Source organism: Passer montanus, unplaced genomic scaffold (genome assembly GCF_014805655.1).
Source record: "Passer montanus isolate IOZ18808 unplaced genomic scaffold, ASM1480565v1 scaffold49, whole genome shotgun sequence".
NCBI classification, from domain to species: Eukaryota; Metazoa; Chordata; class Aves; order Passeriformes; family Passeridae; genus Passer; species Passer montanus.
The window spans coordinates 6,422,971-6,493,605 of NW_024369818.1; the positions used below are offsets into that span (position 1 = coordinate 6,422,971).

Here is a 70,635-nt window from a genome sequence, read left to right on the forward strand (position 1 = left end):
TCCTAGAACAGATGAGTCACAGAAAAGATCTCCCTGGCAAAGTTTTCTTTGAATTTTCCTGCTGCACAGCCACATCTAAAAATATATGCCATGGGTTGATGGACTTCAAGGAGGAGAAGCCCACATTTTCAGGGCTTGGGTCAGAGCAAGGATGCAAGTGACTTTTACCCAGAGACTGTATCACAATCTGTAGCAAACACCAGTTTTCAGTTTCAGTTTCAGAGACAAGGGAGGGTGCTAGGGTTCAGGTCCTGCTTGTACCAGTGAGGCACAGCATGAACGTTAGACATTGTGTCCTTCCCAACCTGTTAATACAAAGGCAAGGAGGAGGAAGGTGTAAGGTGGTATCCAGAAGACAAGGGATTCCAATTTGGTAAAACAGACTAATTGGCTCCAGGGTAGTTCACATTTCCTTGACTTTACAGAACCTGCCATTAGCTCAGTTTGTTAGAGCATGGTGCTAACAGCATCAAGGTGGTGTGCTGGATCCCCAGTGGGCCATTCTCTTGGGAGTTGGACATGATGATCCTTGTGGGTCCCTTCCAACTCAGAATATCCTGTGATTCTGTGATATGCTTCCAGCTCATTGCTATTGCACTGGGTTAGCAGAGTGCACACAAGTAGCTCCAAGTTGGAGGAACATTAAGGAGTACCTGGAAGGGGCTAACTCTAGAGCAGATATCAGCATTTTGCAGGAGCTTATGGAGCATGTCTCATTTGCAGCAGTGTGGAAGGGAGTCTGAGATGAGAAAGACTGCAAATATTGAAGAAGATTTCTGTAAATTAAAATATGTAAAATAAGCACACACCAGGGATCTCAGTGCCCTGAGCTGGAGGACCACGACTGCAAGAATGATCAGCTCCCAACTGACCCTGAAATTGTGCAGGATCTGCTTGTCCAGATGGATTTCCACAAATGTAATGGGCCTGATGGGATTCAACCAAGAATTCTCAGAGCTGCTGATGTCATTGCAAAGCCCCTCTCCATGATTTTTGAGTGTCTTGGGAATTTGGAGAGGTGCCAGCTGACTGAAAGCTGGTGAACATTGTCCTGATTTTCAAGAAAGACAAGCAAGAGGACCCTGGAAGCTGCAGGCTGGTCAGTCTCACTTCAGTACCCATTAAAATAATGGAAGATATTATTCTGGGAGGTGTTGAAAAACACCTGGAGGACAATTCAGGCATCAGTCACAGGCAGAATGGCTCCATCAGGGAGAAGTTTTGATTGTCAAACATGTTTCCTTCTATGACAGAGTAGCACACCTAGTTGATCTAGGAAATACAACTGATGTAATCTTTTTGGACTTCAGCAAAGCTTTTGATACTGTCTCTCACAGTATCCTCCTGGATAAAATGTCCAGCATACAGCTGAATAACCACGTTATGAGATGGGTGAGCAGCTGGCTCACAGGTTAGGCACAAAGAATTGGAGTGAATGGGGCAGCATCAGGCTGGAGACCTGTCACTGGTGGGGTTCCACAGTGCTCCATCCTTGGCCCAGTTCTCTTCAACATTAAAAAATCAGATGCAGGACTTGAAGGAATACTAAGTAACCTTGACAATGATAATAAATTGTGAGCAGCTGTTGACTCCCTCTAAGGCAGCGAGGCCCTGCAGAGTCCTGGACAAATTAGAGAAGTGGGCATTTACCAGCTCCATGAAGTTTAGAAGGGCCAGATTCTGCACTGGAACAGAGCAGCCCTGGCTGTATGTACAGACCGGGAACAAGAGGCTGGAGAGCAGTGCTGGGGAAAGGGACCTGGGGATCCTGGACAATGGCAAGTTGAATCTGAGCCAGCAGATTCAGCAGCCAGGAAGGCCAATTGTGACCTGGGGGGCATCAGGCACAGCATCACCAGCTGGGCATGGGAGAGATTGTCCTGCTCTGCTCTGCAATTTCTATGGTCTATGTTTTCTCCATTTATGCAGCATCAGCAACACTGACAGTTCAAATTATGCTGAGAAATCTCCCAAATAGAGATGAGCTTGAAACACTCACTAAAGTAAAACTACTAGGGTATGGAAAGTCTTTCTAAGAGTACCATGGCTCTGTTCAGTGCATTTAGAAATTGCAGGTTTCCAGTTCATAAAGCTCAAGAACAGGCAGACAGGAAACCTTTTAGAAAAAAATACAGCCAGAGGGGCTTACACTTTGCATCTATGATGCAACTGCAAAGTGCAATTTACAGCAGTTAGCAGAAGGAACAGGAACCATGAAGATGTGATTTCACCACTCCAAGTTACTCAAATAGTTATTTACTATCAGTGACAAGTTGATACAAACTGCATTAAAACCATGGGTGCTTTGGCTTCATCATTACTGATGATGTTATTACCTGAGGCATCTAATCAGGACTGTGAGAGAAAGATCATCACAGCAATGCTTACACATTTATCTCTCAGCATGAGTCTACCCTGGTCCAGAATAAATGGGAAGAGTTTGCTCCAACCAGGTACCTGGGATCTTAAGCCCACTTAAATAGGTACTTCACTCCCAGACACACTCAAAATGAAGCACAATCTCACATGTTTTGCTGAATGAGGGGTTGAGGCTTTCCTCTCTTTAATAATCCCAAAGATAAATTGTAAGGGTTCACCCACTGGTAAATTGTGCAGACCAATTACCTCATTTTTGGGAATCAGATTCTCCAGGGCAGTGGTAACAGCACCAGGCCTGTCTGAGTTCAAAATTCATTTGGATAATTGTCTCAGGAGTTGGATTCAGTGGTCCTTGTGGGTCCCTTTAGACTCACTGCATTCTATAATTCTATAATTACCAGCTCCCCAGCAGGGCCAAAGGAGTCCTAAGCACAGAAAAGCCAAAGCCCCTTCCTTTCCTGGGCTGCACTGGAGTCATCAGGGAACCACACCACAAACTGCAATCAGGGAACCACACCACAAACTGCAGCAGGGCTTCTCCCTTATCATTCACTGCTCCTCTTGCTGGGAAACGCACAGCTAAGAGACTCCATGGGACAGAGAAGGGAAGGACTCTCACCTTCTGGGCAAAGCCATGTTGCCAAGCACAGGCCCCATTTCCCCATCACTTCTGTACTGTATGAAGCTCTGTTGATGTTTTCCAGTGAGGAGCAACTCCTCATGCTTCCACACTGGGGAGTGCTGGGAACATGAAAAAGGAGGGGGAGCTGTGTTTATTCCATGTCAGTTCAAGTCAGCAGGACTGGTCAGCATGTGTGAAGTAATTTTTTACTGAAAAATAAAACTTAAATTATCTTGTATACAGATTATTTTACTTTCTAAACAAAATAATCTTAGCACATCATTCTGCTATATAAATAACAGGAAGACTATCCAGTTAAAAGGGGAATATTCCTAATTTATATCTATGCCTCAAATAATTAAATTATATTAAAATGGTATTGAGTCATGTAGATTATGTACTTTTGGAGCCAAAAAACTCCCATGTAGGTATTTTGGCTAGTAGCCTAGTGACTTTGTTACATAAAAGTCAAGAACTGGTGAAGGGCCTTGAGGGGAACCTGGACAAGCAGAGCTGAAGCCAGTTTGTTCAGCCTGGAGGAGACTGAGGGGAAACCTCAATCAATTTACAACTTCCTCATGAGGAGAAGAGGAGGAGCAGGATGATCTCTTCCCTTTGGTGACCAGGGAGAGGACACAAGGGAATAGCCTGGCAATGTGTTAGGGGAGGTTTAGGTTGGATATCAGAAAACAGTTCTTCACCAAGAAGCGTGCTTGCCCCACCTTGAGTACTCTGTGCTGTTTTGGGCATCCAAAGGAGGGCCAGGTGGAAGGGGAGAGGTCTGGAGGGGAAGCCTTAGGAGTGGCTGAGGTCACTTTGTTCAGCCTGGAGGAGACCGAGGTCAGACCTCATTGTGTTCTTCACCATCTTCGTGAGGGGAAGTGGAGGGGCAGGTACCAATGTCTTCCCTCTCGTGACCAGTGACTCGAGGAAATGGCACGAAGCTGAGTCAGGGGCCGTTTAGGCTGGCTGTTAGGAAAAGACTTTTCACCCAGAGAGTGGCTGGGCCCTGGAACAGGCTCCCCAGGGGAGCGGTCACAGCCCCGAGGCTGACAAAGCCCAAGAAGCATTTGGACACCAAACATTATGGGGCACACGGTGCGGCCGTAGGGGACGGCCCTGTGCCTTCCCGCAAGGCTTCCCTCGCCCTGATCCAGGACACGCCGTCCCTCAGCTCCCCGCCTGCACAAGGGCAGAACGCCTCGCCCCGAGCCCTGCAGCCCCCGCGGGCCGGGCTCGCCTCAGGCGGCCGCGCCCACAGCGAGCGGCGGGCGCGGGAAGCGGAAGCGGCGCGGGAGGCGGGCAGGGCCGGGGGGCGGCCCGCGCGGGCCCGGCCTGCAGCCGCGGGCGGCCGAGCGCGTCCCCGGCCCGCAAGCGGCTGAAGCCGCTGCAGACGGTGGTGGCGTGGAGGGGCCGGGCGGAGTGGGACCAGGTGATGGTGGGGCTGTACTGCGGGGACAGCCGGCTGCAGCAGGACGCGCTGGACCGCGTCTCGGCGTGGAAGAGCCGGTACGGGCCGCGCGCCGCGGGCGGGCAGCGGGGCGGGTCTGGGGGCCGCCCCTGCGTCCCCGGAGCCGCCGCTCTGTGCCCTCAGGCCGGTCCTGGGCCCGGGGGCGGCCGGGGAGACGGAGCAGCTCCCCGCCGGGGCTGTGGGGCTGTGCGGGCAGGCCGGGCAGGCCGCCCCTTCTGCTGGGCCCCTTCTGCTGGGCTCCCTCATTGCGGGAGGCTGCGGGCACGCAGCTTATGCCAGCAGCACGGAGCAGGGGGACAGAGACCCTGCGTGGCCGCTGATTTATCGAGGCAGTGAGCATATCCAATCCAAATTGCCTCTGCTGCATCCTACACAAGACCTAGTTAAAGACTAGTTAAAGTCTGTGTGCTTGGTGTATCAGTAAATATTCATTTAACCTGTGCTTAGGAGTAACTGTGTAACCGCTCTGTTCCAATAGAACCGTTCTGGAAAGAGCCTTTGATGCTGTCTCAGCATGCCATTTCTTAGGCTGTTATGTAGCACAGAGCACAAACGTAGTGGGAAAGCTGCCCTTTTAACAGGGTGAGTGTATTTGTGTGAGCCTCCTCACCTGGTTTTCCTTTGCCTCCAGGTATGGTCAAAAAATGCCTCTTGCAGTGGACTCCACGGCAGAACTGATTCGCTGTAAGGTGCTCGATTCATCTGGCAGATTGAAGTCACACGAGCTCATCCTCTCTTATGGGCTGGCTCTTGTAAGGTAAGGGCTCTCAGGACCCTTGTGCTTTGACAGAAAGACATGGACAGATGTCATTATTCCACTGTCTGAGTTCACATTGCATCTCTGGGACCACAGGGTTATATAGTACACGGGGAGTTTGTCTCTGGAGTTCCAAGTTTCTCTGCAGCTCTTCATAGTAATTTATTTTTTCTGTAACCTGCATGCAGATTTGTCAACTTGATCACAGAGAGGAAACAGAAGATGGTCAACATTCCTCTGAGACAATTAGCGAAAGAGGTAACTATTTAATAAGAGTTAATTTGATAATTTACAGGTTATTAACAACACTGAGTGAATGAAATTCTGGGGTGGGTCATTCTTTTGTAACCAAAGTAACAGATATAGATGCTTGTTTATTCCAGCTGCAAAGTTTTAGACAGGTTTATTGCAACTGGATCTAAAACTTTGCTCTTTGAAGTCACAATAAGAGTAACAAAGGCTGATGATCATTAAAGGTTTTTGCATCACATGTGATCAAAAGTCTTGATTTACACGTGTGTAGTCCCACTTGACATACTGTCACACGTTTTTCCTTTCTTGGCGACTGGGATAGGAAAAAGAACTAAATCTGTGGTTTGTAAATCCTAGTTTTTGACAAGCAAGGCTGTACATAAAAAACACTCACATTTGCAGGTATTTTCATCTCGTGTCTCTTTCTTCAGGTGAGCTTTTCCACTCATGTGTGGAGGAGGAAAGGTTCAAGCTGTAATTGTAGTAGCAGGACCAACTTGAGTCCTTTTACTGCCAACTGCACTGAACACCTTACCTGGGACTGAACAAGTTTTGACAGTGAAGGACAGAGAGTGTTTGAGACTTTTCTGTATATGTTTGGGTCCCTGTGTGAGAATGATGAATTTATTTTTATTTTGTCCTGGGTTTTTGAGAAAAGTTACACTTCTCACTTTTTAAAACTAATCAAGCTTAAAAGCAAAGGTCTTACATAGTTAAAGGTAGCTGTCCTCAGGAAAGTTGCAAAAAACTGCATGCAAATTACAGTGTAAATTTCAGTATTATATGTGATATTATTTGTGTCTTTGATACATAGTTATCCAGAATGCCTCACCCATTTAAATATAGTTTAAGTGCTTCTCAGTTACATTAAATTACATGTAACACCTCTGTCTAAAAAGAAATCTCTTGTTGCATGTAACACTGAAGGACCTAAACTCTAAAATACAAGTATTTGTACGGATCCTACACAGAGCTGGGGGATCTTGGCAGGGGAGCTACAGCACAGCAGTGGCCAGGAAGGTGCTGTTCCCACCTGGTGGGGGCTCTCTGCAGCAGGGTGATGCAGTGGGAGCAGAGGGCTCAGTGCTGGCTGCTGTTGCAGGTGGACATCCCCGTGTGGGTGGTGGATCTCCGGCACGAGCTGACGCACGGGAAGCTGCCGCGCCTGGCGCTGTGCCGCAAGGGTGAGTGCCACCAGCAGCTGCCACTGGGAGGGGTGGCCTGAGGCACGCCTTGGGGGGCAGTGCCAGAGCTGCAGGACCTGAGGGGAGCACCCCTGCCTCTGTTTTGGGGTGCTGCAGGACAGGCAGCGTGCTTGTCCTGGCAGGGAGAGTTGTGCTATCACGCTGAGAGGATTTGCCGCTGCCCTGGCAGGATAGCTGAGCTGTGTCCTGTGGCTCCAGGTTGTGTTCCTCACAGGGCAAGTGTTCAGAGGCTTTCTCTATCCCTGAAACAACAGCTATCCTACTTGAAACAGCTGGTTGCAACAGTTTGGTGCTTTTTCTTTTTTACAGCACAGGAAGTTTGTCTTGGTAATACGTAAAAGCTTTTCCTGATGGTTTAGTGATACCTAAGACTCTTTAAAAATCCCATTTAGGGAGAAATGTGGGTACTGCAAGCCTGAGTGAATGACCAGCTCATAGCATTTGAAGAGACTCCTGGAAATTTTGGGTTAAGGCTTAAGAATCCAGTTAAATAATCTTCAGCATGGTCCTCAGATTGAATTGGGAAAATGCTGATTAAAGTAAAGGCATTTTCTTTCCATTCTATTTATTGTATGCGTAGTGTAGTCCCTGCACAAAAAAAAAAATCTGTTATTGTTTTAGATGCTGTGTTAACCATGGTGATACTAAAGTATTGACTCATTTTCCCATCAGAATGCCACTGCAGCAACCTACTTGCTGCTTAAATTTGACCTACATTGAGCAAGGTGCAGTGCCATAGCAGTGTCCAATCTTTTTTTTTTCCCCCCAAAAAAATGATGAGTAGTTACCATGTCCGTGATACTGGATTGGGTTTCTTCTCCCCCTGGTTTCTTTCTGGAGGTTGGTTTGGGGGGTTTTATTTGTTTGTTTGGTTTTTTTTAACTTGTTCACATTTTCATTAATGAAGTCTTTTTGTGTTTTCAGGGTTCATAACTGGTTAATAGAATTTATTTTTATAATACAAGCTAGCAATATGCCACCTATTACTTTTTGCCATAACAAAGGAATCCTCACTGAGATATTTTCTGTTCTCTGTTAGGTTGTGATGTTGTGCTGGACTGGCTAAGAAAGATGTATTGGAGCCGTCAGCTGGGCAATAACTTGTGTGAAGAAGATGAGAATGAGGAAGAAGAGCAGGAAGAGGTGGAAGCAAATGCAGATGTGGATGGTGATGCATGGGAGATGCAAACCCCACAGCGTGAGGCTTGTCAGAAGCACAAGGAATTCCATGGTAGGTGTTCCTAGAACAACAGCGGATACAAGGATTGGATATGCTAAAGAAAGCAGTTTCAATGTGTCATCATCTAGCATAAAGATATACTTTCAGCTCAGGTTTTGGGATTCCTCTTTGGGTTTTGGTGGATTCCTGGTGTTGACTGACTGGTTTGGTAGTATTTCTCCAAATTTTTGCACTTTGTGAATTGCTGTGGTGCTGCTGCAATTGATGCTAAATGCCAACTACGAGGAATACAAATATGCATCAGAACATAAAACTGTGCATGGGAGCAATTTCTTCCTACTAATCTAGGAATTTGGTTTTTATTTGTCTGTGTTTATCCAACTTACTTGTCTCTGGCTACTATTAGTGATAAAATATAGAGATCATGGTTCAGCCCCACTTGAGAAAATTCATGTTGCTGGAGAAGTCTGGGAGTTTTGGGAGCCTTCAGTGCATTGTCTCAACAGAATTGCTGGCTTCATTTCACCAATGCCTTCCTTGAGTGTAAATTTAGCAAAACTAAGCAGCTTCCTTAGATACAAAATTCCCTCACATAGCTGATCTTCTGCTTAAATTATATATTTATGTTTATTTCTAGAAAAAGTCAGAGATGTTCTGACATCTTACAAGAATGAGCAATTCCGGGTAAGTGCACTCTGATCAACACTCTCAGTAATTCTCTTTCCTTTTTTGGGCAATATGTTTTCTCTCCTTTGTTGCCTTAGTTCCTTGCTCAGATCTGTCTGCTAGGGTTGTCATACATGGCTTGCCAAAGGAAAACTTCACTACAGAGAACAAGGAATTTGGGGCTCTGACTGCTCCTAATGTGGGCACTTTGTTCAGGTTTATACAGGAGATCTGTTCAGGTTTATAAAGGAGATCTGTGCTTATTGGAGATTCCAAGAAAGAGGAACATTTGTGAACTTTTTCAGGTACTGGTGATGAAGTACAGGTGGCATGTGCATCTTCTTGTCATAGCAATATTGTCTTTGTCATGGGAGTGTATTTTCTGTTAATGCTTGAATTTTTCCTTCACTCAGGTTATGCAGGCTATGCCATCTCTTTCAAAGTCTCGAGAACTGTGGTCTGATTCCTCTTCGGAATTGGACTGGATTTTGGCTAAGATCAAAGACCTGATGCAGGAAAACAGGTATGTCACTGATAAAGAGCTGAGGTGAAAGATATGATGCTGAACTGGGCTGTAGACCTATTAAATTGCCTTTTCATACTGTCCTGTAGCTGATCATGGAGAAAGCCTTTAGTGGCTCTTTGAGGACTGAGTTGTTGATGTGTGCTAATGAGCAATGGTGCTTGTGCCAGATGGTCTCCAAGGTGTGGTCCCAGACTTAGTGATGCTGGCCCCAAGGCATGCAGCATCTTCAGTGTCTTCAAAAGCTCCCAAAAAAACCTCTCAGGGTTGAGCTCTTCAAAAGCTCAATCCTGTAGAGATTTTGATTTCACAGGAACCTTTGGAGTTCTTCAAAACTGCAGGGCAATACTTGGCATTTTCTATATTTTTTTATCTTTCTATTACTGCAGAGCCTCTAGGACCCTAGTGTGTTGAGACTTCCTTATTACCATATAATTTTGCATGGAGATCTTGACCTGCTTTGAGAAATCTAAATGGTGTAACTGCAGAGGGGAGAGAGTATCATGTTACAGATAACAGCTGTAACTCCTGATGTTTTGAATATAAATATATATGCCATACAAGAACAGCATTACCAGGTCTCTCAAACAAATAATTCTCCACTCCCTCCTCACAGTTCCAGGTGTTTGGCAGTCAGACTTGTTTCAGAGCTGGGGCAGGTGGTGTTTTGATAAAGGAATAAGTAGCAGTAATAAGTCTCTCTCTGCTCTAGGGCAACAGTGGCTGAAGCTCTTCTCAGTGATGGCTTTCTCATCCCAAAGATGGATTGTCTGAAGATGCTAAATATCAAGTACGAAAGTGAGTGTTTTATGCATCACCCAAGTAGAAAATCACAGCTTTTCTTATGCTATGTTCTTATGTTTTCTTATGGTGTTATGACCAAGTCTGGTCTTTTTTCCTCATTATATTGTAATCTGTAATTGGCTGCATATTTTTTGTATCTCTAGAACCCCTTATGGCCATGCTTAGCTACTGCTTTTGCATAAATCTCCTGGGATGGAAGGATAGCTCTTCAGCACTGAATATCTAGCCAAAACATCTTTCAAAGCTTGCATCTCTACCCTCTTCTGCAATACTTGCTGATTTCAGGAACTCACACTAGTTTCTCTTCTGCACTGAAGATATGAAGCAAATCAAAATGGATGGGGTTTTTTGAGCCTCATTCACCAGCTGCATCTTAGTTCCAAGCTGCTGCCCATATTGGAGTTGCATTTATTGTTTGCAAGAGAACTAGGCACCTAGAAGGAATGAAAATAAATGAATTCCCTGTTTCACAGCCAAAGAACTTTCCAAGAAAGATTCTCAAATTTCTATGATGATATAATTGCAGAAAAATTTTAAAGCTTCTTGATTTTATGTTGCTTTGCTCAATGAACCTTCTCTTTGCAGTATTTTTTTAGATAGAGTAGCTCTTAGTTATGTGTGAAATAAACTGAAACTGGAAAGGGATTAGCAAAACAGATAGATCTTCCTGTGTTACTAATTTCCGTGTGCTAATTATCAAATTACTAATTATATTACTTGCCTAGCATAAGAAAAATAATAGTTTCATTGAGGACTTCAGGAAATATCCTGGAATCAGTGATCTGAGAACAAACCTCTTTAGTTTGAAGCAAGTGTCACACCTGTATTTCATAAAAAATTGTAGAGCACAAATTTCTGGCTTGTCTGATTAATTTTTTTCTTCTTATTGCAGCAAATAAAGAGGTAGGGCAATTCAAAATTCCCCCAGTATTTTACTGCTTTTGGCAGCCTTTGCTGTCAGGCCTCCTGACACGGAATTTTACACAAATCCTAATAGAGAAAATGTTTGTAGAGCTGAAGGAATGTTCTGACTCTTCAGAACTCCGGCCTCATTTCTTGATCAACTGGATTTCTGAGTTGCTGACTGGCATTGCCAAAGTCAACGCTGGTGAGTGTGTCTGCAACTTCTGTGCTTAGAAAAGCATAAGAGTTTCTTCTGTACTAGTGTAAAACTGGACTAGAAAAGTGGTGGGACCTTTATACATAAAGTGCAGGAGCCTAATGAGTACAGTTTGTCATGTGAACAAAAAGCTTTTATTGTGGCATTTCTTGGACTTTTCACCTGCACCTTGTGCACATCATGTATTTCTGAGCACAAAATTGAAATTGTTATTGATAAGTTTGCTGCAGCTTCCTCAAGATAGGAAAAGCAAATCTCTCACAGGAAAGATCAGGCCATTAAGTGCTAATTTCTCCAGATATCAATCCTTGTAGGAAATAACATCCTTATATGCTATCTGCTACTGTTACATGTGGTGTGTTATGAGATCCCTGTTCCCAGTTCTTTTCTTCCTTAACAGAAACCTGCCTTTATAAGATACTAAATAGTCTTGCTGTCTTTTATTGATCCTATTGCAGGATTTTTATGCCTTCTAAACTTACACACAAGTAATATTTTGTTTTTAGTAAGATACTAAATAGTCTTGCTTTATTGATCCTATTACAGGATTTTTATGCCTTCTAAACTTACACACAAGTAATATTTTGTTTTTAGTTCCTGACTCTTTAGAACTGGTAAAATTGGCAGACTGTATGTTTCATTCCAGAGATGGGCACTAAAGGGCCTTAGGGCCTTGATTATTCAGTGTCACAGGTTTCTGCTAACAGGGTTTTTATACTGTGACATTGCATCCTTGCAGAGGTTTGCACCCCTTAAATTTGGTGCCTCTTCTGGTCTGGCTCAGAGATTTTGCTCTGGTCTGCACAAAGATTTTGGCAGTATCTCAGGCAGTCATAGGTTAAAATTTGGTGCTTTCAGTCAGTGCTGAGCATATCTGTGATGTACCAAGATCCCTGAATGCTGCTGGCTCCCAGCTGTGAAATCCTCTGTTTGCAGAGCTACCTGGAATGATACTGGGTCCCAGATGCAGTACACTGCATTTATTTGGCATAATTCTGTTCAAACACACCTTGTGGCTTTCCTGTCTGCTGTGACATGCACAGGGCCAGCGTGGCAATGTCTGCACTGCCTTGTGGTCAGGTCTGGTGGAGCCACCTGAGCTGTCCATGTGTTGTCAAGTCCTTTGTAACAACCTTGATGTTGTATTTGGTTGGCACATCTGGTTGTGCACTTGGGTTAAAATATCAGCTTATTTGAGGATGGGTTCTAGTAAAAATGCAGAGGGATGAAGGGTATATTTTCTATGAGTTTTAAGCACCCTGTTGTTTTGATTATCTTCTTTGAAGGGAAGAAAAAGCAACAGTGTAACAAGCAGGTGTCTGTGAAGGAGCTGTTCCTCCATAAAATTCCTTTGCAGTGGATAAGAGTGACTGACAGCTGCTTGCAAGCTCCCTGCTGGGCAACCCCACATCTTCTTCAGCTGTAAGTTTGATGCTGTGACCTAGAAAAGGAACAGCAAACAGTGCTCTGCAACAGCTTTGGTTCCCATGTGATCTGCTGAGCTATAGCTGCATTCCCTTGCCTTTCTTTGCATCTTGTAGAAATTGTAACAGGTGCATGTAAAGCCATGCTTGGTGCTATTCACCTCCCCATTGATTACACACAAAGAAGGAAAAGAATTTCACAGGACTGCACCTTTCAAATGAAAGCAGAAGTTATCTGGGGAGGTATTTAAAGAAGCAACCTGTTCAGAAGCAAAGTGACTTGGTAGAGATGTGACCTCATTGAGGTGATAAGAGTTCACCACAGCTCCTAACTTCTGTACAAGTAAAGCTAACTTCAGTACAAGAAAACAGTAAAGCAGTAATTCAGTTAGAAGTATCCCAAGTCCTTAATTTTAGTCACAGAGTATTCCACTTGCCAGGGAATAATCAGATTTTGCCTGTTAGATGAGTTATGTGAGCCAGCTGTCCTGGAGAACACAAACACTTAAAAGCAAAAAAAGCCTCCAGACGAAGATTTATCAAGCCTTTTAAGACTTTTCCATTGCCCTTTTTCCTCTCCAGGATCCTCACGATCATGAGGCCTCGCTTGTCACGCTCTGCTCGGAAGAACCTTCTCTATCTTGCTTCCATTTACACAGAAGGAGGTGCCCCTCTGTCCAGTCCAGGCCTCTCTTCAGATGGCAGTGAACAGCCAATTTATACCATAGAGAGCCTACAGTGGAGAGCCAGGCAAGAAAATCAGGTTAAAAATCAAGGGCAGACTGTAGAGCAACAAGAAGATGTGCCAGAGAGAGACAATGGTGTAGAGGAAGTGGAAGAGGAGGAAGAAGAGATGGTGACTGAAGCAAATGCTTTGGAAGGACTTGCTCATTCTGATACCATGCTGGCCATTGCTGAGAAAAGGGCAGCACTGCAAGGGTCTGCCTGGCAGATCACTGCAGGTAAAAAGTGACTAAGACAGTCTTCATCACTGACAAATGTTAATTGAAATGCAAACACATCTCAGCCCTTTGGGGCTGGCCACAATTAAACTGTATTTCCAAGTAATCTAAATGCCAAATTACTGAAAAATGTGGGTTTTCCAGTGTTTTGTTTATGTTCAGGAGTCATTTCACTTAAGCTCATAAAATACTGAGAGTGCGTTTTCCAGGAGCATGCTATTACTGTCTTTTTATTTTTTTATTAAGCTTTTCCAAGCTGTTTAAAATTTCAGTGTATCCAGTTGATGGGGCAGCATATATGCCAGCTGAGAATGGTGAAGAAAATATAAATGTTTCTTGGACTTCTGTTTGTCAGACTTGGGGGTATTTGAATGCACAGTTTGTCTGTGAACCTAAGTTCCATGCTCTGGGAAAATGGTTGTTGTGACATGGTGGCAAACAAAAGAAAGGAGCAAGACAGGGTTTTAGAAGGAATAAACAGTATATCCAGTGTTTTGTTAGCTTTGTTACAGTAGCTGTACTTTCCCATTGGGCTTGGAGGTCTCAGTAGCTAAGAATTTTGGATGAGTCATGGAAGGATTCAGACACAGGAGGAGGAAGTTGGTGGAGAGGAGTCAGAGTCAAAATGACATTTAAAGGAAAAAAAACCAGCCAGTAGAAGACTGAACTCTTGTACTTCATTCCTTGGGAAATTTTCTCAAGTAAAAAAAAGAAAAGAAAGAGACATCTTAGGTATGCTGATGTGGAGAGCTTGTTAGAACTGGATGTTTTGAGAACAGAAGCAAAAATTGTCATTTGCTTCTGTGACATTGGTGCAGGTCATTTGCTGAATGGCTGAGTTGCAAGGGGCAGAATTTGGGGACTGGGGGAGGGTGATCTTGTGTTTCAAAAATCTCTTTGGGAAACTCAGACTTCTTGGTTTTGTACTGTTTTCATCTAGATGAAGTACGATGGAAAGACTTTCCTCTTGGGAAGCTCCCAGGGCAGACAGATGACCCTGATGGTCTCATGTTGGATAATTATTCTATGATGTCCCTGCTTGATCAGCCAGTGAGGGATGAGTGGAAGCCTCCCAATACAAAGTGAGTAATGGTGTGGGTGGGACTTTGCCCCTCAACCATGAAATGCATTTCTCTCTCTGTGCCTTTTACTATACCATGTGAAAAATTAGGGATGAGATTTCCTTTTTACTTCTATTTAAATAGTTTGACTCAAATATCTACTGTTGTCTCTCAACCTAACCCTAATGGTATCCTTTGAGCACACCATCTTCTAATATTGCTATCTTCACTCCTACTCTTTTTTAGAAGAAACCATTCCAAGCATTATGAAATCCTGCTGTTTAGCAGGTATCAGCACAGCCCCAGCAGGCTTGAAAATTGAATTTTCTATTACCTGGGGCTTTGTTCTTCAATGTGTTGGCAGTGCCCAGTGACCTTTTAGAGCTGTAGCTAGTAATTTAGAGCTGCAGATCTGACCTCAGTAAAGAAACACAGATTGTCCTGGAAATAACAGGGGCATTCTATAAAACTTTAGTCAATTACCTTTGTTACTAAATGAAGCTCATTGGAGATGTTTTAATAGGGTCATTATTTCACACTTTTATGTCATAGGAACTTGAATATTGTAAGCTGTCAGTTTCATCACATACATATAAACCCATCTCCTATTATTTTAATCCAAGAAATGCTTCAGAATGTGAATGAATTGTAGTTATTTTCCTTAACACTCGATTGGACAACCTTCTAACACTGATTCCTTTCTGTAGTTGGTGGGCCCAATCTGTTAGCAATGTGAAGAACTGAGCATCATGCAGCCTGGGCTATTTCACTGAAGAAATCTTGCACATGTTCATACTTTCACATATTCAGAGTTGTGTTCAGATCCCAAGCTTCCAGTTTCAAATCTGAGAAGGATTTCCATTTTTCTCCATCCTCTTGGTCGTCCTCCCTGGCATCAAATTATTGATCTTCTCTTATCAGTAACATCCTGCTCCTTTGGAGGAAGATGCCCTAGACTGCATTTTGAAATATGATTTAGTCATGGTGAGGACTGATAGTATATTAATTGTAAAAAGCTACAAGCCAGATTAATAAATTTCAGGATGTTTTTTGAACAGTGTAATGTATCATGCAACTGATATTACTAGAAAATACTCATGTAGAAAATGAGAAAGCACCTAGCAGGCCAAAAGTAACATGTGTTTGTTTCTGCATCTCTTTGTGTGGGGAAAGGGGCAGACAGTTTGTTCCACTCAGATTACAGCCTGGCAGGATGCCAAGGAAAAAAAAAAATCTTAGAAAGAAACATGATGAAAACCTGTTGTTACCACAAATAGAAAGGAGCAGAATCTAATTTATTCCTGTAGCTGTGCCTGGAAACAATCCAGGTTTCATCAGGAGTGCTACAATGGCAGCTTGTTCATTACTCTTCTTTCCCTTGCATAGCAGCTTCTCCATTTGCCAAAGGACATGTTGTGTTAGAAAGGTGGTCTGACTTCCCCAAGGCAGAAGGAAGAAGATTTTCTTGATTGCTTACATTTTCTTCTGTGTAAAAACCAGCCCACTGCTAATGTGCTTTATTCTCTTCCTCACAGCTCTGCAGAACTGAATATTCCCATGACAGGAGGATTGTTATGGACCCAGAACGAATTCCATAAAATAAAAAGTGGCCTTCAACTTTTCTGAGACAGCAGCAGAGTGCTCTGTGGCTTTTAGTATTGCACAAGTTAAGTGGCATGGAAGATCTAGTAATGGTGGTGGGAAAATAGTCACTCCAGGAGAAGTTGTTGTTGCTGTGATTTATTGATTTTTACCATGTAAAAATCAATGTTTTTTAAAGGTCTTGTGTTTTTAGTTGCATGTACAGTGACCATTGTCTTGCTTAACCAGTTGAAGCTTGCCAAATAAGAGTATTTTGGAATCCCTCCACGTTCCTTAACTTTTTCATAAATAAATACAACTGACTGAAGGCAAACCTTGCTCCTGGGTGCTGTTTCTCAGTTTTCACTCTGGGAAATGTCCTCTGGCCCTCATCAGTGAGACTGTTGATCCATTCTTATTTCATTGATGCTGATACTGTCCTGGAGGAGTGATTGTGCCAGGATAAGATTGTGCTGCAGTTTTCACCTGTCTACAATTTAACACAAAGCTTCAGGGATCAATCCTAGCTAGAGCATGTGATACATAAATATCTTTGAAATGTTTTTGTCACGATGTTTTTTCAAGTAATAGTCTTGAAGCCACTACTGTCTCTTTTTGATTGAAGTGTTTTGCTTCTGTTCATGATTTTGCTGATATTCATAACCAATACTGTGGTGTTTGCTGAGAGCTGGTGTGACTACTGCAGAAAAGGACTGAACAAGTAACTTGCTGCAAAGTTGTTGAGAAAAATGGCTTCCAATAGTTTTTCCTAAATTCAGTTTTCTTTACCTCTATTACAAGTTCTTGGAACTTAAAGAGGCTTCTGCAGTTACCTGTCAAAACCCCCAGGAGTTTAAATGTATATTTATTGCAGGACTCCTCAGTAAGAGTTTTTTTAAGTGCATCTGCTAGAGGATAAAACAGAGGCTTTCTCTGAGTCCTTCCAGGAATTTTTGGGTTTTACTAAGCATAAAGAATAACACTTTAAGGGAAGGGATACAAAAAGGGACATAAAACTTCAGCAGCACATTGCATAAGGTTGAAATGCATGTTCAGAACAGCAGCTTCATGGATGCTTTGCACTGGCTCTCAAGTAAAGGCTTAGCTAGATGGCCAGAATGTAAATATTATTTCTTTATTCCTTCTCTAGTTTTTTGTTATCCTGCTCTACACTGCAGTTGCTTGTTACCACATATCCACAAATGGAACATATGTTGCATATTTCCTTCTATAAAAACAAGCAGTGCCAATGCAAAGGAAATAAACTTTCTGTTATGAGGGATTTTTCATGGAAGCTCTTTCCCTTTCAACTATTTTTAGAAATACTTCTTTTACCCAGTAGTTAATTAGGCTTATTTAGGAAATTCTGAGTGAAAGGGATTTGTTCCTTTATTACTGCATTTAGCTGAGTATGAAATTACTTCAATTACTGTATTTTCTATTGCAAACAAGCACAACAGTTCAAATAGGGATGTGGTGCTGGCACAGACTGTACCATCTGTACCATTTTTTTACTCATTGGAGAAAGTGCATTTGGTAAAATCCTGTGCTGCTACTACTATTACTACAATGCCTTGATCAGCTGTAGTTACTGCCTTGTGTATCTGCCACTACCCCACCCAAAGAATCTGGGATTTTTTTCAATCAGCTAAAAAAAACCCCAAGAAATAACTTGGACAGACTGCAACAGTTGTTTTGAGCAAAAAAGCTTTTGGGGGGGTCTTGTCTAAAGAGGGTTGAAAAATAAAAAAACTAAAAACAAATAATCCAATGGCTCTCAGTTTTATTAAATAAGCAAAATTTTATATATATATATATATAAACTATAACATATTTCATATTATTAAATAATTGTGCAAAACATTTACATAGAGCAGGAGGGGAACAGGTGATATCCTATACTTCTTTTAGATTCTTGCAATTCTTTTAATACATTTACAAACTTTAAATACAGACCAAAATCAGCAATATTTTGTAATGACTCTTGAAAGGCTAACCAAACACTGGCATAAGAATAATTTATGTGATGGTGCAATTGTATTTTTCTAGTTGAAATATTGCAGGAAATACACTTAATGAGGGCTCTGTCACACAAACAAGCAGCAGGTAATCAGCAGTGTGAAAGCTGAATGCTCACCAGAGGGAACTGTGACAGATGCTTCAGGTAAACTTTTGGCAAGTCAAGATCAAGTAATACTTCAACTTTGGAACAAAGTTTCACAGAAATGTTATGTGTTCCTTTCCCTTAGTGTGGAGTTTTAAAAATGAGAATAATCCAATGTTCCTGTTTGTGGATTGGTATAGATCAGGTATGCATACATGTCACCAAGTATTTTTAACTTTATTATTTGAACAAAATGCATAATTTGGGACAAACTGACATTAGAAGTATGTAGGGGGAAACTCACCTACTTAGATGTTTTTGGTTTTGTTTGGTTGGTTTTTTTTCAATGAAGCTCCTTCTGCTTGTTCTAAGCAACCATACTCCACACCTATTTTTAATTTTACAGCAAAAGCATTTTTACAAAAGCTAAACAGACTCATGCTAGTAAATAAATTACATGCTGCAGCAACTAGAGCAGTGCCCACTTACCACTACAGAGATTTAAGAATACCACATACTGGTTTAACATCCATTTTCACTCATTTTGTCATTAAGACTTACATTATATTTGGGTCAACCAAAAAAACCCAAAGAGATTTATAAAATTTTACAACAATTAAACAGTAATGTTTAATTCTACAAATGAATAAAGCCAACTACTGCAGCTCAATATGACAACAACAGGACTAACAGCTGTGAAATCATGTACAATTTACTATATTACTGACATGTAATTCTTACAAAAAACATGAAATAATTTAGACTGACATCCCATAAAGCATTTGGTTTTTGATTTATGAATTTAAAGTTACACACCTTTAAGTGACAAATTATGTGAAAGTAATATAGTTGAAGATGAAAGAGAAGTAAATCAGAACTCCCAGAGAATGCTCTGGCCCCAGTAAAGCACTAAAATCTACTGCTCAACTCTTATCAACTGCAGTAGTCCATGATTTTACCTTCACACTTTTTTCCCCCCTCATCTAGAATTGTTTTTTCATGGATTTTATTAAAATATAGTTTCTAGAACTGTTCTTTTACAGTTTTAAAAACATTTAAATACCATGCTCTAAAAAAGAGCATTTATACAAAGTCTTATATTTACAATATAGACAGTTATGATCAGGTGTTAATAAGATCAACTCTTCCATGTAAGAAGAAATCCAAGCTTATGCGCTGAAGATTAATGAATGTGTCAGTGTCTTGAACTGTCTTGTAAACATATCTGAAAACAGGTGTGGATGACCAAATTATCACTTAAAGTAGTTGATCAGGAAAGACTACATCACACAGAATAAGTTGCATTGCCTCCAAGGAGGACGAAACAAGCACAAAATTTGCAGGTTATTTCCACAAGGCTGCACTGCCAATTCTGTAACTATGCACGAGAGATGCCAGCAGCTTCTCAGAATAAGACAATTTGCCTTTGAAGTGCCTTAGGGAAATAGTATGCTGGGTTTGTGTTCTCACAGCATTCCCATTGTTTAAAAAGGAATTCTTCCATCAGTAAAACAAAGGTTAGTGAAAATTAAAATGACTGGACAAATCCAACAAAAATGGATATCACCATGAGCCACCCAGCACTTCATACAGAAATCTCTGTTGAGTTTTCCACAGTAGAAAACATCAATATCACCTAGTAATCCTCTCTTGAAATAGCTTATCTTTATAAATGGAGAAAAATGGAACAAACATTTTTCTGCATACAAATATTTAATTCCATGCAAGATGGAAAACATGAGTGCACAATAAACTTCATCTCATACCTAAATAATTTATAAATTAATTGGTTAGAATAAAATAGGGTCTATAGCAATTACTGTTACATTTTAAACACATGCAGATGAGTTAACAGCAACATTTTTACATAAAGTTTAGTGCAAGAATGTATCTGCTTAATAAATAGACTGAAGATACCTATGTAATGCTTTGAGGTGTACACACAGTATTTGTGCACATAGTAACCTGGTTCTGAAAAGTTGTCCCTGTTTGTCTATAAACTACAAGTGCCCATTTTAAATAAAAAAATCCATAATTATTCATGGGCTACTTCCCTGTGACACATGGTGTCACAAACATTGTGGTGAAAATGTAATACTGAAGTTAATCTAGAGATTATATTTTTTTTATACACAGTTTTTATACAATCAAGAAAAAGAGATACAATTTGTATCAACAAACAAAAGGTCATTTCTGGTTATTTGAGGCATTGCTCTCAGCTGCTTATATCATGCAAGAGAAGAGAATAAGAATTAATTGCAAATTAAAAATATGAAATGTTTTTGAAGACTGGTTAAGAGTTAAATCTGTTTTCCCCCAGCTATTATGTGTCTGAATTATTTTCCCCACTAACAGAGAGAATAACCAACTAATTCAAACTTAAGTTATTTTTAAACACCAAGTGTAAGTACAGAATCACCTTCAAGTTACTTAATTTCAGATACATAATGACATAGTCATTATATACATCACCTGTACCAACACAAGAAAATTTATCCTGTGTGAAATGATACAGTTTTCAAATGTCAAGAAATTAACTGTAGTTGCACCCATAATTGTGGTTTCTTGTTGGTTCATTTGGTGGGTTTTTATATGACAGGAACCTATTTTGCACATGATAAAGAGCCCACAAGATATTCTGAATCAAACCAACCACTACAGTAACACAAGTGGAGGAAATGATAAACTTTGTTTCTCAGACAAACAGATAACTAGAAAGCAGCATGCAAGCCATTATCAAAACACCAGAAACAACCCTGACTGCAGCCTCACGTTCTGTGTGTTTCACAGTAAGAAACATTTAGGCAGTGTCACACCTTCTCATGAAGAAACAAAAGGCCATAAACCAGGCCTTCTCAACTTTCATGAAAAAAACTACAGTAGAAGTCAACAAGTCCTAGCTCGAGACATGTCGAGTTAGTCATGGTTCAAAATGCTGAAATATACAGTGGATTCAAAAAAGGGCGTACAGTCAGTGCAGCTTAAAAAAACCAATAAACGCCTCTTTTGGAGACATTTAGCTACAAAGGTTCCCACCCTGAGCAAGATACCAGTTGCGCAAACAATGCCACACAAAATTATCTCACCTGTTGAAACAGGAACTCTAAAAGCCTTCACGAGGCAAATGCACACCTTTGCGTGGATCTGAAGAGCAAAAACCAGGACAGCTTTGTCACAAACCCAAACTGGAGCATCTCTTTTCAAGAAGCAGCCTATCCCCCTCCACCCTTTTGAAGATGATCTTGTACAGCCACCTTGAATGTCAGGCTCACTCAAACACCATCCCTGCTCCCAGGAGAAGGGCTGCCCTTCCTGATGAACTTCCATGCTAACATCCAGCTTTTGCTGCTTCAAGTTGAGTAATCCAGTTTATATAATACTGACAATTTATTTTCAGCTTGTCTAGTTATTTGGGCCAGCAGCTGCTTACTGCACATTTGAGAGGAGGTTCTGGAGAGAAGCTACAATTAAAGTTTCAGTTTACTGAATGGCACTCATGCCTTTACATTCCTTAATGTTTTGGTCCTAATTTAATAAAGTATTTGGCTTCTGTTGGATTGAGGCAACATATTGAACAATGTAATAATAGTTATTCAAACTCTTGAGGGACGGTTCTGAAATTTAAGTATCAACAACCATGTTGACATTGAAAATCTGAAGTCAGTTTTTCCCTTTATAAACAATTTTAATTTTTAGCAAATTTACTTTTTCTTCAGTACTTAAGATGCCAGTAGGCAGTGTCAAATGACAAAGCTGAAACCCTAGAAGTCATCTGGGTGTGTATAGAGCATACTTTTAGAGGCCGATTAGGTAATTATAAGCAAATTGTAAGTGTACACTAATACATGCAATATAATTGCTAACACTAATTTTGTAGTAACAGCTTTGAGACACTGATTGTGACATTATAGTTCTTAGTGAGCTATCCATGCAGCAAGGTATGCATTTCCTATAAAATACTATTAAAAATCCCTATATTTAAAATCTTAAAATTTGCAATACAATCAACTTTTATATAGTGCCTCAGCATATATATGATTGCTACTGTGTACAGAACTTTATACTATCTTAGTAGAAAATATTTACAATAGATTGGCCTCTTCCTTCATGTAAGTTTTCTTCCGGGTCCTCTGTGCTGTACAGGTTCATTGATCCAAAAGAGGCTGTACTGCTCTAACGCCCTGTTCTTAATTTGGCAACAATCATAGCTGCCAGCTGTTGTGCATCTGTCATGTGGGGATTCTTTTCCATCACAGAAAGGACAACGCTTGGAGGGAAAATATTGCAGAGGTTCTTGTATGTTTGATACTGATGTTCCGGGATGATATGAGGTTCCCGTGGCTCACCACATATCCCAATCCAGGGATTTCTCCAGAGCTGTTCCATCTTCTCAGGCATGCTCCTTACCATGACGGGCTCATAACAAGGCTGCATGAGGCTGTTGCTCAGCGGGTACGAGTGGTACGCGTACGAGTCCGATGCGCACGGCAGCGGGTCCCAGCTGGCGTGCTGCTCTCGGCACAGGGGCGGCCGTCTCTGCCTCGTGGGGTTACTCTCATAAAGCCGTGAGTCAGAAATACTGTCCATTCTTGTCATCACCAAGGCACGGCTTGGCTGTGCAGTTGATGGATGAACGTTTTGAGGCACGGGGTATTCTCCTGGACAACTGGACCGTGCTCCAACAACTGGATGCTGGGCATGTAGGCCTAAGTGGGAAACTGACTGTTTGCGAAGGGATTGCTTAGGCTCTTCAGTTCCGTAACTCTGACCTCTATTTAAGGCTTCATGGTAACCATGAGGGAAAGGCTGAAGACGATTTTTCGATGGCAGTCTGTGGCTCTTCACATTGTCTTCTGGACTGGCATCTGCTACACCCAGATACAAGTCATTGTAAGAGGAATAAGAATCATTACTTGTATGGCTTAAGCAATTGTCAGGACAGGGGCTTGAGTTTCTAGAATACATCCCCTGGTCCATATCAGCCCCGTAATAATCTGAGTTACGGATACTACTTATGCTTAAGTTGGAGAAATCACTGAGTAAGGAGTAATAGCCATGGTCCCCCAGTGACTCATATTTGGGATACTGGTCAATATAGCTAACTGAGGTGCCATGGCTATTGGTGACTAGTATAGGAGGATATTGCACACTGGACATATGTTCCAGTGAGGATTTCTGATGTACGAACTGTGAGGAACCTGGCACCGGACTGCTTGCAGAACGAGTATTTAATGCACCAGCTGCATGGCTTTTTGGTGGAGGGAGCGTTGGTACACTTAATGCAGAAACCAGAGACGGGACAGAGCTGGCCTCGGACTTCCGGGCTGCTGATAACTTTTCCTCAGGCTCCACAGCTACTGACCTAATGCTTGGATCTGACTGACGTTTTGGGGCAATGCGTTTCACTTCAGAACTGATTTCTCCTTTGGAGCTGGATGGCCCTGTGCCACATTTGGCCAAGGCTCCCTCACTCATAGTTTTCACAGCAGATAATTTGGCACTTATTCGAAGCTCATCCGCTACTGACCTTTGAGGCTGGTTTGCACGTTCTGGGTGGTAATATTTACATTTGTGCCCATAGGTGCACTTTTTACCTGAAAGAAAAGGGTTTTCAGGTTAAATAAATCAAAAACTCATTAATACCACCAGTTGCTATGTTTTTTCTTTATATCTTTCACCACTTTGCAATAGTAGTATTTCTATATTAAACCTCTAAGGATAATGATGTATTTTATATATACAGGCAGTCACAGGCTCTGCTGCCTGCATCCATGTCTCTCTGCATCAGAGGCAAGACACACCATTTTTTTTCCTACTGGCTTATGATTTCAATCATGACAACACACACACAGTGCTATAAAAACAAATCAGCTTTAACACAGTTTTATTAATTACAAATCTCCTCCCTCGAATACAAACCAGATTAAAATAGCAAAAAGCTGTATTATGCACAAGGTGTATGTTGTAATCCTCAATTTTCCACTACACTGTTTTTACAAATATGTGCATGAGGGGTATAAAAGCGGACATGGTGCTCAGATGGCAACATGAAAAATGGTACATTTTGTTCTGGTAATGACAAGATATTAATTGCTTGCTTCACCTACCTTTAAATGCAACAAATCAATCTGACTTGGGCACTTACCATAAGGACACGGTTGTTTCTTATGTTCAGGAATAACTGGCCTTTTTCTTAAGAAATTCTCAAGGCTTGGACCATGACGTCCTAAAGGATCATCTGGAGGCATAAATCTAAGGGAAAAGAAATGAAACATGACTAGTTTTTCCTGAGAATGCTGAATTAGCAAATTAATTTACTTTTGAAGAAAAACCCATACTTGTCATTCACAAAAGAATACATTAGCAGCCGCTCCTCTATGAACTTCTTCCATTCTGGTTTTTCATTTTGAAGGTCCCGATAGTTATCATTTGACACAATGATGCCATCTGAGTCGAAAGCAAGTTTTACTATGAATCGATCATCGTAGCAAACTACTCTTCTTCCCTGAACTCTTCGAGATGGGGTGAAAACAAGAATTTTTTCTTTCTCCAATTTACGTAAGATTTCTTGATCTGTAAAATAATTTTATTGAGCAGCTTTTAAAAACATTTCAAAAGAAAGAAATGCAACCTTTGTATTATGAAAATTCTTGCCTTTTTTGTCTGACAAAGTATCTTGCAATTATATTCATACACAGTCCTCATTATGATTCAAAAACACCTAGATGTGGATTTTCTTTCTGAGGTTTCAAAGCACTGTGTAAATATTCAATATTTGAACTTCATAACCACTCTGCAGCCATGTACCTTTACTCAGTCTTCCTGAACATGTCAGGAACTCAGGTGTTACTGTACTACAATGGCCTTGGTAGCCTAGAGTAAAATGCAAGGACTTTCTATAGGTCAACAGACATGCTACCTTTTCAGTGCTCAAGATAACCCTACTGAGTCCCTGGTCTGTTACTACTTATTTCATGCTCGCCCAGTAAATAAGACTCAGTTCCTGTATGCTCAACAACAACATTTGCAAATAGGAAAAATTCAACTGCTGCTTCTCAAAAGTGCTGAAACCATCCAATAATGTTACAAAACCCACATCATTGTTAACACATGCAGATATTTAAATGCTTGTTTCCTCACCAATGAAACTGTCGTGTTTTCAAACAAACAGTTGAGTGCAACATCATCACCACCACATCCACAGCCCAGTACTGGGACCCATCGGAAACAGAACAATTTTTTTTTTTTCTTTTTAACCAAGGGGTCAAAGAAAATCTTGGTGTTACCTGTAATTGGTGCATCAGGTCGAGACTGTTCTTTTCTCCACGCAGGTACAAACACAGTGATATCTTTATGTCCTTTTTCCAGAAACCAATCAACAGCTAGTTGAATTCCCCGGCAGGAAAATCCTTCTTTGTTCCCATGGCTGAAGAACATGCAAGTTTTAGAAACAGCAAGGACAAGTTACATTTGGTTTTGGTTTTGTTGTGGTGGTTTGGTTGTTTTTGTCTTCTAAAGCCATGATCAAAGGATATAAGGAAAACAAAGTCTGTGAAGTTTTATTAGGCCTCCTTACATAATTGGAAAAAGACAACTGTACAGAGCTATTCAACCATCAGATTAAAGCAACCCTACTGTTTAAAAAGTCTATAAATTATGAAATTTTACTATCCTCAGAGTGAAAGCAAGTAAACATGAACTTTTTCAGTTTTTTTTTCATTTTATTAGTTGACCTAATGAGAAATATCACTTCCCCCGGCAAACTGAGCTCACCTTAAGCAGACCATAAAATGCCATCACAAAAAGAGGAATGAACAATGCTGATTACCATGGGTAATAAGTGCTTTTAAACATCTATAGTAATAAAGTCTTTCCCTCTGATACTAAATGTTTCTCATTTTTTATTAGAACTTTTTATAGGAAAGAAGTAATTGTGTCAAAGTTGTTTAAGTTCCATCCCCATCAAAAGTTTGTTTTCTGAAACTCAAAGGAGTTTCCAAAACGTCACACAACTTCCTCTTAAAAAAATCACACTTACTCAATGATAAACAAACCATTGGCTAGCTGAACTCTGTACTCTACAGACATGTTCAAAAGTGGCACAGGACAAGTGTCTCTTGGGTCAGTGTTAACCCAAGCAGCCAAGTGTACATAGAATATCCCGACTCACAAGGATCATTGAAATCCAACTCCTGGGCCCATGCAGGACACCCCAAGAATCCCACCATGTGCCTGAGAGTGTTGTGCAAACATTTCTTGAACTTGGACCGACTGGGTGCTGTGACCACTGCCCTGGGAGCCCATTCCAGTGCTCAACCACCCTCTGGGTGAAAAACCTTTTTCTAATATCCAACCTCAATACCCCCTGACTCCACTTTGTGCCATTTTCTCAAGTCCTGTCATTGGTCACAAGAGTGAAGAGCTTGGTACCTGCCCAACTGCTTCCCCTTGTGAAGATGTTGAAGAACACCATGTGGTCTCATCTTGGTCTCCTCTTCTCCAGGCTGAACAAACCAAGTGACCTCAGCCACTCCTCACAAGGCTCCCTCTCCAGACCCTTCCCCATCCTCACAGATGCCCAAAACTGCACTCAGTACTTGAGGTGGGACAAGCAGCATAGCTACTCTGGTCAGCAGGTTTAGTTCATGTGTTATCCTTGTTCTGACACAGCCAAATTCCTTCAAATACTGAGCAGGCTCAATCATCAAGAGCTCAAATACCATGAATTCTCTGCATTTCATTACCATCCACTGCATGTCACTTTAGAAAGAACCAAGTTTTCCTACCCTACTTGGTTACTTTCCTTTAATGTCCAGAAACAATTTTCAGTATGGTTCAGGACTTCAAAATACTAAACCCATCTACACAAAAGCACACTGCAAACAGATTGCTTGAACAAAAGACTTGAGGTGAGAACTTGGATTTAAAATGAGGGCAGGGGAACTGGAATACGGATTATATATAAAGGAGTAACAGCCTTGACTAAAGAGTCCATAAAATAGATGTATTATCAGTGTAGTAGTCTACATGACTTAAAATTACTTTGCCATCAGCATTTTTAAAAAATATTTTAGTGATTTATTATTTTCAAATGACAGGGGGACCCACCTCATAGCGACATTGCTTCCATCAATGACAATTGGCCTCAAGTTATCACTGTTATCCACCACTTCATCTTCCAGTGACAATTCAGGGCTTGCTATTTCCTTTGGGCAAGGGCCTCTTGACACCAGAGTACCAGTGGTACTGCTGGCAGTGCTTTGTCCCTCTGATTCACTTTTGTTGCCAAGTCTCACAAGCTCTGCTAGAACATCATTGATGAGCGCATCTGCTCCCAGCTTATTCAGTACCGCCTGGATCTGATCTCCTGCATACCCAAGCTTTAAAGCAAAATCCATTTTAGCTTGGTATTCCTTGTCCAAATTTGTTTTGCATTCATCTAGCTTCAAGTCTTGTGTGATACTGCTCTGTGAAAAACTTGGGCGATCCAGACACGGGGACCGGCAGAGCGGCCGATGCGGCTTGGTGGAAACCTCCTTTTCTCTCCACTGAGTACTGCCTCTGAAGTATGGTTGCTCAGGTTCACTTTCTGAGCTCGTCCATTCCTCAGATTCAGCACTGCATTCCCCTGCGTCTTGTTCCACATTTCTGTCTTCTCTGGAGCGCCTCTTCTCCATTTTCAGCTTCCCTACCATAGACCAGGCCGTCATCACGTTCAGCTTCCAGCCAGAGCGCTCAGTTCTCGTTCATTTCCAAAGCCACCTGGAATTCATGCTCAATTGCATCATGTTGGTCAATTAGAAGTTTACACAAGGCTGGAGCTAATTTGCCTTGCTTACTATATTCTGGCATAAGCAACACCAACATGAAGTTCCTTAAAAAGAAAGAAAAAAAGATTCAAAATTAGGTTTTGATCAATTCTGCAAAATATTCAACTACAACAACTTTGTTTACAAGTCAGTAGATGTCCCCAGTTATTCACATTTCTATGTAAACTGATTATAATAAAGCATATAATTACACTGTCTGTGTAATCACAAATAAAACTCTCTTCTCCTCCCTCAGTTACTCTACCTACAAAAAAAAGGACAATTCCCACACAAATGTAGAGTTGAAACAAATGGATTATCTCAGTAATATTTAAAGACAATTACCCAGAAAAGGGTGAGCCACCATTTCCACTAGAAATATGTCTTCTACTGCAAGAACAGCCTGTCTACACTAGGAACAACTGTGCAGTGTTCCAGTAGGCATAAAATTTAACACAAACCATTTCAGCCTCTTTTAGTAAGGATTTACTATCAGAACCAACAAGTTTACCTAGCAAAAGCACCTTCTGGAAAACAGAACAGACATTTAACAAAATAATATAAGCCACAAAAGAAAATTAAAAGCATCACCAGTGTGCAGTCAAAGCTCATTCATTTTAGGTTTTCATATCCTTTTGGTTTTAGGTAATAAGATGCAGAAAATCACAGCACCTAATACACCACTCAGAATCATAGAACAGCCTCTTCCCCATTTGTGAGAGGCCATCCCTAATTCCTCTGGGACAATTTACAGGTTTCCACCAGAGTGCTGGTGTTTCTTGGTTCCTCTCCAACACTCAGAAGCACATCCCTTCTCCTGATGAATTTAGTTCAAAGCTCTGCCAGTAAATCTTAGAAAGGTTTCCCTCTTGACTGTTCCCCTACATTAAATGGTGGGTTTCTGTTACCTATGGGAATATTTCAGTGAACAACAGGTCTAGAGGAGTAATAACATTTGATAAGCAACATCATAAAAATGTCAAAGGATCTCTGAGACAGGTCCATATCGGCCTAACAACAACCAAACCCCCTAAAATTGTCTCAAAGTGAAACTAAGATTATTAACCTGCAAAACCTTTATACAGTAATACATAATAACCATAAACAGGCAAAACAGTAACATTCTATCAAAATACAACTCAAATTTATGCAAACAGAAATGTACACACACAGACATCTGCTCAAAAGCCTAATTTCCTTAGGAAAATGCTAATCTCATACCTAAAAATAACCCCTAAAAGTTCAAGTTTTGAGTCAATCAACATTATTTTTTAATTAATAATAACCATTTTTCATATTTTCATATATTCATGTTATATTTATATTCTGTCAGCCTGGGGAGAAGGAGGGTCAGTGGACACCTTATCACCCTCTACAATTGCCTGAAAGGAGGCTGTAGTTAGGTGGGGTTCAGTGTTTTCTCCCAGGAAACCAGCAACAGGACAAGAGGAAATGGCCTCAAGCTGTGCCAGGGCAGGTTTAGGTTGGACATCAGGAAGAATTTCTTCACAGAAAGGGTTGTCAAGCATTGGATTTTACTGTGCAGGGAGGCAGTGGAGTCACCATGTATGGAGAAATACAGAAAACAACTGGATGTGGCACTCAGTGCTCTGGTCTATTTGACAAGATGGGGACTGGTCAAAGGCTGAACTCAATGATCCTGGAGGCTTTTTCCCAACTTAAAGAATTCTGGGATAGTTTAAGTCCTTTATGCCATATAAAATAAAAACACAGTTTCTTTGTGTCTGAATGGAAATTCCAATCGTGATTAGTTAGGTTTAAGTTAGGTTTAAAAACTGCCATTCTTTCATGTTATTTATTCAAAGAGTATCCCTCTAAATACCTAGGTATTATCTCTACTCTCGATTTTCATTCCAAGTGATTTTTCTCTCACACAGCACTAACAGCAGTATATTTACGACCCAAGTACTTGCCAACTTAGATGTATTAATAGCTTGACCTGGAATGGATTTTAATTAGGTCTCATACATAACCTTGTACCTTGCCAACGCTAAAAAAAATATATATAAAATTATTATAAAAGAAGGTTAAAATACAAGGTTATCAGCACACTGCACCCACAGCTTACAAAATATTGCAATGAAGGAACACTCTACAATACATGTGGCAACACTATTTTTTTTCAAATTATTGAGCCTGTACTGCTGTGGCACTGGACAAAGAACAGCATGATTCTGTTCATCCAAGTTTAAAGAGCTCCATTCTTCTCTCCCAGTTGTCATCTCTCTAAGCAAAATGTCACAAGAATTTGGCTTTTGTTAAACTTATCATCTTGAAACCTCCATTCTCTCCCTGACCCTCCCAATGCCTTTGATGTCCAAGCCATATGCAATCACAGAACACTTTTCCCTTGCATGCCCGGCTGTGTCCCACACTCCCTCTGGCTGTGAGATGGCCCAGGCAGCCCCAGGCTCATGGTGATGGGTGTCACCCTGACAGCACAGTTACCTTCCCCCCCAAAGACAGCCAAATATGAACACACACTTAAAGGAAATAAAGCTATTATGAATATCTAATTTAAAGCTATTACAGAAATACAGACCCTGCAGCTTTAAAATTTTAATTCTCATGATGCTCGCTGCTAAGCAACCAAACAAGTTTCCTTCCTAAACACCTCTTTCAGCACAGTCACGAGCAACTAGTAGAACTGATAATGTGATTCAGAAAAAGAGTCAGACAAAATCATGCATATTTTGTTCATAGGAGGCCAAACTGAAAGCATCTCTTCAACTTTGATGGTATTAAAACAGAAAGAAAATATCTGTACAGTAATAAAGTACTGTAATATAAATGAAAACACAAATTATTCAACAATCACTATTCAAATGACAATGACTATTTTGAGCTGATGCTAGAAACACTCTATTTAAAGCCTGTTCATTTCAGCAGGACCAACAGAAACTCAGGTAAAAGAATGGACTGAACAGCTTCTTTTGGTCCCTTATGGCTCTGCCCTTCTATCATCTCAGTGTGATCTGAACCATCCCCTTCAAAGGTGCAATTAGATGATACACACACCTACTTTGAAGAACAACTTTTAAATGAAATATTTTATCAATTCCTTTCACCAACTTTTAAGCATTTTTACTTTTTTTCTGTCATTGCAGATACTAAAATGAAAAATTAAAACAAAATAAAGAATCCCAGCTCATGTATTTTCTCAAATATCTCTCTCCTCTGGATAAAAAATACTTAATAATGATTCTATACTATTTATTTGAAGGAGGGACAGGTTTATTTGTTTTCCCTTGTGTACCTTTGAGATACAAAAAACACCCCACAATCAGTGGGGTGTTTTTTTTAAATAACTCCCCAAGGAAAAAAAATCTAACTGAAAAATGACATGTGAAATGGTAATATCTAGGGGAGTTTCACAAGCACAGCAGGGAATAAACATTGCAGATTTCTCCTTTTGTATTTCTTAAACTGTCTCAATAAACCTAACTAACCAAATAAACAACTTGACAATCATAACTAAACAACTGATCAGGCTGGCATGTGATGTACCTACAGTTATACCTCATGTGCAGACAGTGTACAAGCCTACTGACAGAAAAGCTGACAACTTCCTTGCTACACACAAACCAACCATTGCCTAAAGAGTCCCAACCCATGGAAACAATATAAATAAGCAGAGAGAAAAAGAAGACTTTTATAAATTGTTTTAAATAGTGTTCAGGGACACCACAGTCAACAGGACCCCCAGCATTGTACTGTGCTACAGCACAGACCAGTGGTTACTCTAAAGAACTCTAAAGCACTTCCCAAGTGCAGTTTTCTGAGCTTTAAGAACTTTTCCAACACAGGACAAATTGCCATTTTAAAGGCATTGTGATCTGAGCCTGCAGTGCACATACACAAAACCCCAACAAACCAACCAGCACCAAAATGCACTGCACACATCTTCAGGAATGCGACAGACAGTATTTGTTAGGTAGCAGTTATTGTCAGAGGACACAGACCAGGAGCAGCTCAAGATGCATAAATGGCCCTGGATTTTGGATTAGCCCTTGATATGCCTTGAAAATTGCATTTCTACAGTGCTTATGAAAAAGGTAAGACAGCTCAACATCAGTGATTTCATGGCACTGAAAACACAACTATCTCGTATTCTTATCTCAGGAGCAGCATAGATATTACACACTGCTGCCTGCTACTTTGAATATTTTCTGAGGTAGTGAACTATTTTATCTACTAAAAAGTGCTCAAATCTGACAAAGTATATGAGTCACAAATAAAAATGGTAACTTTTTCTCATTCTAATTATACACTTAGGTGGTACACATCTGCTGGGACAGATTCACAACCGAAGAAAAGCAGAGAAATATTCTAAAATTAACATTTGGGTATTTCAGAACAGATTAAAAAATTGGAAGACCTGTGCTGCATAATATTATTGATGCTGTTTAGGTTTTGTCTTTTTCCTATGTTCTCTGTATTCTTCATACATATATTTGTAGCTTTGTAGTCTATTGCATTAGTGACTTGTTTTCCCAGTACTTTTCCATGTCCTTTCCTTAAGCAGAAAGACAAAACAAATTCCAGAGCTCCAAGCCCCTGGAGGTAGAAGGCTCCAGTGTTCTCTTGGTTTTTCCCTGGGAACCAAGGCTGAGAACAACTCTTTGGGATGCATTCACATGGACAAAGTACAGCCAGTGCTGAAGGGGGGGCTCCAGGGAAGAAGTTTGACCTGTATCACACTTGTCCTCCTAACCGGTGCTTTTTTATCAATTATGCTAATTTCCTAAAACCTATAAAAATGTACTCACCCCTGGGGGGTGGGCTTTTGTGGACATCTTTCCGTAAGTGCCTCTGAAGGCCTTCAATTAAAGATCCCCTTTTATATTATTATTATTATTTATATTATCGCCTTACTGAAATTATCTCAAGTTTCATTTCCAGGTTGGGCAAAAGGCAACAGTTATTCTGGCACACCGAGATGGGACAGGAGAACCCGGTACCCTTTCTCTGGACCAAGAACACCCTACAGGGAATTCTTTCCTGCCAGCAACCTTGAGAATTCTGTGCAGCGGCCTGAGGTTGACACACCAAGGCTCCAAGATCCCGCAGGGGCTAATAAAAAGGTGTTTTATATATTTTTGTTGTGTAGTATGTAATTCCTATCTGTGTGTGTATTCTGTACCTGTTTAAAGTCAGTAATTCCTAGCAATCCCGGGACAACCCAGCATGGTGGTGGGGGAATTTGCTTTTGAAGTGATCTCTCAAAGTTTTTTTCCCCACTTCCTACAGGTCAGCAGGAGAAGGAAAGATCCCACTTCCTTCAGGTTAGCTGGAGGAAGAGGAGAGATCTCCCTTCCCACAGTGGGCAGGAGGCAGGGAAGGAGCCCTCACTTCCTATGCTTCCTCTGCGGAAAGTCTTTTCCAGGATTTTGGGGCAGGGGCGGCTCCCGGACTCCCGGAGGGGAACGTTGGCTCTGACCAGAGCCGAGGGGCCTCGTGCCCTTGCCCCGGCAATGCCCGGGGGAGCGGTCCCGGCAGGCCGCTTCCCCTGCTGCGGTGTGGGGGCCGCCGCTGCGCGGCCCGGCCCGGCTCGGCCCCTGGGAGCCGGGAGTGCCAAATCTGGGAGCCTCACTGCCCTGCGCCGTACCGAGTCGGGGGAAAAGGCAGGGTTGGGTCCCTCAAGGAAACTAATGTCACCTTTGAGGCAGGAGGGACTGTACCGCAGTTTCCACAATAACGAGCTGTTGCAGAGCCCAGAGCCGCTGAGAGCAGCCACGCGGCCCTGGGCGGGCAGCGAGCGCTCGGGCCGTGTGCGAGGCACTCACAAGGGAAACACCGAGTCCAAAGACAAAGAATTTGTTTTTCAGGCTCCCTTAAACCAGGCTATAAGTAAGCAGAGTCCTGTGTTAACAAATACCTTAGAATGGAAACTGAGCCAATATACTGCCAGTGCCAGATGTGTAAGAGAAATGAGACCTTTCTTCCAATCTCTAAAATATTAATTAGAAAAACACTGGGTGATTTATCAGTTTCTATTTGCCAAAGGAATACTTTAATTTTAAGATGCTCAAAATGAATACATGCTCAAATATCTCTTGTACTTTTTAATCTAATATATTATACATGGTCTAAAGAAAGATCTGATCACAGATCCACAGCTCACTTAAACATTTAGAGACATGTATAGTAGCATTCACAGAATATGTGCTAAGTCAAGCAGCATTTTTAACAGAAGTGTTAAAATGGCAGATCAGGCTTTTCAGTCCCTTGATAATTAGAGCCATATAAATGACAGCATTTTGATACAGTTTAATGGATTTTTTTTTTCTTATCTTACTATGCAATGTCAGTCTCAACATATTCCTGGGAAGTCTCAACACTGTCATTTTGATGAACAGAGAAACCTTAAATTTACACAAATCAAAGGCCTAATACTGTATAGTCTTTTATCAAGTGAAACTCAGTATAATGTCAAGAAAAAATATTTTACTCTTCTACTTATTATAGCTTCTCTGAAACAAAACACTAATATACGTTAAATCTAAAGTACTAAATGTTTACACCAGCAGTGAACACCTTGTCCTTAAAATTAATATTGAAACAGCAATTGAAAAATAGCCTACTAGCTATGGTTAGTAATAAATCTTATTTAGAAGCTTCCTCTTTTCTGAGTCAATTCAGATAAAGTATTTTAAAAGAAAAACAAATTTGCCATTTCTGTTTCTCCATCTGTCTCTCTCCCCCCCTTAACCATCTTTGGAGAAGAACAATAAGGAATGTGACTTAGCACTCTTCTGTTACAGTGGCAAAGGACAAAGGAAGATTTTCAGTGTTGACTCACCAGTTAAGATAAATGTAATTGTTACCACCACCCAACCCTGAAGGGTATATTCTTCCTTGACAAATGCTGATTGAACACTTGTAATAGTAGGAAAAGTTCAGCTGTGCAGAGAGGGCTGAATTTCAGGAATTCATACACTAGAATATACAGAACTGGAAATTACCCCAGAAATACCACTAGGCTTTATCTTTCTGATCTACAATCTGTATTGCAGTTCTTGTCCACACTGAACAGTGATGGAAAAAAACCCCACCCTATGCACACACAAATTAATACAGAGAGACAGATAAACCCATATATACATATACACATGTAAATTCTAATTATCAGTGTATCACTCAATACATTTCACAGATCAGTTCAGAAAAGTGAAACAGAGCTCTTCCTTCCTAAATACTGCAAACACTTAAAAGTTTGGTAGTTCTCCTTCCTCACCAAGCTCTAGCCCACTGTTCCTGAAACCCTTCTACTACAGCTGGCTCTGTTTAAGAAAGTTATGAATGCTGTTTGAGAACTATGGAAATGCAGGGTACTGCCAATGAAAGTAAATAAACAAAATAAATAAACTAAGCCCCTGAGTTAGCAGATCAAACATTTTCAAACATAATGAGAATATCATTGAGTGGATATGAAAAACTAGATCCATTAAATCATGTCATGGACTCTTCACCACAACACCTGATTAACTAGAACCTACTTGTTCATGACTCTCCCTAGAGTATGAAGAAGCTAATGGGCTCATCATGACAGCTGGAAAAGGGATTGGGTGGGAATTTTTTAAGGGAAGTATTAGTTTGTTTCTTAAACATATATCAAGTTTACAGCACACCTCAAAAAATAATTGGTACATTCACAAAGGGGAACAACATCCTGCAACACAAGGGCAAGAAAGAACTATCATGACAGAAAAAATATATAAGCATTGTCAGGCAAGAAAGTAATTGTGCAAGTACCACCTGACGGACCAAAGTTTCTCACTTTCCTTTTCAACACTGCTGAATGCTTGCAAATTATTGGTGTGTGGCCGGATTACTGAACAGGAATCAGGGAGTGACAGTATCCTTCAGCAATGACAAGACAATGAATTAGATTCAAGAGCCAGTCCTTACTTCCCAGACTAGGAAAAGTAATAAGCACAACTCTGCCTTTTAATGGTCTTTTTATATCAGGAAAATTAGATTAAATACTGCATTTCTAGTGATCACAACTTTAAAAAAATCCAACCCAAAAACCTTAAGAAGAACATCCCATATTTGCAACTGAGTTGCCATACATTTCAAATTTAGATTTTTTTTTGGCTGACCTTGATGAAAACCTCCTCATTCAGCTTAGCAAAAATTGAACTGAGTTACTATGTTATTATGCTCAACCTCCCAATAACAAGCACGAAACTAAACAGAAAAGCAGAGCATTTAGCTGCATCAGAAAAAAACCTCAAAGGTGCTCAGAACTTCATTTCACTTTTCTAGCTCTGCTCAAACTGTAGATTTGTACATCACAAAACACTAGGTGTTTGTCCTGCAAGACTGACAAGAGTATGACTAAACATTTGTGGCAGCTTTTATAAAGGGTTCAGAAATTAAACTAGAGACCTTCTGGAAAATGCCAGGAACAGAAAAACATGAACCTACCAGCAGACACCAGGGAAATGAGAACAAGCACTTAAATTAGCTATAAGTTGGAAAAATCGTGGCCATTTCTGAAAACCCAAAATAAAATACATTAAATACTAGGGTCACAGTAGATTTGGAACATTAAATAAAACAATGTTTTCTTTGCTGTGCAAATATGTGATTAATCCTTTGGCCCAAATCTACAGCTTTTACCACATCTAAACTTGCCAGGAAGTAATTTTCTTTTCATGACTACACAATTTAACTCAAACCACACAACAGAAACACCACCATAGAATAGAGAACTTGGTAGGAAAGTATCCATTTTTACTGCACTCTTAGCATATTGCAAAGTTTTGTTAAACTGAAAAATTGTTCTAAAAATCACAGCAACACCTCAATGCTTGAGATACTTCAAATTTACTTCAGCAAATACTTCCAGTGATCACTGATATATGTATTGGAATATACATAAAAGCAAGCTGTGTCTAGCATATCACATAGAGAACTCAAAATTCCTTGTGAAGGAGTCAACAGGAGAAGCTCAGGCTGGATATTAGGAAGAAGTTCTTCCCCCTGAGGGTGGCTGGGCACTGGAACAGGCTTCCAGTGCAGTGGGCATGGTGCCAAGCCTCAGAGCTCAAGGAGCCTTGGGACAATGCTCTCAGGCATTGTGAGATTCCTGGCGTGAAGGGCCAGGAGCTGGACTTTGATGATCCTTGTAGCAACCTTCCAACTCGGTATATTCTAGAATTCTGTGAACTACAAATCAAGTGTAAACTGAAGAGAAATGCAAAAGTAGTATAACATTTAAGCACCTTGCCTCAAACTTCATTAATTTTCTTATACTCATAAGTATGAATTCATAGGGACAGGATGGACATAGATGGAATTCTAAACAGAGGAAGCAGCAATTTAGTTCTTAAATTACATGATTCCTGTTTGGAGTTAATCCAACCTAGAAAGAACAGGTAGTGCTGAGCACAAGACAAGTATAAAGTACAGGCCTTCTGAAGGGAAGAAAATGCAGTATTTCTATTGCATTAGGTATTTAATCATTATTTCCTAAGAAAAAAAAAAGAAAATAATTATACAGTAAACACACATTTAAAAACAGGTGTTCTAACAATTATATATAGTACTTTTTTCCCACCAATTTTCCTTAATAATCTTAAGGAGCAACAGCTAGCATTATTGCTACTGAAAAGATCTGTTGTCCCTACTAAGGCAATATTTACACTTCAGTTGACAACATTACATAAAATGAGAGTAAACATGTAACTCCTAAAGCTTATTTGTGGGCAGTTCCTTTAAACTGAGATGATTTATTTGGATCTATGACCAAAGGAATACACTAGCTCTCCTAATCCACATTCTGATAGGAGGCCATTTGGTACTACCTACTCTGCAGATATAAATGACTCATTAATGCTCTGTGAAGGGAAAAAAAAAGTTGTGACTGCAGCTAAGTCAAAGACACATCAAGGATGTGATGCATCTTAACTTACATCAATTCAATTTGTAATTGAATATTTAGAATACTACTCTGGCAGACTAGACCAAATGTTCCTTTAACCAAAATTCTCATCCAAAAGCAGTCTCTGAGAAAGCTAAAAAACAAAGGGTGTTGTTTCTAAAGACCTCAATATAGTGGATGGACCCTCACATGCTGTGCCATGAACAAGAGGCAGGATGGACTCACCTGTTAGGACAGAAGCTTTCTGGTAAACTGAAACAATCACTTTAGAAACTACCAAAAAACAAAAAAAGTCTGAAGCAGAAAAAGACGCCTCACTCAGTAAAACAGTACCTTTATGGAAAGCAGCAAGGGGAGCTTGAAGGCATCTAGTGATTTTATATTTTCACTCCAGTTACCTTGCTTTTGCAAAAAGAAAGTCAGTACATGGTTAATTAAGTCTGCAGTAAGCATGGTGTTGGACTAAGTGATCTCCTGAAGGAAGTCCAATGCAAACTAATTATTTTTTGATAAGATTCCTTTATTCATATGATGGCAACACTGCTCATTGCCAAGGTGAAGAAGCTGGAAAGACATCATCAAGAAGACAAGACAAAAAACCTACCACTCTGCTTTTGAAAATGCAAATGGCAAATCCCCCTGCTCCAGCAACTTCATCACTCCCTTTCTAAAGGGAGATCTACCCATGGACAAGATCTGAGGGAGGAAGGTTCTCTGGTGTGATGGATTATTTTGTTTGGGAGTTTTTGCTTGTATTTTAAATCAATGTATTTAAACCTAGGGATCAGAAAAGGTAAAGACTTGGCAAAGAGATAGAAACTAGTATTTGATCTCACAAAAAAAGAAAAAGCATTGTGTCAGGGGGGCAATTGCACGTGGTTTTAGGTTGAAATTGTCAGACTGAGTTTTGACTTTATGTGATTTGGCTGAGGTGTCTGTGGGCTTAATAAAGGAGTCATATTTCTTGTGGATATCCTCACTAAGCAAACTAGTCTAAACCTTTGGCTTTAACCTCTGCCCCTGTTACAGCATTCAATTAAAACTAGAAGTTGTGTCAGCAAATGAGAGCAGATATTAATCTTGATGAGGGTCCCTCTCCAAGTGGAACAAATGCAGAAAGGGGCTCTTAAATTCTGACTGTGTAACAAACAAGCACCTTGGCCCATGCTGGGATTTGTAAAACACTTTAGTTCTACTGTACAATGATTTCCTAATGAAATTCTGGAAGAGGCCTACAACAAATGATGTAAAGCCTAGGTTTTATTTTGACATGGTGAATCAATCTGCTTTCTAGCAAGCCATGTCAAAAATAACCCATGAAAGAAAATTACAATAGCTACCTTTACAAGTCAAAGATACTTAGCTGAAGTACTTATTTAAATATAGAACATATATATTTGAATAGAAATTGCCAGCTAATGAAGATTTTTTTTCTTATTATGGCCAGTCTCATGAATAAATTGGTCACCTCAGAAGAATGAAACTACATCTCAGGAGATGTTATACTGCTTAGCTCTGCACTTGCAAATGTGTTTCCTAACTCTGAAATATATCTAATGCAATTCTACATATCATGGCACCAGACAGCCTGGATCTGTAAAGGTGGTCATGGTATTCTTATTTCCAGATGAATTATCTGTGATACCATGAACGTATCATATAAAATATAGCTTCTCAACAAAAAGGGACAGTTCACAGGAAACTAAAACCACCCCACATTAACAGATGGTAAAGCATTTTAAAAATACCACTACTATGGCTCAAACAAGCTTTTCATTTACAATGTAAGAAAAAACAGCCTTTTACAATAAAATAACACACAAAAAAGTTGATATATTTAATAGTATATAGTTGTCCAGCCATGAAAACATGGCTCTTCAAAGCCCTTTATGCCTAGCAGATTCCATGATGTAAACAAGGACAGCATTCTCAGGTATGTGTAGCACTACAGCCATTTGGGGTTTTAATTTATTTTTTTTTCACATTATGAGATGGACAAATCAATATAGCAAACTAATTTCAAATGTGGCAACATCTGGGAACTTCTTCCGGATTTATTAATTGCTTTTCTTGATTTTTCTGAGCCCTACTTTCATACCTGAATTTAGATGCTGCCTTCCTTACTCCCAAAAAGCCCCAGTGCTTCTGCTCTTGATTCAAGCAGTAAAAAAGTGCAAGTGATAGAAGGAATTTGTTTTACTTCTACTATTCACAGATTTATGGTAGAATTATAAGTGTTCAAGAAAATAACATTTCAGTTGCAAACTGTACAGTGGCTAGGAAAGTCAAAGCCAGCAGATGTGTACAATGGAATAATTTGCATTGGAAAAGGCTTCCAGAAAGATCAAAGAACAGCAAGCCAGAACTTACCTAATTTACAGCTGTTGACAGTAAGAATTTACATTCTTACTAGTTCATCAGCATATAAAGTGTAATTGGTATCCCTCCATCCATCTTAACCCCTTTTCTTGTTATTCTTTCCAAATAGTGAGTTTGGGTTAGGTTTAGGGGTTTAGGTTAGGGTTTGGGTTAGGTTTTCTTTTTTAAAAATACCTTTTATTTTCATTCAAATGAAATTGACTTAGGAAGCTTCATGGATTGCTTCTATTAAAACTTGCTAAACATTAGATTATTACAGAAGGCAAACATTTCCAGAAGATGTCAACAGTGACAGGATTGATATACAGAAAACATGAGACACTGGAGAAGAAATGACATATTCCAAAGGCAGCTAAATTACTCTATATTTGAAGATGACCTTGAAATTCCCACTAACCCATTTTTCCATTAAGAAGCAAAAATAATTTTATCAGAGGCACTAGCCAAATTTGTGAAATATACCTTCTGGTCCTACATACCATAGTTCAGTTACAACATTTGGCAAGCAAAAGATATATCTTATCAACAAAGGATCCTTCCTATACAAAAAAAGAGGACTTGACAGGCTCTTCTATTTCAATAAACAAACATACCAAGCACAAGAAATCAGATGGACCTGGAATACTGCATATTCCCAAGCACTTGGAACTACTGATCTGCATAATGGAAGTTCATAAATGACCAGCATTTTAATATGCCTCCTATTCTTACTTCCCACTTATGGCAACACATGCTAATCACTGCAACACATTGCAAGACTAAAACAAAAAAAAGTAAAACAGACATATCTCAATAAACCCAAATAATTTAGATTCACATATATCAGAAGACACAATATAGCTTGTGCTTCAATTTTACTATTTTGCTAGCTTGTGAAGTAAATGCCTCCTGTGAAATATGATTTCCAAACGATTTAATGACAATTAGAAAAGCAGACAGCTATGAAAAATAACATTTCCAAATGAACCGATTAAAAAGTATCTCAAACCTCAAGCATTCTGCATGAGTGAGCAGTTCCTTATTCACAGTTGCATTATAAAGCAAAATGGAAGGATGCAAGTTGAAATCATCAGGTACCCTATGCAAAAGTAATCTCCTTATTTCACCACCTTTCTTCATTAATGCAAGTTTCCTGCATTGTTCTTTTGTTCAGACACAACACCTTCTTTAACAGCGCGCTAGCGCAGCCTTTACAATCCCTCCTTGGAGCTTCCAGTGCCTAAATGACGGCGAATTCCCCGGCTCCGCTCCCCACTGCCCAGGCCGCTCCACCTGCCCTGCCACAACGGCCGGCGGCTCCCCCACGCTCCCGGCCGAGGCCGCGCGTCCCCTCGCCCAGCAGGGGCAGGCGGCAGCAGCCACGGGCAGCGGCCCCGCAGCGGGGAGGGACGCCACGGACCGGGCGGGAGCGGCCCCTGGCAGCCCCGGCAGCGGAGCGCGGTCGGTCGGTCGGTCGGTCGGTCGGTCGGTCAGTCCGCACGGGGACCCCGGGGGAGGGGAGCGCTCCGCTGCCGGGCTGCGCCGCTCCCCCGCTCCGAGCCGCCCTCGGCACCCCCTCCCCCGGCCGGAGCCTCACCCGCTGCTGTCGCTATGGACACCCTCCGCGGCTCCCTGCGGGATCTGGCGGCGAGGAGGTGAAGGACGGCGGGGCTCGGCGCGGCCGCGGCACGGGCCCCACTCCGGCCGCTCCCGCCGCATGGAGGGGGAAGGGCTGGCCGGAGCAAGGGGAGATGAGGGGGGGCGTGGAGGAGCAGAGCCAGGACGGGACGGGATGGGGAGGGATGGAGGAAGTGCGGGCGCGGAGTTCAGCGCCGACGGGAGCGCGGGGGCCGCTGCCGCCGCCTCATCGCCGCCCGCGCCGCACCGGGCCCGGGAACGGGAACAGGGACCGGGACAGGGAACGGGGAATGGGAATGGGGACCGGGACAGGGAACGGGGACAGGGAACGGGGACAGGGACGGGGACCGGGAAACGGGAACAGGGACCGGGACGGGGAACGGGGAATGGGAATGGGGACAGGGACGGGAACGGGAACGGGAACGGGGAGGAGAACGGGGAACGAGGACAGGGACGGGAAATGGGGACAGGGACGGGAACGGGCACCGGCACCACCGGCTGGGGAGTAGCGAACGGCGGGAGCGAGCCCCGGGGTGTCTGTGCGGTCGGGCTCCGAAGAGAGTGGGAAAAGGGAGACTTTCCCTTGGCGCTGTCCCCACGGACATCCCATCCCTGGCTGGAGCTGCAGCAGGAGCTGAGGGAGGGCGGGTGGGTGCCAGGCGCTTTATTGAATATCGCTTTACTGAACATCGCTTTACTGAATATCGCTTTACTGAACATCGCTTTACTGAATATCGTGTTTTCCCAGTTTTGCAGGTCACAGGGTTGCAGGATGACATAAAGGACATGACCAAATTCAGGTATATTTAGGCATACCTTTGGGATGGGCCAAGATTAACATATGCAGGCACTTAAACCTTTACCTAGCTAGGGTGCTCTGGCACAGGATTAATAAAATTTGCAAATACTTTAGGCTTTGTGTAAAACATTGATATTTAAGGACTAGATCTCAGGGCTAGCATGTAGTTGCTTCTATCAGTTTCAGTGTTGCTGTGCCTCCAGCTTCCCGAAGCATTCTGAAATCAATTCCAGCTTTCCCTTAACTTATGAAATTGGGGTGACCCACTCATAGGAAAAAAATCTGTCAAATTTGAAGAGTATATTTTGAAAGCTCAAAATCCCAATGGGCTACAGAAAGAATCTATTTCCAGTTAAGAAATTTAAATTTAAAGCAAATTACATGACTTGGGTTGCACCACTTTGACTCATCCATTTTCTGATATTTAGGTTTTGCAATATTGCTGCACATTCTCCCTATGGTGGTGACTTGTACCTAATCCAGCAGTATATTAACCCAAGTTCAGTTCTGTTGTATGTTTTACTGGGGGCTCTTCTCCACTAGTCTTCAATCTCTATTACTTGAAATGCTATTTATTTCATAAAACATGTTGCACTTTAAAAAAATGCAGTTAGAATATTTAATATTTAATAGTTCAGTTATAAAGGCCCTACATTGCATCACTACATCCAGACTTGTAGAATTAATTGCTGTAGCTGGGATAATTATCTAGGGAGAAAAAAAAATTCTTCCAGTTGGAATTGTTCTGAACTAGATTTTTGCCATAATGCTGAAGTGTGTGGACTGATGTTAGACTGTTATATGGAAGCAGTTGGGGATTTTTGCACAAAAATTCAGTCCTGTGCTCAATGAAGTAGGGGAGTATTTTAGCCTTGGTTTCACTCTGCATAATACTGCAACTTGTTTTGAAATCTATTTGCCTGTTGTCTTTTGGTTTAAAAAGGATCGAGCAACAACAAAAAGGTTGAATATTTCAGGATCAGCTGAAATATTTTTTCAGTGTCAGTTTAGTCCTAAGTACCTTAGCTTTCTTTAAAAAATCCAGTCCACGTGCTGGGAAAAACTGACCTTGGATAAATTTGCATCCCAAAATTTATCAAAGTTTATAAATAGCACCAGAATAAATAATACATTCCGCTGTGGTGGTTTAAGATCATATAAAGAACTGTCAGACCCACTTTGTCTAGGAGAAAAATTGAAACACAGGCATTAAAACACTTGACCAAAGCCATGAAGCACAAGTTGAATGCTTCCAATTTGTATGTGCTGGGACTGCAAGTGTCAAACTTTTTGACCATTTTGAAGTGCTTTGAAATGTGGAGATATAATATTTTATCTCATTTTTTAAAACATGGAAAGGAAAAATAACTGCTAAGGCTTGTGGGTGGGTTTACTTCCTAAGAACTTCCAGCTGAATTATAACACTTTGTGAAGTGATTTTTCTTAGTGTCATTCAAAGCAGAGTAAAGGAACAAGTTGAACTTGCGTTTTCACTTTCAGCCCTCAACCTTTTAGGTTAGCCTGTAAAACCAGGAATCAAAAAGTAGGATAAACAGTGCAAAAGTAGGCTGGGATTCTCATCACTCCCATTCAAGGGCATTTTCCTTCTCTCCCTCTTGTCCTCACCCTGCCTGCTCTCCCTCCCTCACTGTCTTAGCAACAAGATTCACTGGCTGACTGTAGCTCAAACCAATTAGTTCATCTATTTAAGTCATGCATCGAAGAAGCCTTCCCCCTTTCAGCACACTGCTCACTTAGGGCTCAATCCTACAGTCTTCAATTTTTAAGGCAGAGAGAGTTTGCAATTGACTCAAGTTACATGAGGATAAGACCTTTTATGTTCTAATTTCTTTACAAAAGCTGTAGCATTATGGGGAGGGTGCTGCTGCTATCACTGTTTTCCTTCATCTACTCTTTTCTTTATTTAAGAACACAACAGTATATGGAGAAGTCCTTAAATAATGAAGAAAGTAACTAAAACATCAATTCACAAAACCTCGTCTATTCACAAATGCTGCTTATTCATTATCAGTTCCAGAGAAATGCAAAGATTGGATTTGGTGAGCAATTAGAACATTCAGTAGAAAACTCATAGCATCCAGGAGAAAACAGCATTGTAGTAGTAATGACTACAGCATCCCTTTTTGTCAAAGCTTTTAATCAAAATCACAGCCTTTTAGTGCATATTTTAACGAAATGCTCAGCATTGCACAGATCTCAGAAGGAAGCCTTCTGCTCTTTTTGCACTCCTAACAACCTCTGGCATAATGAGGTGTGACAAATTGATTTAAAATGTAGTTGCAGGAAGAAGGGCAGGCGAGCTTTGCTCTGCCTTGTGGGTGTTGTAGTCGTTTTGCAGCTCTCTGCCTGGGCAGCAATAGGAACTCGGACTCGAAGTCCCACAGCTCCCACTAGAGCCTGCCGCACAGGCTCAGAGCCCATATGCGAGGAGGGGGTGACTACATTGTGTCTATTGTATGGTTTTTTTGTTTTGGTTTGGTTTCGGTTTTTTTTTTTACCCCCGGGCGTTTTGCACGTTTCACGGGAGGTGTAAATCGGGAGTAAAAAGCATGGCAGATGAGCAAGAAATAATGTGCAAACTCGAGAGCATCAAGGAGATCAGGTATGTTCGCTTTGTGCCCCATCGCTTACATGAAGCAGCTTTTTCCTCGGGGGAGCGGAGGAGTTGCATCCATCTGAAAGTACCTATTGTGCTGCTGAGGGAAAGAAAACTACCGCCGGGTTCACGACGAGAGCTCAAAATACATTTTTCCAGGCAGGGAGGGAGCATCTGCTGCTGGGGATCGCCGCTGGAATGCGCAGGGGAGGGCGGTAATGGTCGCGCATTTGCCGAGCAGCGCCGAGCGCTGGCCCGGGAAGGCGGAGTGCTGGTGGGAAGGACGGAGCGGCCCCGGCGGCGGGGGGAGTGGTGTCGGGCCGCGGCTGTGCGGGGCTTCCACTGTTTGTTTGTTGTTTTTTAGTCGTCTGAATTAGCATTTCGTATTCATGAGGCTCTGTTGTTTTGCCTCGCTCACTCCCGGGCGGGAGTCGGGCTGAGAAGGAAGGGGGGATGGCAAGGGAAGCAGAGTCTGACGCCCAAATCCGACGTGCCCTCGGGCAGGACAGGGCTGGGCAGCGCTGCCGGCAGCGGCAGAGCCCCACGGGGGCAGGACAGCCGTCTGTCCGTCCGTCCGTCCGTCCCGCGGAGGGCGGCGGTAGGGCAGGCCCTCAGGGGAGCGGTGGATCCGTGCGGGGTGAGGGCTGAGCCTCAGCGGCTTCTCCCTCTCTGCCCTCCCTGCCTTCGGCCAAGGCGGCAGCGGCCGAGGGAGCCCCGCCGAGGTGTCCCTGCTTCGGGGACGGGGACACTCCGGACCGGGGCTTGTTCATCCTGCCCTCCTGCCACAAGGCCCGAGCTGCCTCGGGCTGCGGTTCACGCAGTGCAAAACACCGGGAATTTGTATATAGCGTCCTGCACACGGTGAGCTGCGGGATGCTGTGGAAAAGGGCGCTCATTAAAAGCCAGGCAGGGCGCAGCACCTGCCCACAGCGGGAACGATTTTCATAACTTCAGGCAGGGCGTTTCCACTCCTTGCTTCAGGGCACCGATTTTCAGGATTAGGCCTGAGCTGTCTGTTTACCTGGAGCCAAAACACCTTAGAGAGAACAGTGGTTTTGAACGCAGCTGGGAGGTGGAAGGCATGCTGACTGCGAAACCCGAGCCATGAGAGGGTTTGGGCATGACAGCCAGAGAGGGGCTGGCAGAGGGATCCCACTCCCGGTGATCACAGGCACTTCTGGCTGGTTACAGCATCTCTGGGCCGGCAGAGAGAGAGGAGAGAGGGATCCCAGCTCCCGGTGATCACAGGCACTTCGGCTGCTTACAGCATCTCTAAGGAGCACACTTTATCCGTGTAACAATTTATTTGGCAGCAGACTATGGGCCTCAGCCTTCTTCACACAATACCACAAAGATCAAGCAAAAATATTTGTCCATCTAGTATCCCCAAACTATTTGTAGAAAGAGATGTGGCAGTGTAAGAACAATGATTTTGTACTCAACTGGTGCACAGGCTCTGTTTTAGAAAACAGATCTAAGTATGGCCTACTACAGTGTGTGGTCCAATTACTGTAACACTTAATTTAATTTTTTTTTTCAGTGAGAGTGGTATCCTGTATTTGGAAATTTACAGTGCATTCAGTTTTCAGATAACTTATTCAAAGGTGATATATTAACTGCACTTGATGGATTTTTGCTGTTATTTTGTGGTATAAGGTAGAGCAAAGGTGATATTTAGCTTTAGTGTACAATGAAGTATCAAACATGTTACTTGACTGTATTTTAAATTTTAAAAAAATCAGTGTCAAAAAGCCAGTCCTACTTGCAATGTTGATGTCCATTTTAAGTCACCTTAACAAAATCTGATCAAATAAACTTATTTACTCATTAGAAGCTTGCATTCTGTGAAGAATGTCCTTCAAGATAAACATGAGATTTCCTTAAGTTTACAGGTTCACCTTTGATAGATTAAGCAGACTTTATTTTAAACCACAATTCACGTATTCTACAGACAGAGGGGAAAGACGTCTTCATGAACAAAATCAAAGAACTTGCCCATTTGTATAGTTGATTCTATAATGTATTATGATACAGCTTAGCTGGGTTTTGAACGGATGTGGGAACCTGATTTTGAATCTGGAATCTGATCTCTATATCCATATCTGTAACTATAGATAAATACATATAATTTGTAGTCAAGGGAATACTTCTTTCAGTAAACCCATTGGATGCCCACAATCCAAGCATATATGCACATGCTTATTTATATGCATTAAATACTTCCACAGAAATGAAATTTTGTAATTGTTCTGTTTTAAATCTCTCATTCATGTTATCCCTGCCAGACCACCTGCTTCTGAATACATATTGTATGTAAAAGTTTTTTATGGTACTGTTTTATCTCTTGCAGCTTTATAAACTCTTGAAGTGAGAGAGGCAGGAACCCAGGTCATATTACTAGCTATGACACTTGGAATATGTAGCCATAATTAATTGTCCAAGTGACTGACCTGCTTTCTGCCATGCTCTGTCAAAACCTGACAACATTCTATTAATTTCATAATTCAGTACAAGGACTCTGTTACCACTGAAAAGCTCAGCAAAAGAGCTGGCATTAGAATTCAGTATTCTCCTTGTACCTCACCTTCTCTCAGAGACTTTTAGTCTCATTCTTGTCTATTGCTGCTATTGCCTTCTTTCATCTATCTAATCCCATATAAACTGACACCTCACAAAAAAATGTGTCAGTAACTTACTGTTGTCTCTCTATCTTTTTAATTGTCACTGGGATTCAGGAATAAGACTTTGCAGATGGAAAAAATAAAGGCAAGACTGAAAGCAGAATTTGAAGCCCTGGAGTCTGAGGAGAGGCACCTGAAAGAATATAAACAGGAGATGGACCTGCTGCTGCAAGAGAAGATGGCTCACGTGGAGGAGCTGCGACTGATCCACGCTGACATTAATGTGGTATGTGACAGCCCAGCTCAGACAGCCTGACTCAGACACAGCTGCACATGAATCATCCCACAGCTTGTGGAATTGTGCACATGAGTGAAGCATCACTGCTTCAATAACGTGCACTTTACAACACCATCCTAGGATCCTACTGAGAGTGCAAAGTAAATATACCTCAGGATAATTGGTTTTTCCCTTTGTAGGGCAGGATATTTTATAATGCTGGCATAATAAGCTGTTGCACCAAGAGGATAGATAAGATAACCAAGCCTGTTGTGGCTATGTCTTTACCAGTAGCCGCAGTGATACCACTCCAGCTGTCCCATAGAAAACAGTTCTTCCTGTTAGTCTTTTCTCATTTAGCACCCAGAAACAGAAACTTTGGCAGCTAGGTGGGACTAAGAGATTTGAGAAAATACATAGTGTTTGTTAAGTTCATAGTAAGAGCTGACCTTCATCGCGGAGTGGAATCACCAAACATCAACAAGCACCAGCCTGAGCCTGAAATGAATTAATACAAATAAGAGAAACAGCAATTTATAAATTTATAAATTTATAAGACTAGCCAGTTAGAGGGGCTAAATAGGGAATATATTTTTAAATACATTTTTAATGTCATATTATGGCACTTACATGGGGTTTTTAGCTCTGAAGGTATCTGTGTTGCACTGGAGAAAAAGGCTCCAACAAGTGAAAAAGTACAAGCTATATACTGGATGTGCAGATTGAATTTATTTATGGCTTCAAATGTCTGCTCCCCTGTCCAGCTGCATAAGCTCAGCCTCTGTTTCATCCTCCTCTCTTTGTGCAGTCAGATTGTCTTTTCTCTGCTGTTTTTCCCGCTTGCTGCAGTAAGAGAAGCAGAAACCTTTCCTTAGCTTGTTTGTTAACTTCTGCCAGTCAATGTTCAGGTATCTTAGAAACACAGAAAATTAGTTTGTGCTACTTTAAGCTCTTGTTTAGTGTTTCTTGAGAGTCTTCAATAGCTCCTCACTTGCTGACTTTATTTCTAGCCTGTCTCTCTGCTTTTTCTGTTGTTCAGAAGGTCCTATAGGTTGAGTGCACTTTTTAAAAATGAAAATGCATCTCATATGTCACTTTCTGTTGCTTCTTCTTTGCCCATTTTCCTCTCAATACCTTAAGTCTTTGTTTTACTATTGCATTATCTCAAATCTCTTGCAACTTGAGTGAGAAAAATCTCCTCTTTCTGGTACAATCTGCTGCTCAGTCGGAGGGGAACAGTTCTTTAAAAACATGCCCATCCTCCTGTTTCAGATGGAGAACACTATCAAGCAGTCTGAGAACGATCTTAACAAGCTCTTGGAATCTACTCGCCGGCTCCACGAGGAGTACAAGCCCCTCAAGGAGCACGTAGATGCCTTGAGAATGACTCTGGGCCTGCAGAGGCTGCCAGACCTGTGTGAAGAGGAAGAGAAACTGTCCCTTGAGTAAGTCTCCAAGCATTATCTGGCTTTATGCTTTCTTTCAATTCTACTGGTCATTTTCTCATTTTAATTTTGTTGGTATGTGGAAAAAAACAACCCAGGAGGTAAGCATGAAAACAAAAGTTAACAAAAAAGGGACGTGGAGGACATGTGTTTCATAACATTCAGTCTGAATTTGTTCCAGGTTAAATTTAGGTTATTCCAAGCTGCAAATTCTACATACCACATGCAAACATTCAAGGGTGGTTGTTGGCCTTCTAGGTTTTATACTGTATGTTGCTTTTTCTATCTTTATATTTTTCCCTGAAATTTACTTCTTTAGCAAGCAGTAGTAGGAGGCAATACACAAGAGGGATACAAACCAAGTTATTCTTCAGCTGGGTTGTGCTGCTCCTAGTCAGAGTTTTACTTTTTGCTGCCTGCAATGGCAGTGCCTTTTAGCCAAATGCCTGTGACTGTCAACAAGTTTCCCTGAGATGTGGAATGGATTTGGATAATAAATCATAGTCTCATTTTTACATATAACCTAGGCAGGGCAGAATTAGCTACTATTCAAAGAACAGTGCCCTTTGTTTAACAGACGAGTCTTAAATGCAAGGGATGTTTTAAAAAGCATGTATTGCTCTTATTGCCCAGCACAATTAATATCGTTTACACACGCACACAGTTTCAAGATTTCCTTTGTATTTCAATAGAAATGTTGTTTTACATTCCAAACACCTTAACACTACAAAGAATATATTGATCTGTTTATTAATCTGTTGTGTACAGATTAATAAACAGTTATTATTGAAAGTTATTAATTTTAACAGAATAAAATGGAAAAACTGTTTGGCACAGGTGTGTCTGAAGCTGTTGCCTATTTTTCTTCTATACATGTTGTCTATTTTTCACCTTACTAGATTTATATCCAGTCTGGAATCTGGCTGAAGTGTAGAAATGCAGAAGAAATCACCACATATTCTATTTATGATCTAGTCAATGTGTAGGCAATTTGGCAGTTTGACTCTAGTGGAGGAACATGGTAGGGAAATGTGATCCACTGTATTTTTACACCAAATATCCTTTACAGACTAATGAAATACTCCAGAAGGTGGTTACATTTTTTGTTTGTCATTCTTTTGTCTAGCTACTTTGAAAAGCAGAAGGCAGAATGGCAGACAGAACCACAGGAGCCTCCCATCCCAGAGTCTCTGGCTGCAGCTGCAGCAGCTGCCCAACAGCTGCAGGTGGCCAGGAAGCAAGACACCAGACAGACAGCAACTTTCAGACAGCAGCCACCTCCAATGAAGGTCAGGAGATGGAATGTGCTGGGTTTTCTTTTTTGTCATTGGCATGCATTATGTTTAGAAAGTGATTAATGTTTGTGTAAAGGAAAAATTACATGTCCTGATTGTGATTTTCCTTGCAGTGGTTCAAAACAAGAGCAAGCAGTAGACTAAAGTAGTAGCACCAGTCATCAAGTGTTAAGGATAAGAATCTTTTAGGACTTAAAGTCACCCTCAGCAAACATGTAGTCAATTCCCACTCCTCTTGTGTTTCACTTGGGCATGTAAGAAAGAGAAAAAATCTTGGCAAAAGAAAGTAATTTGTGGTGGGTGCTGGGAGATAAGTTTAGTAGTGGCTCTTAGTTAATGCCATATGGAGTCATATTAAAAGCAGCACACATATTTTATGAGGGAAATTAACCAATGGTGTAAATTACCAGAAAAAGCGATTGTTTCTTCACTGGGGATCTTCAAGAGTAACATGTGGATTAATGTAACATAGCCACAGGCACTTCAGTGACAGTTTTACTCAGCTCCTTAGGTAGTGAGAAGAGTTAAGTAGTTACATAGGGGTATTCCTCCCACCCAGGTTCCAGAGTCACTAAGAAGGCTAACTGATGTAGGTGCACCCCAAAGTAATATACTTACTGTCTGTAGTTAGGCAATTGAAAAGCCACTCTGCAAGCAATAGGCTTCAGTCAAACATAAATTACAGGGCTTAGTCTGGAGCAAAAGGGTAGAGTTCTGTACCTTATGTTAAATATGTGGAATTCATCCAGTCACCTGCTCCTGCCTTCAATTCTGTGACATTGCAGTTGGCCGTCACTGTCACTTCTCTGACTCAGTGAGCTATTAGGCAGGTAAACACCTTTAAAACATCACTGAAAACAACACAAAATAGAATTTAAAGTTACTGATACATGTAAGAGCCACATGTCTGCAGAAATGTAATTTTTGTTCAATGAGATGCTCCTGTTTTTCAGTAAGCCTGAAATTACAATCCACATACCTAGATTGTATAGAACGCAGCAGCAGTCTGCCTTTGCAGGAGAGGAGCCTTGTTTTTGTCTGTGCTGTAAGGCAGAGTGTGATACTCAATAACCTGTGTACCAAGGCCACTTTGATGTCTGTAACCAATTGCATTTCAGGCGTGTTTGTCGTGTCACCAACAAATCCACCGGAACGCGCCCATTTGTCCACTCTGCAAAGCAAAGAGCCGATCTCGGAATCCCAAAAAGCCCAAGAGGAAACAGGATGAATGAAATCCAGGAGATTGACAAGCTGTGTGACCTGTCCCAGTACTCTTCCAGTAGAATGGCAAATTTGCCCAGACTTTACTGAATTGCAGACTCAAGTATGACTGTCTCATTGTTTTCTATTTAAATGCAATGTAAGCACAATGTTCCTGCTCTAAGTTTCTTCCAGTCTTTAGGATTTGGTTTTAGGAAAGTAAATATTACTGGTGCTACAGTTTAACATTTCAATTGCTCCATCTTTTGTACTCCTAAACAAACTGGAATTCTTTGTGCAAGTATCCTAAATGTCAGGCTATTTCTATTGACCAAATGTGATTACCACAAATGCTTTTATGTTCTCTTTTTAAAAAACAGATGTTGCTAAAAGATTATTCTGTTTTCTCCTGATAACAGGAGACTATTTGAAGTGCTGAAATAGCAGACTGTCTGTTTGTTTCACTGAAGAACAATTTGTTCTCCTATCTCGTAAGACTGGGTAGATTTAGGTATCCAATGGAGCTCTTTTTAAACAAGAAATGTTCAGGGAAAATGAGATTTGTTATACAGAAAATCAATGCATTAAGGACACACATGGGTTTTGATTTACTGAAGTTGATTGTACCATTCCCTCAAACTTGACTTAAAACTTGGAAAGGTGCTGGCTGTGTATGAATTTTTAAAAATGATGCTTTAACATCTTAACAGGTTATTATTTGCAGCAGTCAGAAGACTGATTGACTTAAAAACAAGGCTGAAGTGAACTGTATTAATGGGCTCCTAGGCTTTATGGCTGACCAATGCACCGTGGTTCTCTAGGAAACATGCATGATATATCTCAGATCTCTGTGTGCACAGACTGCACATCAGCCATTCTGCATGTCTTCTGTTCCTGGTTTCTACGGCCAGAATCTGGCAGACATATCCTCCACTGGAGCATAGGAAAGTTCAGGAACATGCATGAGGAACAGCGTCAACTAAAAATTATATATTTCTCCAGAACCAATGAGCTTTGGTGTCATTGTCCTCCCTCAACCAAAACTTTATATTTTTTCTGTCTTTTAATAGGTAATTTTCAAATAAGCTTTACTTCAGGCCAGTTTGTTTTCTTGTTCCCTGTGTGCCAAAAGAACCCTGACTAAAGCATCTGGATTAGATCACTCCCTATATGTCTTTCCCTTTTTTTCATGTAATGTAACAAATTCTTGCAATGGGGAGGATGGCAGTGATCCACCTACAGAACTGGCCCTTGAAATTTACTCATCTCTAATCCCAGTTTTGTGACCACCTTTGTTGCCTAAATTGATCTCAAGTGTTAAATATTCTTTTTACTAACTCTGGGACACAAGAACTGCTTGTTCACACTCTTCTCTCTTTAGCCCAGGTTTCTCTCTACTGTTATGTCAGAGTGGTTATACTGGGGATTTGGCTTGTTACACAGGAGGAACAGAGAAGCCCCAAGTCTGCTCCAAGAACTTTGCCAAATGCTGGCAACTGTAATAAATCCACATGATGCAATTTTGGTGGCCAAATCACATACATTGCCATTAATTTCCTAAGTCTGCCACAGAGTACATGATTGATTTACTGAATATATTCCTAAAACTTAAGCCAGGTTCAGGAGATATTCCCCCATTTTAATGTTACATATTCAAATCAACATCTGTCAACAGCAGACAGAATGTGGACCACCTGCCCCTGAAATTACATGAAGAGAAGATTCTGCTAGCTGAATAACAGGGATTTGGTCTGTGAGATAGCAATAATGGAAGATAGTCTCCATGCTCCAAATGGCAATAGTGTGTTATGCATGTTTTGTAGCACAAATACTGGATTCTACTGTTTCAAATATCAGAGTGGTCACATGCTGTGTTCTGTGTTCAGAGCAATTCCTATGGAGTTGAAGGGAAACTGCACAGAGTTAAAAGAAGTATGTGGACTTGCCCAAAGTGCATACATGAGAGCAGCATACTTTAATGGTAGTTGTACATAAATTTAAGAAGTAGTGACAATGGAGTGGGTGAATGGTCTGCAATGACGTAGTGTGAATAGGAGGATTGATTTGTAGAGACTTCATCTTACAGTTCTGAAATAGGTAGGGTTAGTCATAGTTGTTCTCACATTACTGTTACTTTGCCAGGTTCTTTCTTTCTTGGGAGATCCCTGAACTGAAGTATACTTAAGGATGCACCATTTCCTAATTTAGTACAAGAGTTTTGTACTTTTACTTTTTTTAATTAGTCTCATGGGCTCTTGTGTTTTACAAGGTTAGGGTTTGGGGTTTTTTTGTTTTTTTTTAAGTGAATATGACACACTGGGTTTGCATCAATTGTACTAGTATTTACAAATTTTCACATCCTTGACAAAATTCTGCCATATGAATAGCATGCACTGCTGAGGGTGAGTGTTACTGGAGATAAGTCAGCAGGGTGCCCTGTCTGCCAAAAGGGCCAACCACAACCTGGGGTACATCAAGCACAGCATCGCCAGCTGATTGTCTCTCTGTACACTGCACTGGTGAGGCCTTGAGCACTGGGGACAGTTTGGGATTTCCTCAGTGCAAGAAGGACATCAGACTATTAAAGTGTTCTAGAGGAGGTGTGTGACCAACACTGCAAAAGGTCTCAAGGACAAGACCTCTGAAGAGCAGCTGAGGACACTTGGCTTGTTCAGTTTGGAGAAAAGAGGAGTGCCCTCATCACAGCCTACAACTTCCTGCAGGAGAAGCCGAGGAGGAGGAGGTGCTGATCCCCCTCTGATGACCAGCAGCAGGATATGAGGACACAGAATGAAGCTGCATTGAGAGAAGTTGAGGTTGGACACCAGGAAAAGGTTCTTCTCTGAGAGAGTGGTTGGTCACTGGTCCAGTGACCCAGGGAAGTGGCCAAGGCACCAAGCCTGTCAGGGTTTGAGGATCACCTGGATGACACTCTCAGCCATACAGTTTAATGCCAGGGAGTTGGACCTGATGATCCTTATGGATCCCTTCATACTTGAGATATTCTATGATTCTAGCCATTTCAAGGAGGTAAAAGGTTGGACACCAGGAAAAGGTTCTTCTCTGAGAGAGTGGTTGGTCACTGGTCCAGTGACCCAGGGAAGTGGCCAAGGCACCAAGCCTGTCAGGGTTTGAGGATCACCTGGATGACACTCTCAGCCATACAGTTTAATGCCAGGGAGTTGGACCTGATGATCCTTGTGGATCCCTTCATACTTGAGATACTCCATGATTCTAGCCATTTCAAGGAGGTAAAATATGTATTATGTATTAGGAGACCATGGGGTGGGGGCAGGGAGGGAAGCAGTGTCTTTCATAGGGAAGGAGTATTCTTTTCTCTCACAGAACAATCATGGAAGTTGAACAGAACTCTTCTCGTGACAGCCCCAGGCTCTTTTCTCCCAGGCAACTCTCTCAAGAGACTGGAGGAATAATTATGAAATATTGATTTCTTGGTATCAGACAGAAGAGGAAGCTGTCTGAAGTGCAGCTCTTAACACAAGTCTACTGCACTTTTGCTTCATGGAGCAACAATGGCTTCTTCGTTTGTATCTGAAGTCCTTGTGGATACTTCTTCACTTCGCTTAAATTTATTCTTATTTGGGTCAAATTGTCTGAGTAGCCACAATGAGACCCTCCTCAAAGCTTAGGAGACTTTTATGTTACTGAAGTCTGGTTTAACCCTGTCTTTGTAGTTGTGTTTTTAAAAGGGTATCCATGTAACAACAAAAGAACTGGATTCTCTTGATGAAGATGGTTTCCAGGGCTTTGTTAATCACTTGCCTCAAAGGACAGTCCTGTTGTTCTGCAACCAAACAGAAAAAAAACAAAATCCCAAGCCTTTCGCCTTGCCATCAACCCTCAGCTCATAAGTAAAAGGATGCAAACATTGTACTGTACCTAAATGCTTTGCTATAGAAATTTTCATACCCAGGCTGGGGTGGATCAGTTGTCCAGGACACCATGTCAAGGACATGATTAACCACAGACAAAATGTAAGGCAAATTTAAATACTTGCACATCCTGAATTCAACCTTAGCTTTATAAATAGGACCCTGACTGAACCTGACAGTGGCTTCAATTTACATAATCTAAATTTGAAAGAATAGACATTGATGTGTTACTTTAAATAGCATACTATTCAAGAAATTAGGACTTCACTAGCACTTTAAATAAATACAAAGTGCTTTATTCTTTTATTTTACAGTTTTCTAATTCCTCCAGAATACATTTTCATTTTAATATTTAGGTATTCTAGCAATATCTGGTGTTTTCACTGGCTTCTGTGTTTTAAGTATTTTACTCCTGTGCCTCATAGGAGTAAGAGTGTGAGATCTGTTTAATTTGTCTGTACAGTCCTTTTCAATAAATGTTTGTTTCATGTCATGCTTTCTTTCTGCAGAGTACTTTCACATCTGTTATGTGCTTATGCTACTAAGAAGCCCAGGTGGTAAAACTCAGCTCTCTGATTTTACAGAATACACTTAGCCACAATTCTGTTACACCTTTAGAGAAGCTTTATTAAAATAAATAAGGGGAAAGAAAGATCCCTTCAAAGGAGCTTTAGAAAAAAGGAAATAGAAAGGAAAAGGAGATCAGGTTTTAACCTAGCCAGAGTTCTCAGTTTTTTTGGTCCTACAAATGCAGATACATAAAGGCTTGAAAATACAAATACAATTCTGTACATACAGATTATATAAATGAAACAATAAAGGGTGATTTCCCAGCTGTGGGGCCTGACAGCATCTCTGGTCCTGTGCTCGCAATTCTTCAAATTTTTATGTCTCTGGGCCACATTTTTTGTTTTGGTCCTACAAATACGAATACATAGGGGCTTGAAAATACAAATACAACTTCTGCACATATAGATTATGTAAATGAAACAATAAAGGGCTTGGAAAAGGGAGAAAATATGATTTCCCAGCTGTGGGGCCTGATGGCATCTTTGGTCCTGTGCTCATGGTTCTTCGAATTTTTATGTCTCTGGGCCACATTTTTTGTTTTGGTCCTACAAATACGAATACATAGGGGCTTAAAAATACAAATACAACTTCAGCACATATAAAGCACATAAATATAAAGGATTTGAAAAGGGGAGAAAATGTGATTTGTGTGAAGGCAGCAGGAGCCGCTCGAAAAAGGGAGAAAATATGATTTTGCAGCTGTGGGGCCTGTGGCATCTTTGGTCCTGTGCTCACAGTTCTTCTAATTTTTATGTCTTTGGGCCACATTTTTTTAATTGGTACTACAAATACAGATACAACTTGAAAATACAAATACAACTTATGCACATATAAATCACATAAATATAAAGGACTTGAAAACGGGAGAAAATGTGATTTGTGTGAAGGCAGCAGGAGCCGCTCGGCGCCCTCAGAGTCTGCGTCACTGCAGGCTGGGAGCTTGGCTGGGCCCTGGGTCGCTGCTGCCGCCCGCAGGCCGAGAGCGGCACCGCAGCCCAGAAATGTGAACGTGACCGGCACAGGGAGCCGACAAGCGCCGGGGCTTTTTACACTTTTTGCACTGTGTACACTATTTACCCTTTCTAGGCTCAGTGCTGCCGCCCGGAGGGAAGCCCCCCGCCGGCCCGCCCGGGCCCGGGAGCAGCGCGGCCGCGCCGCGTTCTCCCCGAGCAGCAGAAATCCAGCACCCAAACCCAGAGCAGCCTCTCCTCCGAGCCGGGCAAAGAGTGACCACCCCCGGGTGGGAAACTGCCAAAACAACCCCGCTCTCCGCCAGAACCATTTCAAGTGTATGTCAAGGCGCTCCGCTTCGTCTTTTGTCTCTTGGGCGCTATTTTGCATCTCCCTGACAACAAACGCGAAGAAATTCCCTTTAAAAACCTAACTCACAATACACAGAAGCTCAAATAGAGAAGTGCCATAGCTGAGATTTTTTCCACAGCTTGAATTCGGTGCGTCACATCATCACTGCTTTTCTCATTGCCTGTGGCTGGGGACCTTCTTAAAGCGATAATAACATTTTCATAGATGTGAACAACAACTGTGTAAAAACTTTGCAGTTGCACATGACAGGCTGAGACTCATTGCTCCCTTAAGTGGATGTAAATTGCTCCCTCCCATTAGACCTTGTGCAGTCAGGGATCCAAACACAGGGACTGTCACACCAGCAGGACACTGACCTGTCACACCAGCCTTGGCTTCCCCAAACAGCTGCTGAGATACATTCTCTGTAACACATCTTACAGGCTGTGCTTTGTTATAAGGTTTTATTTTATTAACGAGCAATGCTGGGAGTCTTTTTACTGGATGTCTTGCTAAGAGGGAAGTTATTTTGCTCATTAATTACAGGTACTGGATGTGATGGGGAGGAAGGGCTTTTGTTTTCTCTCTTTTCTAGCTAGTTAACCACATGTATCTTGTGAGAAGAAAAGGAAAAGGAGCCATGCAGGGATAGATCCTTGGAGACTGAAACACTGCCTTGTAGCCTGCCTTGAAGATGCTGGGGATGCTGGTGCACCTCTCATGCAGAGAGCGTGCAGCACACACAAACTCTGCCAGCAGATCCCAGTGAGTCCCCATTTCACAAGCTGGAAAAAGGAGCCATGCCTTCCCACCAGGAGGTTCTCCAGACTGGGCTTGCAAGTGGCCTTCAAAGGGAGATACAGGATGCAAGGATGAAGGTCAGAGCACTTGGATGTTCTGCAAGTATGTCTCAACCCACCCTCAGTGTCGTGCTGGGAAAAGAGCCCCGGGCTGGCCATGGGCAGGGCTCATGAGGCTGCCAGAGGGATTTCCTCACCCAGACCATGGCACAGCAGTGCCCACATCACCAGTGCCTGCTGGGGCTGGAAGGGTTTGTCCTGTGCCCTCTGATTCCTGCTCATGGCTGTGGCTGTTTTTTATCCCTGCCCCTCATGGCAAACCTCGGGCAATTCTGTGGTTTCATTCAGACACATTTATTCTTAGTGCATCCTCATGCCATCCACACTCTGCTGAGGATATTTTGTTTGGGAATTTCTCCTTTAACTCTTTGAATTCCTATGTAAATAGGCAGCTGCCTTTACTTAGCAACTGCCTGAGTCATTTCCTCTCTGAGCAGTCCTCTGGGTTCACTCTGCAGTACTTCCTCTTAACATTTTCTACATCTTCTGAAATTTTTCCTTTCTTAGCTGAGGCAGGCTGTTAAAATTAGCAACAGGATGTCACTGTGTATTTGTAAAATCCATACCACCACCTCAAAGATCTCTTTATGTCCTTTCGCAGAATAATTTCCATTTTCAGTTGTATAATTATTAAGTCTTGAGGCAAGAGAAAAGTTGCATTTTAGTGGTCCTAAAAAAACCCCTATCTTAATAAAGTTATAAACTGCTTCAATATTATTCAGGTTTCTGTTTTGAAACATTACTGAAATAATATTGACATAAACAATCTTGTCAATAGGAAAAACAAACTTAAGGGATGAAAGCTTTTAGCCACCTTTTGGTTGGAATTTTTAAGGTTAGAAAAGACCCCTAAGATGAGTCCAACTGTTAACCTGACAACCCCTGCAGTAAAAAAAAAAATAAAAAAAAAATCCCTAATATCCAATCCAAAATCTATATACATACATATAAATACTGTATATACTGGTTTTCAATACACTTTCCTACACTAATTGACATTAACTATCACCTAGAACTGTCCTAATATGAGTTTATTTTTCACTGTATAGAGATACCAGATTTCTGGGATGTGAAAGCCCAAACCCTGTAAGTCAGTGGAACAAGATATGCTGTGCCAAGATCATTTCAGAAAGAAAAGAAACCCAAAAAACCAAACCAAAACAAACCCCAAAACAAACAAACAATCAAGCAACAGTCCTGGTTTTAGGTAAAGGAGGAGTTTGGGATTTGCCGGCTGCAGTAGCATTATTTTAAGGAAAAAGTGTCCCTGTCCCATTTCAGGGCAAGGACTTTGTTCAGACTATGGAGAATAAGGCTCAAATATGAGACTTCCCAACACACATCCAGCAAAATGTCCTTTCTGAAAGAAGAAAAGCCACACCTGACAGCCAGTGGCATTTATGCCATCACCATCCATGCTGCCAGAACCCCACCCTGTACAGATCCTGGGTCTAACCCATCCTCAGGAATGGCCAAGGGAGCCTCTCTGCCAGGAGCACCCCGTCCAGCCTGTCACTGCTCTGGGCAGAAACAAGCTGTGGCCAAAAGCGTGTCTGGAATTTCTGGGGTGCAGGAGATCTGAAATCTAAACCTGGATCTGACCCCTGCTGCAGGATGTACCTTTGCAGCCTCTCAGAATGCCCCACCTGCTCTGCTCAGGGCATTTGGGAACAAGCAAGGTTTTAATTGTGCTCAGGTTTTTAATTCTAGCTCGCTTCTAATTGAGTTTTGCTTTAATGTTTGAACATGAGAAGGAGTGATAATTGAAAGGGTGGGGACTCTGCTGGAGTCAGAAAAGTGAATGTTCAGCTGATTTATAGCAGGTATTAACCAAGGCCTCACTAGATTGTTCCCATTGGGAAGAGAGGCTGAAAAAAAGGTTAGAATTTTAATGATACTGAACCTTGTTTCCTTGAGCACAGAAGAGCAGCAAGCAGCCCTATTCACTAATTCCAAACCAGGGTCATTACACCCAAGTCTCTCCTCCTGTTATTTCAGGAGTCCATGAGATGACTCCTTCTCTCACTGACACACAAAGCACCCAAATCCTCTACCCTCTGCCTTTGCAAGCACAAGCTTTGACATGCAGCCCATTGTTTTGGCTGGGAAACCAAAGAGAAACATCCACCCTCACCTCTCATTACAGAAATAGGTGGTAATTGGTCTTTTTATTCAATTTCCAAGATCCCAGTGGTAAGTAAACCACCACCTATAACCAAGTCTGCAGTTGACACACCCTCCTCTTCACATGAAGAATTCATAAATCCTGATTTAATCTGTTCTGCTACAGCCCACTGGAGCCAAATTCCAGATCAGATATTCCATAGCATCCTTCTGTGCTGTATCCTACATTTAGTCCCTCCACACAGGCTTGCATCTTATTTCATTTCTAGTGTTCAACTCTGCAGTGTGTTCAAGTGGATGATTTCTGAAGGGCTGTACTGCATCAGAGGCTTTTAAGGAAAATAGTCCCATGAAAGCAGGACGAAATCTGAATGTAGAGGACAGCTTTGTGCTTGTACCACTTCTCTCTGGAGCTGTTCGTCAGAAAAGCAGCAAACAGGCACAAGTAGTTCTCCTTTTTTTTCTGCAGGTGGCACCAAGCATTTAGTTCTGAGACATATTTGTTCTTTTAAAGCTATTTGGAACTCCTAAAAGATGGTCTGCTGCTGTGCAGACCCTCTGTGGCTGCACATGGCCTCTCTGCAACTCTGTGAGCCCATGCTGCAGCTGGTCAGTGTTCACCCATCCATCCCTCAGGGCCAGCTGGTCAGGGATTCATCCATCCATCCATCCATCCTCGTTGTCTCTGGGATGGTGGTGGGAGCTGAGGTGTGAGGCATGGATAGCCCCAGCCAGGGTGAAGACTGGACAGGAGCCAGAGGCACGAGTGAGTGTGGGATTACAGCTGAAGCAAGCCAAGAGCTTGGCAGGGGTGTCACTAACCAGACCCCTATCCCAGCCCTGCAGTCCCACCCCATCCTCCCAGCTTGTCTGAGCTGCTGCTGTGCCCTCAGACTGCTCTCCAGGGTCATTTTTCTGCTGCCTTCAGAGACAGAGACACCAAAGGGCTGGTGCTGCATGGTCAGGGCACCCTTTGAGCTGTGAGGTCTGCAAAGCCACCTGCAAGGACCATGCCCCAGAGCCCTGTTCCATGACAGCTCTGGCTAATCCACACCCCACACTGATCTGGTGAGCCAGGACTCAAGTGGACAAAACACAGAAACTAAATATCCATATTCCTAACCACTTTCCATCACTGTATAACTTCATTGCCACACTCACAACTCAAATTTGCCAAATGTAAGCTGCCACATACAAACAGGCTGGGTGCTTTGAGATTTTGAGGCTGCTGGGGATTACCCAAGAGAGCCAGTCACCTTTTTGGGTGCCCCTTCCCACAGCAGGCCTGGCTGGCTGCCCCGTGTCCCATCCAGATTTTATTTCTCTGCAGCCCTTGGAGCTGTCACTCTATCCCCAGGATAACATATCTGCCATGCTCACGTGCAGAGCACACACTGAGAGCTCCCTGGCCCCAGCCCAAAAACGTTATGATTTATTAATTTAGCAAGGCAATTAATTCACCACTGGCAGCACTGGCTGAAGAGCAAAATGAGGAAGTCAGATTCATCCTTGTCTTCAATGCATCAAAATAAAAGAACATCTGTAGTGTGCACAGCACACTCTTAGCAACCAGGAGCTCCTGGGCTGGATATTGGAGGAAAAAAACTGGAAATCAATGGTGCTATACCTGCTCCATCCATCTCCAGCCCTTCTCTACACTGTCATTGTGCAAAGGTTTTGCATTACACCAAATACTGGGTTTTTTTAGCAGCTATTTGTACTCTGTTTTTCTTAGCTGGGTTATCCATGCTCTGAAGGTACACACACTATAAATTTAAAACTGATGAAGATTTCCTTGTGCCATGGGGACAGAAACTCCTGGATTATTTCCCTTAGGAAGCATTTCTGGCCTACCGCTGAGTGTGCAGCTGTGTACTGAAGCATGTACTTGTTAGAATATGTTATAGAAACATTATAATACTTAAAAGGGAGATAGTGTCTTATAATTTCAAAGCACTGTATAAGCACTGACTAATTGAAGTTCATAGCAGCGCTTTTAAGCAGATAAGGAACTACCACTGAAAAATAAGTAGCAGCCAACACTTACTACCCTGAGGTCTGAACTACAGTAGTTATTTTTTCAGGTGTGGAAAGGCAAAATATTCGAGTTTGCTCAGATGCCACAGTACAGTAATAACTGGCAAATGTCAGTATTTAAATGAAACTTCAGATGGAAACCCCCCACCTCCATCCACTCCCCCACCCACTCACCAGCCGAATTTGTGCAGCTGAAGTGCTGCCATGACAGGACTTGTCATAACTTCTTTTCACACAAGTTACACAAATACCCCCTCGATACCCCCTTGAGCACTGGGGTGCAGGTTGGCTGAAAATCCTGCCCCCAGGAATTGCCTGAGAAAAGACAAGGCTCCAGCCCTGGTAGGCTGAGCAGGTTGTTGTCATGCTGAGAAGAAGAACCAGTATTGCTGCTGGAAAGCCAGCACCTCATGCTCAGCCCTGCTGAGGCTCTGGCTGCTCCTTTCTTTTTCATTTCCTGTAGCAGAACAAGCTTCAAAGGGCTCCTGTGACAGCCACCAGCTTTGATCCAGGGTAAAACACCTTGGAGGTGGGAATCTCGGATACCAAAGCAGGTGCTGCATCACCATAGTTAGGCAAAGGAGAATCTCCAGGGCTCTTCAAACTTCTCTTTCCTTTTTTCTTCTTCGCTGAACAGGCCATTCAACCTCAACAACATGCTTGCAGCCCACTTTATGCATACATGGGTATCATCACACAGAGCTCACAGCCATTTATACCAGGCCACTCACCACAGGATTTCAAACCACGCAGGGCTCACCACTGCTGACTTGAGACAGAAACCCTCACACGTGAAAGCCAAAGTTGTGGCAAAGAAACCAGTGGAAACTCTATTAGCAATGCTGTGACCTGCTAATTAGCAGTCATACTGAAAGCCATTAACTCCCAGAAAACAAGAGACCTAGAGGTTTCTGTTAGCTGAATGTGGGTTGGAGAAAGGGTTTGCCTTGAAAAGCCCATAGAGCATGTGCTCAGTGCTTGACTGAAGCTGTTTGGCTGGGTTTTCAGGTGGCTGGTGGCTGCTGTGCCTGGTTCACAGTGCAGGGGTATGGAAGGGAATTATCCCCTGGAGGGTTCTTCAGGACACAATATAAATTATCACCCAGCATTGCCACAAAATGTATCTAAAGGATTCCTACATGCTATGCTACATCTCATTTATTTCAGAAATATTTAAACGTCTTGCTAGTTTGGCCCTTAAATTTCTAGAAGGAAGAAATCTGTGTCCTTGCCAAATGTAGATCTAGAAGGCACCAGACTGAAGAGAATGGATTTCATGGGGGGGTTACAATCCTTCATGTTGCTGCCCACAGCATCAATTTACTCATCATGAGGAACTCACCTATTATTTTACACTCACAGTGCTCCAGGATCAGAGCCAGTGCTCATTACTGACAGCTACACCGGGGGCCTAATTGCAGAGCACATCCCTGATTGCTTTGGAGGGGCTGGGTAACAATTGGCTCTGCAGGCAGAGTGCCACTGCCAGACTGTTAGCATCTGCATGGTTTGTGTCTCTGGCTTCCAAAACTCCAGATACCACAGAAAGGACTCACACAGACAGACAGCCTCACATCGATCACCTTCACACAGTCCCTGCAGAGACCTCTTGTTACCTGCCCGTTAAAAACGGATCATTTTATAATAGTAATTTTGATTGATTAATTTTCTTTTTCTTAAGTGGAGAACATGTCTTTTTTCTCTGGTGTAAAGCCTGATTCTTTTGCACAGCCATATTTTGAAATGTATTCTTCTAGGAAAGCTAGAAAATGCTTTCTTAGATTTTAATCTTGAAGACTTCACAACACTGACATTAAATAAAAACATGAAGCCAAAGGAACCATTGAATGGTTAACTTTTGAGGAAGACACAATCAGAAAAAGCTCAAGGAGAAACATCTGGTCTTTCTCTTCTGGCTCCATGCCCCCAGTCAGAGCTTTTTATTAAGAGTAAACTAAATGGAAAACCTGCTTGTGATGCAAGTGATTTGTTAGGGCTGTCCCTGCAATGCAATCCACATTATCAAGAATAAATGGCACTGCTGTGATTCTGTAGTAACAATGGCACAAAACAACCCCACCAGGCAGGGAAACTGGCCACAGATGGGCTGGTGCTTGTGTTTTAAGGCTCTCAGCTCCAAATCTGGCCAGTTATCTCTCCTTCTGGAGTCTGAGGTCCACAATAGCACAGCTCTTGTTGGGCTACTGTTTACAAGGAGCTGCCTAGTGGGTCCAAAAGTGATTTTAAAAGTGAAATTCAGAAAATAAAAAAGTGAAAAAAGAGAGCTTTCTGTGTGTAAAATGAACAGAAGTCTGATCAGAATCTGACCCTGCGTCTCTCACTGTGTGTGCATGGATGTGTAGGAGCAGGGAGGCAGAGGAAATATGTGAGAGAAGCCATAAAAGCTCCCAGATAATGCCTCCAAAGTATTTCTAAGCCATTGCACAAGGAACAATATACAGAGACTTAAATTCAGACACAAGGGATCTATTTACGTGGCTAGAAGAATCCTCATGTGGAATACGCTTACAAAGAACCTTCTTTAGGCAAAACAAACAAACAAACACTGCAGTCATTTATCTCCTTGCCCTCTTCCTGTGCTGGAATACAGGAGCTTCACAGTGCTACTGTCCCAAACCATGGCAGGGGCCTCCCGCTGTCCCTGCAGAATCCCACTTCAGTTCATTCAGCTGGGCAGGAGCAGAGGGCCCATTTCATGGGAGGACAAGGTAGGGTCTATGGTGAAGCAGCCTGTGAGACCAGGGTCTTTCCAAGCCATGTAAGGAGCCAGTGGGAATTGCCAAGGCAGCAAACTCCAAGCCAAAACAGGAAGGAGCACCGTAGAGTTCAGTAGCAACCACACTGCTAAAGCTCTTCTCCAAATACATTTTCTTACAGAAAGAAACATTGCTGTTTGCCTAAAGATTGTTTCAGTATGAAATTGGTCTTCTAAAACTGATTTTGTAATCCAAGAGCTGAAAATTTTTCTTGATGCTGCTGAATGGGACCCATAGACTTCTTCCATATTGAACTTGGTAAGATTGGATTCATTGAATGGGGGAAGAGGCAAATTCTGCAGCAGAATTAACACCTGGGAGTAACTGGTTGTTACTTCCAGGTGAGGAATGGAACCACAGCTTCTCAGCAGGTGAATGCAGCCAACACTTCCCTGGGACAGACTCACATAGGAGCATTTATGGTGCAGCCCCAACAGCATCCATCCCACACCAAGAGCATCTTTGACCCTGGGGAGGGAGGAAAGCAAACTGAAGGAAGTCATCCTAAAACACAGCTTGTTAGTGCTCACTCCTCTTACAAGTTGCTTGGAATAGCAGCTAGAAGGTATTGGGATAAAGGAGGGATTTTCAGGTAAATGCCAAAATACTGCAGAAAGTTAAAATTTTGATTAAATTAGCTCCAGATATCAAGTGCATTCATAAAAACAATATTGGATTTTTGGTAGGTTTTTGCTGCTGCTGCTGAAATGCCATTTCTTTGTTCTCTCTTCCTTTGTGAATGGGACAGTGTAACCATCATTTGCAGGGTTCTCCTTGGCTCAAGTTCACTCTGATTTAGAATGCGAATGGCTGGCCAAAGCAGCACATTGCCTGCACCAAACCTCTGCAGGGAATCCAGACAATGTAACGAGGCTGTTAGATCCAGGCCTGCCAGGAAATGTAGGGAGGGCAGGTGGCAGTCTGAAGCAAAAAGTCGGCACAGAGTCTGGGAAGTGGGAACTATTCCTGACAGATCTTGTTCTTACTGCAGGAAGAGCCACTCTTCAAACCCCAAGCAAACATTTTACACCAGCTTAGGGACACAAATACTTCAGACCAAGTTTCTGTTTTGCACTAAGAATCTTCCCCATCATCACTACAACCTGCTCTTTATTCTTGCTTTTTCCCAAGGCAGTGAAGCAGTTACCAGGGACTCTCCTGTTCTCTGCCAAGGAGCTCTGCACAGAATAAAATTTGCATGACTGGCTTTTCTTCTTTTTGTCCAAGGAGACTTCCTGGACAACTGATCTTTCAAAAACAGCGACCTTCAAACTGTTACAAAGAAAAATATCTAAGCAGTGCTAAGTTACTTAGAAATATTTTCATGCTCAAACAACTGAAAAATTATTCTCAGATTTCCTGTAAGTGCTCACTTCTAGACAGGGATCAATCAGTCAGATTTTTAGATCATTACATAGATTTGAGAAGTCTTTTAAGAGTCTTCAAAAAATGTTCTTTCAGTCAGATGAACAGCACTGCTAACAAAATACTGTAACTCACATCAGTGATTTATCTCAACACCACTTGGAATAATAAAATATTCATAAAAAGCCCTACTGAAATACATTATCTCATCAGCACATGGTGATAAGATTAAATTGTTTGGCATTAGAAGTGATAAGGATTACCATATCAGTGTTTAGCTTGTTGAAATCATATTACCTAGTGCCATTGATGGTAATCACATTGAAATTCTGGATAATTTCAAATGATTCAGTAATAATTACCACACTGTGCTGTAGGCAAAGGGAGATGCTGGAATCTGAACAGCCAGTGCTGAATTTGTACAACTACTCAGTGTGATGGGATTTGTACCATAAGAAAATTGACTGAGCTGATTCTCCTTAGTCTTTCTTTCAGGGAATGTACTGCTTCAAATCGGAGCAGGGCAGGAGGGAAACAGTATGGAATTTATTTTAAAAATTATCCAGCTGTTCTACAGCTCCTTAGAAACTTCAGGATAAGGTTTGGGGTCTTTGGGGTAGGGAGCAGCCTACTGTGGTCTGTGTTTACCCATTATTCCTGCAGGCTCCCAGAGCATGTGGCGACACAAGTAAATAGCCAGTGATGACACATGCAGTGAGAACTTGAGCACAGAGCATCTCAGTTTGGCTGAACAGATGCAGCTTTGACACACACTGTTAGGCAGCCACTGTCACAAGAAGTGGCCTAAGAGCTTAACTTTTATAATCTACTATTATTTGCTTACTGTCTTCAGTGTGCTCAACCTCCCAGACACACCTATACACAACAGAGCAACTGCCAAGCTCAGAGAGAGCTTACGCTTGATGGAAAGCCACAGAGTAAATAAGTAGGTACATAAACACTGAAAAGATGAGAGATGGTGAGAAAAGACTTACATATTCTTATCTTGAACCCTGCAAGCACTTAAATTTGTATGGGGATATGTTTTCTAAGACAACACATACGTATAATTCTATGAAGTGAGAATTAGTGGGCAGGCACAGGATGGCAGAGAGGAAAGGAGAGGATCTGTTTCCATATGTTACATGTGCATGTTCTTTCTCAATTCCCTTCTGTGTAAATTCGTCTCCTGCCCTTACTAAATTATTATACAGAAAGGATGATCTTAGAGACAGAATTGGTGTCAGGCAGTGAAGCATCAAACCCTTTCTGCCAGCCAACCAAGCAGCCACATGACCACCATGTCTTCCCTTGAACTCATTTATCTTTTGTCACTGCTTAGAACATTCTGTCTAATTTTAGAAGGCAGTTCTGCAACCCTTGCAGTGAATAATACTTGTTCTGGCCAATAGTCCCAAAAGGCACAAGTAGGAGTGCCAGAATCACGGAAACACAGAGCTGAGACAGAGCTCAAGAGGTCATGGGGTCCCTCTGATCAGATCTGTCTTTCTGGGCTGACACTCACAGGTCCCCCATGCTGGAGCTTTACTGCTTCCCCAGCAATCCATCCCACTATTATTTCCCCACCCCTACCTGATGATATTTTCCTTGAAATCAAATAATCTTCCCTGATTAAAATCATGTCAATCATCTTTTACTATCTCTGTTTCAAAGAAAGCCTTTTATCACCCTTCATATACTTCTTCATTAGACTGAAAAAAAAATCCAATTCTTTACCTTTCTTCATTCATCCTCTCATTATTTCTTCTCACTTGCTCTAAATGTTCCCCAGCTGGCTTGCATCTTCTTGGGCAGCACCCTGAGTGGTCCTGCTGCTCCCCAGTACAGCTGATGAGCAGAGGGGGTCTGTGTGTCCCTGCTCTGGGGCACTTCCCTTTTCACAACACCAGGCCACTGTTGACTCATGCTCAGCTTGTGACATCCCAGATTATTTTCTGCTCTATCTGCTATTAGCAAGCTATCCTCTGTCATGCCTTTCCACACTGAATTGTTCTTGTCTAAATGTTTTCTCTTGCATCAGTCCCTGTTTACCCTCATCTCCTCCTGGACTGTATCTCTAACTTTCAGGATCATTCTGAATTCTGTGCTTGTATTCTACCATATCAAGAGTGCATACAAATGATAAAGGAATGTTTCCCATTCCATCATCCAGGAAACTAAGAAACATACTGGGACAAGGACAAACTAACAGCTGAATTCTGTATCTCTTCTATTAAACAATACTAATAACTTCACATCTAAGGAATTATTCACAAGTGAACTTGAGCCAGAGCTGAGAAACGAGGTCCTAAGCATACAGATGGATTAGTAACACCAAGGTTTGCAGGTATTTGTCCCAGCAGGAGAGCAATAAACAAGAATGTGCAGTTAAAGCCCATTTAGAAAAAATATTGGGCAGCTACAGTAATTTTCATGCCATCAATTTTCTTTCCATCAGCTACGACAGTTACATTCACCGCAGGAAACCCACTATAACCTGTCACAATACAGGCCTTACACTTTTGGATTTAGAACATTTTGAAATACTTGTTTTTTCAAAATCTTATACTTGGATATAAATATAAAAATACATTTAATTTCCCTGGTTTCTTGTTTTAGCTCTTAGTCAGCAAGACTCTGAATAAAGCTGAATACACACAAACCTTTTACTGTTCGATACTTCAATGACCAAAGGAATTGGGATCTGCAGTCTCACAGAAAATCTGGGGGCTGTTTTCTTGAACTAGAATATAAAAACCATTATACCAGATTTCAGACTGAGTCCAGACAAGCTCAACATCTAATACTGTGTAATAATGGATACTTTGGGAAACAGGGTAAAGAATAAATTAATAGGTGGGTGCTTCTTCCTCTGGCACCCTCCTCAGATCTATCAGTGGCTTAGGTATTTTCTGAGCACTTCTTTTTGCATCTGGGTCATCACATGTGCAAGCTTCTACCTGCCTAATTTCAGCCACTATTATTCCAACAACTTTCAGTATTCCTTAAACTGAAAAGGATAGTATAACCCCCTGGAATCTCACATTGCATGCAGTGCCAGGGCTCTACTGATTCTGAGCTCACAATGCCAATGTGCACCCATCAGTGACTCGGCCTGAAACAGCTTTGAAGATGTGTCAGAAAATATCACATGAAAACTGAAAGGACAGAAGAAATGACTGTAAAATTAAATTATTCATTTTTCCACAGGGACATGGAAAAAAGGACAGTCTTTCAAGGATTAGGATAAATCAGCTACTACAATCAAATCTGCAAATGCTGCAAAATTGAAAGGCAATTCCAAGTCCTGCTGAACCCATGTGAGGTCAAAATTTTAATGAAGTTCCACCAAAAATGCAAAAGCAATAATTGCATGACTGAACTGAAAATCTGAGAAACAAGGACTAGAAGGAAATAACATTATTATAACAAATGTTACATTTATAATTGCTGCAACGTTACCTCAAACATTCCTAAACTGCTCATCAAAGAAAAAGATAACACATTTTCCACATTAGGACAGATTTTCTCAGCTCAGTTCCTGTGTGATAGAGAAAAGATATGCTTGTCAAGCAGTATGTAGATATACAGAGAGCAGGGAGGGACAATGGCCCACTTTTACCT

At 41.7% G+C, this 70,635-nt stretch overlaps 3 protein-coding genes across 7 annotated transcripts; 2 read left to right on the forward strand and 1 right to left on the reverse strand.

Moving 5' to 3' along the window:
- Positions 1–4,282: 4,282 nt before the first annotated feature.
- LAS1L (LAS1 like ribosome biogenesis factor) lies at positions 4,283–16,341 on the forward strand. Its single transcript, XM_039722494.1, has 13 exons — positions 4,283–4,510; positions 5,104–5,229; positions 5,418–5,487; positions 6,584–6,665; positions 7,726–7,917; positions 8,504–8,550; positions 8,946–9,055; positions 9,768–9,853; positions 10,752–10,967; positions 12,266–12,401; positions 12,986–13,365; positions 14,306–14,447; positions 15,962–16,341. The coding sequence occupies exons 1-13, from the start codon at positions 4,437–4,439 to the stop codon at positions 16,050–16,052; spliced, it is 1,752 nt and encodes a 583-aa protein (XP_039578428.1). The 5' UTR covers positions 4,283–4,436; the 3' UTR covers positions 16,053–16,341.
- A 1,432-nt stretch (positions 16,342–17,773) lies between these two features.
- ZC3H12B (zinc finger CCCH-type containing 12B) lies at positions 17,774–42,078 on the reverse strand. 2 transcript variants are annotated; one of them, XM_039722492.1, is made up of 6 exons: positions 41,789–42,078; positions 27,220–27,985; positions 25,398–25,537; positions 24,450–24,684; positions 24,257–24,363; positions 17,774–23,705 (listed from the first exon to the last, which is right to left on the reverse strand). In XM_039722492.1, exons 2-6 carry the CDS (start codon positions 27,819–27,821, stop codon positions 22,285–22,287), a joined length of 2,505 nt encoding a protein of 834 aa, XP_039578426.1. In that variant the 5' UTR covers positions 27,822–27,985; positions 41,789–42,078; the 3' UTR covers positions 17,774–22,284. The 2 variants fall into 2 exon arrangements, with proteins under 2 accessions (XP_039578426.1, XP_039578427.1); XM_039722493.1 differs by lacking the exon at positions 41,789–42,078 and adding an exon at positions 41,201–41,656.
- ZC4H2 (zinc finger C4H2-type containing) lies at positions 41,698–56,471 on the forward strand. Of its 4 annotated transcripts, none has more exons than XM_039722498.1 (7): positions 41,698–41,846; positions 42,578–42,629; positions 47,981–48,152; positions 49,416–49,588; positions 50,715–50,877; positions 52,002–55,113; positions 55,335–56,471. In XM_039722498.1, the coding sequence occupies exons 2-6, from the start codon at positions 42,616–42,618 to the stop codon at positions 52,113–52,115; spliced, it is 636 nt and encodes a 211-aa protein (XP_039578432.1). In that variant the 5' UTR covers positions 41,698–41,846; positions 42,578–42,615; the 3' UTR covers positions 52,116–55,113; positions 55,335–56,471. The 4 variants fall into 4 exon arrangements, with proteins under 4 accessions (XP_039578432.1, XP_039578433.1, XP_039578429.1 ...); XM_039722499.1 differs by lacking the exon at positions 41,698–41,846 and adding an exon at positions 42,259–42,477; XM_039722495.1 differs by lacking the exons at positions 41,698–41,846; positions 42,578–42,629 and adding an exon at positions 44,967–45,251.
- The last annotated feature ends 14,164 nt before the right edge of the window (positions 56,472–70,635 follow it).

Bases quoted from the DNA above. Each gene is read 5' to 3' on its own strand.
- LAS1L (XM_039722494.1), top strand. From the start codon at position 4,437: ATGGTGGGGCTGTACTGCGGGGACAGCCGGCTGCAGCAGGACGCGCTG. The intron at 4,511-5,103 runs GTACGGGCCGCG...CTTTGCCTCCAG, and splicing joins GTCTCGGCGTGGAAGAGCCG to GTATGGTCAAAAAATGCCTC. The intron at 7,918-8,503 runs GTAGGTGTTCCT...GTTTATTTCTAG, and splicing joins GAAGCACAAGGAATTCCATG to AAAAAGTCAGAGATGTTCTG.
- ZC3H12B (XM_039722492.1), bottom strand. From the start codon at position 27,821: ATGACGGCCTGGTCTATGGTAGGGAAGCTGAAAATGGAGAAGAGGCGC. The intron at 25,538-27,219 runs GTGGGTCCCCCT...CATGTTCTTCAG, and splicing joins GGAAGCAATGTCGCTATGAG to CCATGGGAACAAAGAAGGAT. The intron at 24,364-24,449 runs GTATGGGTTTTT...CTTTTCCCTTAG, and splicing joins TATTCTTTTGTGAATGACAA to ATTTATGCCTCCAGATGATC.
- ZC4H2 (XM_039722495.1), top strand. From the start codon at position 45,106: ATGGTTTTTTTGTTTTGGTTTGGTTTCGGTTTTTTTTTTTACCCCCGG. The intron at 48,153-49,415 runs GTATGTGACAGC...CTCCTGTTTCAG, and splicing joins TCCACGCTGACATTAATGTG to ATGGAGAACACTATCAAGCA. The intron at 49,589-50,714 runs GTAAGTCTCCAA...TCTTTTGTCTAG, and splicing joins GAAGAGAAACTGTCCCTTGA to CTACTTTGAAAAGCAGAAGG.